The sequence below is a fragment of the Bidens hawaiensis genome, unplaced genomic scaffold (genome assembly GCF_021521415.1).
Source record: "Bidens hawaiensis isolate Kalapana, Puna unplaced genomic scaffold, B.hawaiensis_p1.1 tig00008515_1, whole genome shotgun sequence".
Taxonomy (NCBI): domain Eukaryota; kingdom Viridiplantae; phylum Streptophyta; class Magnoliopsida; order Asterales; family Asteraceae; genus Bidens; species Bidens hawaiensis.
Window position 1 is genome coordinate 116070 of NW_027491608.1, and position 72089 is coordinate 188158.

The window sequence follows — 72089 nt, forward strand, 5'->3', positions numbered from 1 at the left end:
GACTCGCCGCCTCAACGTTGGGAGTGACAAAAATCGGGTTTTACGAATGTCCGAGTTTTACCGACTTATGCCAAATCACCTGTTCATTTCGATTTTTTATATATTTTTTGTCTCGGTATCGTAACGAACGTAACCGAAATCGATCGAATTCGCTTCGACTCACTTCCTCAAAGCAAGGACCGACAACGCTTGGGTTTTATTAATTATATATAATAAATAAAAAGTTTGATGTCGTTGGACCGCGAATGGTCCACTTGGCGTGATATGATTAGGCTACATAATTTTGTTTTTAAGAAGTTTGACGCCACAGAACCCTTATTGGACCGTTTGTTTAGCCAATCATCATTGTCCATCTATGGCTTCATATTCACATCCACGTTCCATCTCATCGATGTTATACAATCCGCAAGCATTGTCGGTCCCTGCGTTGAGGAAGTGAGTCGAAGCGAATTGGATCGATTTCGGTTACGTTTGTTACGATACTGAGACTAAAAAACTAAAAAAAAAAATCGAAGTGAAAAAGTGAGTTGGCATCGGTCACTGAAACCCGGACATTGGTAAAACCCGAGTTTTGTCACTCCCAATAATTTTGTTTTTTATATTAATAATTAAATGGTTATTCGCGTTGTCTCACCACCATCTGAGACAGACAACAACCGACATACAACCACAACATCCAGAATGACAAAGACCCAGTTTTGCTAACAACCGTGTTTTACAGACATTTTTGTTTTAATTTTGGTACCGTAATAAACGTAACTAAAACCGACCAAATTCTCGTCGACTCTTCATCATAACTCCCACGACCGACATCACTAGGGTTTTCCCACTGCCCCAACGCCCAACACCGACAATGGTCGGGTTTAACTAACGTCCGGGTTTTACCGACCGATTAAACATGGTTTTAAATATTTTATTTGTTTATTAATTTCCAAGAATTTATTTTTACGTTTTAACGCTTGGGTTTTACAAACGTTGATTATACCGTAACAAATATAATTGATATTGGCCGAATTCGCGTCGGCTCACTTTCCTTATGCAACTGGTTCATAAATAGATCCGACCTGACCGGCGCAACGCGCCGGGTACAAAAGCTAGTTTATCTTTAAGTTTCATATTTAACTAATGCGTACTGACTAGAAAGTACGTATTTTGAGATAATATTTTCCTTTATAAAGTAAAATACATTATTGTTTGACCTTTTTAGGCGCAGTAAAATACGAAACCTGAAACAAATATTAAATGATTAAATTGTTTTGCTAACTAAGTATTTCACTTGATGATATCAGTTAGTGTTTATATTTTATAATACTTTAATATATTAAGACAATAGTGAACTTATCTTGGGTTAACTTTGTAGCTAACCCAAAGGACTACCTAATTGATTTATTTTTTTAGAGCTCCAATTGCATTATATACATTAAAAAAGTTTTTTTTAATTTATTTTTTGTTGTTGTATTTTTATAGTTATTATCTTTATTTTATAGTTTCAACTATTACATGGATTATACCTATTTATACAAATACCCCAATGATTTATATTCTTTAAGACATAGAGTCTACCAAGCATGTCTTGAATTGGTGCACCCAACTTCCTCACACTTTTATAACATGAGAATATATAACTATATATAAATTGTAGTGTTACAAAAACGACACATTTTATTGTTTATCGAGTCGTTTTAACTTTTAATCAACCTAATTTTTGCCCCACTGCTGAAAATCCTTGTTCCACCACTGATTCCTAACAAAGAAGTCGTAACTAGAAAATCATAAATGTAACCATGTATACCCAACTACCCGTGAACCCCAATGAATAACAGGTATCCGAAGATTATGATTGCCAACATTCTTATAACTCGTGGCCATTATATTTCAAATCTTATTTTTTTAGTTATTGTGATAAAAGATTGAAATATGCAACTGTACATCACACGTGCACAGCGGATTGTGAGAGATATGTCAATGGCTCGTGGAGAAGGAGTAGAAGAATCTAAACTGCACCCTAATTAATTTGACAACTAATCCATTTGTTACTCCCCGTAACCTATGTTTACTTTCATTTGGGACCACAATTCATTGTTATTATTATCAAAAAAAAAGCTAATGCATACTTTTGATATAAGAAGTTAATATAACATATGTTTTGGGACCACAATTGACAATTGTTATTGCTATAAAAATACTGAATGTATTCTTTTGTTATAACTTATAAGAAGTTAATGATGATTTTATTCACAATTACACACTTATGATCAAGGTCGCAAAAGTCGTTAGGCAAACCCTAAGCGGTTGACTAGAGAGTTGGGTGTACTCGGAGAGTACTCGAACATGGTAAATATAAAGGAAATTAATTTTTGGATGTTGCATATAGGTCAAATATCATGATTTTAATAATATTTATAACAAAATAGGCGAATATCAACATAAATAAGAGTACATTCTTAAATACTAAATAATCCTAAAATTCGCAAATCAATAATTAAAAAAAGTGATATTCGTTCTTTAATATTATAGAAAATAAGAATTATTTTTGTTTTTTTAAGTTAAAATTAACCAAAGTTGACCGACCAGATGTGGTTTTGGTTGATGTTGACTGCCGTTGATCAATTTTTAGTAACCAGGCGGTTAAAGAAACTCGTCTTAGCGTCATACCTTGTAGCGAGTACTCGAAAAGTACTTGGCCTTGTATATCTACTTTTACAGCATTGCTTATGATTTCCTTAAAAGTTAAATGATGACTACTAGCTTGGTTTATTGGCAAATGTGTATCATCTTTAACCAAATAGTTGTGGGTTGTTTCACTTGAGACATGGGTGTAAAAAGTGGAAAAAACTAGTTATTTAAATAAAAAGAAGTTTAATGTTGGGGTTGACATATCGAAACTGATTTTATATTTGCATGGGGTGACGGTTATGGCTCGGGAACTTATGGTATTCATTTCGAAACTTGACTTAAAGATATTTTCCCACGGTGGTGGGTTTATGGATTAATCAGGCATGAAATGTCAAAATCAATATAGACGGTTGACATCACGTCTCAGAAAGACTCTGATCATATATATAATGTGATGAGGCTACAAAACCATTACACCCTTAAAACACTAATTATCCATTTACTAACGTGGCGCCACGTGTCAAAAATCACCCACAATTTGTCGCCGACCACTACTATACATAGCCTAATTTCGTCATGATTGTTTTAATACTTAAATATAACAATTACTTTGATAAATTTCAATTCCTTCAAATTACTAACCATGACTAACCTCGACTTATAATCTTATTCTAACACCAAAATTCAAAATTTTAAACGACATATCTATATAATTATTATATTCCAGATAAAGTTCTTTATTGGAAAAAAAATTAAAGTATTAACTATCAAGTTGTATTTATAGTATGTTACTATGTTAGCATGAGGCACCTCATCCTATAAGTGCCACCTCAATATGGAGTTGAATGGGTCATAGTGATCTCCACGTGATAATTTTTTTTTAAATTAAAAGAGTACAAATCATATAATAATTTTATGATAAAATGATTTGTATATCATTAGTCATGTTACGTAGTAATTGTATTGTGCATAATTAGTGTTGTGTACAGATCATGACAATTGTACAAGGAAATACTGATCTTCTATTAATCTTCACATTCCCTTTTGTGCAAAATTGGCATTACTATAAATAATTGTTTCTATATCTAGCTAATTTATAAAACAATTTACTTACCCTTAACATTTTTGCTATGCAAGGATGTCTCGTGTCACCTATGCATGCTTAACATGGTACCGAAGCAACGTTACCTACCATGTCAAACCCGGGGAGGGACAATGTCTCCTTAAGTTTTAGTTACACAACCGCTTACACATCTATTTACAAATAGTCCATAACTTTTATCGACCCCATAACTTTTTAATTCGGTAAACGTCAACTTCCATAAATTAAATAGTTAGCCCTACAATTTTTTAATATGGTAACCTTCATGTTCCATTACCTTACAAAAACAAATTTTTTATATGGTAATAACCAATACCGTAATGAGCTTAACTGATATTGACCGAGTTCTCGTCGCGCCCAAACACAAGCGTAAATTTAAAGTAACTAGTTAAATATTAAAATGAGAAATAGAAAGCAATTTTTTCTTGTAAATATGCTAAATATATATACATAATTACATATATTTTTTTTGTGTTATGAAAAAGTAACTATAAAACATATAAATACATATTTCTAATTAATAAAAAGGGAAAATGTAACCTTAAGTTATTAATAAAAAGTGATTAGCTGTAGTTTACTCCCTCACCACATGGCAATCGGGTTTTACGGCGGAATATATTCTGGATCCTCCTATCCTATCCTTTTCACTCTACTTATCCACTTTTTGCCTTAGTTTAACTTTACCATAAAATAACATCAAATATTTATTACGACACAAGCTACCTTGTGTTAGGTTCGACTCCTTTGTAACTCTATTCTTAACTAGTTAAAAGGAAAAATAAAAAATTAGCTCGAGTTTGACTCGTTTAAATATTCATGTTACGTCATTTGAAATAAAATTAATATTTAACGTGTAAACTAAAACAAATTTCACATTTAAGATTATGTTGAAATAAAGCAGCCCTATAAACTTTTAAAAGAACCTAACGTAAAGTTTTGAACGTAAAGCATTGAGTTACAACTTTTAAACAATACCGTTTAAAAAAAAACTTTCAAACTCTAAAGTTTTGATGTAACTTATATGAACATAACATTAAGGTTATCTTAGCTCAAACTTGGCTCGTTTACAAACCGAGCTAGTTCAACTTGGTTCTGCTTGATAATAAATTACGAGCCGATTAAAAGCAAGCTTCTTTCGATCTTTGTCTAACTAACTTCGATATACAAACTCAATGAAAATTCCCGCCTTTACGACATTTTTGTAACTTTAAAAAAGTCTGAACCAGATAAACAGAATACCTCAAAGCTCGCACCAATAACACTTTTTAAAATTTTTTAGAATAACGACTTTCTTTGTTTGTTAAGGCCACCACACTCTTCAAATTTGTGAGCTTCGTTACCCCTCTTTGGCTAGAGTACGTTGTCTTAATCAGGCTCACGCTGACTTCAGAGTTTGATTTAGACGTTCACCCGGGAAACCATACAGCCAGCTGTCACCAAGGAGCAAAACTATCTGACGTAATACACGGTTGAACGAAAGCCTGAATAAACTCGAAATCCGAACTGACAATCTCCGTAAAACCTATCTCAAACCCTTGATTTTCCAACATCCACCCAATAAATTATTAAATTTTCCTAAGTTGATATTATTTAAAACACATATATAAAAAAAACACATCTCAACTTATTAATTTCAGAACCATTTGTATTTTACTTCAAACAATCCTCTGTCACCTTCTTCTTCACCTCCAATCCAAAATTACAAAACTACCCTCACCATGTCCTCACCGGCAAATGACGTCACCGTCACCACCGCCGAACAAATCATCCTCCGGTGGGACTCCACCGCCTCCGAAGACACCAAAACCCAAATGATATTCGAAACCAATCGCCAAGAGATCAACACTTACTTAACAGCCGTTGATCATATACAATCTTTAATAAACTCATCAGATGACAAGTCAACGAAAGTCAACACCGTTATCCAGATCGCCATGGCCCGGTTAGAAGACGAGTTTCGTAATATTCTTATTACAAACTCGAGTCCGATTGAGACTGAACCGGGTTTTGAACCGGTTTTGACTCCGAGAACCACTCCGAGATCAAGCAGTTTTAATAATAATAATAACAATAATAATAATAATAATAATAATAATAATAATAATAATAAAAGTGGTGAGTCACCGGAGAATAATGAGAGCTGTGGGAATAATGGGAATGAGTCGATTTCGAGGATTAGTTCGACTTCGTTTACGGATCGGAATGAGCGGAGTGTGACGTTTGCGAGCTGTAGATCTATGAATAGTATTTGGGAACAGGATCTGTTACCGCCCGAAAGGATATTGGATCTAAGGTCGATCGCGCAACGTATGATTGCCGCGGGGTATTTCCGCGAGTGCGTTCAGGTAGGGGTGGTATTCGGGTTTCAAAGTTTTAAATCTTGACCCGAAAGTTAAAAATCGAAACCAAACCCAAATCTATCTTAATTTTTTTTGGGTTCGGGTTTCGAGTATACTAGGTAACAAAACGTTAAAAAAAGCCTATGATGCTACAATTAAAATGGAATATGTTTTTTTCACTTGTAACGTAAATAATAAACTAAAATAACCTGATAAAATAATATACTAAAAGTAAAATTTAACAAATTAAACCAGAAGCATTAAAACATGTCGTGCCTTTGGGCGGGGTGAGCTAACTAGGTTTTACCGGGAACCGGGAACGCCAAGCGAAACTCGGATACCAGCGTGGATCCCGATCATGTCAACATAGTTGGCCTGAGTGGGGGTGGCGGGGGGCGACGTGTTCGCGCAGTGAGATAACTTAACTGTGAAAGTCACCGTTTGAAAAAAAAAACAAAAACTATAATAATAATAATAAAGAAAAAAACCAACAAAATTGTTTTCAATATGTAGTGATTAGGGTTGTTTTTAATCACAAATCGAAAATATTAGTAAACAATAAAAAGTTGATCTATAATAGTTGGAATGGGAACTTGCGATCTGGGTCAAATTCTGATAACCTTAGCGGTTAAGGCTTAGCCTGTTATACTTAAAAAATATATTTGGTTTTATTACTAAAAGTTTATTCGGGTTTTTGGGGTTGACCCGAAACCGATAATTCAAAGTTCAAACCCAAGAATTACTTGGTTCGAGTTAGTGTTTTCTCGGGTTTGGGTGTTTCATTTCGGGGTTCGAGTAAAAGTGACAGCCTATGTTCTTTCAGGTGTACGGGAGCGTACGGAAGTCTGTCGTGGACGGAAGCTTCAAAAAGCTCGGCGTGGAGAAACTAAGCATCGGAGATATCCAGAGACTCGAATGGGAGGCGATGAACGCGAAAATAGGCAGGTGGACACGAGCTGCAAAAGTGTGTATCAGAGTATTGTTCGCTAGTGAGAAGAAGCTATGCAAGCAGATCTTTGAGGATCTCGGAACATCAGCAGCTGACGACGCGTGTTTCATCGAAACAGTTAAATCTCCCGCGAATCAGCTCTTCAATTTCGTCGAAGCGATTAGCATTAGCCGAAGATCGCCCGAGAAACTGTTTAAAATATTAGATCTACACGATTCGTTACTCGAGTTGTTACCCGACATTGATGATGTGTTTGATTCAAAACCTGCGGAGTCTATCCGAATTCAAGCGCCCGAGATACTTTCTCGACTAGCCGAGGCTGCTAGAGGAATGTTGTCGGAGTTTGAAAACGCAGTCCTTCGTGAACCGTCTAAGGTTCCTGTTGCTGGAGGTACTATTCATCCGTTAACTAGATACGTTATGAATTATATAAGCTTGATTTCGGATTATAAGCAGACGCTAGGCGAGATAATAATATCGAAACCGACAACCGGGTCTCGACACTGTGATATAACCGCTCCGGAAATGGACTTCACGGAGCACGAAGAGCAGTCGCCGTTAGCTCTCCATCTGATCTGGATCATAACAATACTACAATTCAATTTAGAAAACAAGTCAAAACACTACAAAGACAATTCGCTCGCGCAGTTGTTTATTATGAACAATGTGCATTACATTGTCCAGAAAATCAAAGGATCGTTAGAGTTACGAGAAATGATCGGTGATCAGTTTTTAAGAACTCTCACGAGAATATTCCGGCAAGCTGCCACGAATCACCAACGCGCGACGTGGATTGGCGTGTTGCATTGTCTGAGAGACCAAGGGTTGCACTCGACTGGGAGCTTCTCGTCTGGTGTTTCGAAGAGTGCGTTAAGAGAAAGGTTTAAATCGTTTAATGCTATATTCGATGAAGTGCATCGGACACAAGCGTTATGGTTAGTACCTGACGAACAGCTTCGCGAGGAGTTAAGGATTTCGATACTGGAGAAACTAATACCGGCTTACCGATCGTTTCTTGGGAGATTCAGGAATCATATATCGGAGAATTATATAAAATACTCTGTCGAAGATCTTGAGAATGGTGTGTTGGATTTGTTTGAAGGTTATGCGGTTTCTCAGCACTCGAGAAGAAGATCACAGTGAGAGGTTCATCAGGTTTTACTGTAGGATACAATTCTTTGATTATTTTTCCTGTTGTTTGTTCATCTATTTATTAAGATTATCTTGTCAATCGATATGCATACTCGTTATAACTTCATTTACACGTAACATTAACCGGTTTTCCTCAACTTTGTAATGTTAATTGCTTCTTGCATAATTGTTATACATAACATATATGATCATTTATGACAATACAATAGGTATGATTTTTATTTTTTAACATATAGTTTCTACTAAATTGATGCACGAATCACACAAGTCGCAACAACAATCTATAAACTCTAGACAAGCGAGTGCAGTGCAAAGTTTCGTGACAGCAAGGGAACATTGGTCATTTTTTACTCGAGACCAAGTCTGCATCAAGCACCTCCAACAGACCCAACTTTCCATGAACCCGTAGCATGATGATGCAGCCTTAATCACCATTTTTACAGCTTCGTTTAACTCTACGTCTTCATTTCCTGGAGGTAGGTTTTCGGCTGTGGCCTTTTTAGTTTCCAAATCCAATACATATATTCCTTAAGCATATCTTCTGGTTTGTCGGTTTTGAATGTTTCTGCGTAAGTGTTTACAGTTATAGAAGTTTTAAACATCATATCTTTGACTTATGATTTGATAATGTGTCGTTAAATGAATATATACCTCGTTTAGTAGAAGTGAACTCAAGGTCGGATTTACTTTGTTGTTCTGAACTAGAATCATACGCGTGTGCTCAGAAGGTATTCCTCTTTGTAAGCTCATTTTGGCAACCTAACATTGATGTATAATGTGGAAAAACATGCGGGTTGCGCGAGTCGGGTAACATATCAAAACATATAACCTATTTATAGGTCAAATGGGCCAGGTCATAATGTCATATTGAGCCAATCTGTCATCACTTTTTTCTCCTTCAGTTTTCATATTTTATAAATATTAGTGTATTTAGTATAATTATAAAAACTATATTTTCGTTTTAAGCGACTTTGAACAAATTTAACCCGTTTGACTCATTTGACAAACTCATTTGACCCGTTATCAATTGAAACGGGTCGAAACGGTCAAATCTCGGTCTAGTGTGAATAGAGATCAAGAAAGAATAATGAAACCTTGTCTTCCATATGTGTGTTTTGTTCCAACCATGCATGTGCAGTGAGTATATCCACCTCCATCCTAGCACATACCTGCATATGGAAACAAAATATGACATAAAAAATAATTAAACACATTATTGAACTTTATGTCAATTAGGATTAAAATAAAAAATATTTTAAAAATTGGAGATTAGAATAGAATACTGTTAAAACTTTTTACCTTTTCCAAGTGTATGTCTGTTATGTTTCTCACTTTAACATCAATCACATAAGTACTTAGATCGGCCCGTAAACCTCTAGCTTTCACAGATTCAGGGAAGTTTCCTTGGTATCGACCCGTTACAATTAACGGGCTTTCAGATAACAAATCTGGAATACGAGACGTGTACAACTGCAAGAAATAAACAAAAATAACTTACAGAAAGAAGCTAAATTTTAAGACGACGTAAAAAGCCCGAATTTAGGTAAATAAGTAGAAATGCACCTCATGTGACTCAAGATTTTGCAATGCATCAAGGGTTACATTTGCAAGCATAGGAGACATTGCATTATCTAGCAGTCGTTCCATACGATCACCAACTGAATCTGAAACGAACAATATTTGTTAAAGGCAGATCAAGATTGATGCGATTAACATACTACTGAAACTTCGGTTACTTGTTAAAAACGGACCTACATCATGTGCAGCATCATAGTATCCCCTTCCAAGACGCGAAAGCGTTTGTAGGAAATAATGATTACAGTATGAACCTGCAAATGAAAAACTCGCTTTCAAAACAAAGTGAATATATGCAAATATTTGCAAAGAATATTAACTAAAAAGATTTAAAAAACCCGACCTATGCCAAATGTGTAAATTCGGGGAGAATTCATGCCTTCGTCCACGAGGCTACGTTTGATCATATTAGAAATATCTCTTTCGTCTTCAACCGAGCCATCAGTAACGAGAAAGATAAGAGGAATTGACTCCTCGGTCTTACCAACCATGTCAAGTGCCTGAATATTAATCAAGATCATCATAACATTAATCTTGCAATATTATAATTTATACCAATAAAAAAAATAAAATAAAAAATGTGTAAGTTTGATTTGTAACCTTGGTAATTAGTACCTGTTTTAATGGGCACATAAGGTTTGTACCTCCCTCTGCAACCAAGTTTTCCCACATCCATTCGGTTGCATTTGTGATTGTTTCTTCTGTTACCAGCTCTAACGAAGATGAAAACGATTGAATATCTTCATTAAACGCTATAATATTAAACGAATCTCCATGGTTAAGCTTTGAGAGGGAGGCTGTTATCGCGTATTTTGATTGCTCGAGAGGGGTATCGCGCATGCTCCCACTTATGTCTAGTAAAAATATCATTTCTTTTCTGTAAACCTATTAGAGTTGATCAAAAACAATAATATCGATCACAAATATTGGTTACGAGAATCATCATGAGTTAACGATGTTCTAAAGGTTATCACTGACCTTGTGATCTTTGTTAGTCCCGGGAAAAAGATAAAAGCAAAACATGTCTCTCTGATCAAAATCATATAGAGGTGGACTCTGCAGGAGCAGACCACCTATGATCTCATTCGAGCATACCTCCAAAGACGTGATCAAACTCGTTAGATTTATTACATGTAGCAATTTTGACTCGTTTACTTATTTATAGGTCGATTTTGGTTGTGTTTTTAATCTTGAATGCTTTAAACGTCGGGACAAATAATAATTTAGCTAAAAATGAATAGATGGGTCGATTTTGGTTGTGTTTTTTAAAAAAATGTTGGCGGGCTCGTACAAGAAAAAGACATAAGTTATCCAAGGTCTTACCGAATAAGCAAAATAGAAGTCATGAGTGGACCATTTCATAACTTCAGCCTCATATAAGAAGCTTGCTTCTCCAGCTTGTTGTTGCACCTCCTTTCAAATGATAAAGAAAGATGTTAAATATTATGAGAAGAAATATATATATATATATATATATATATATATATATATATTAAATGATTTAAACTTAAATAAGGAGATACCTTAAATGGGTGACTTGCAAATCTACATGTAATCATAGTCTCAGTACCAGAGTTTACATTAAGTGACACTTTTTCTATTTTAGGAGTTGTTTTATCCAAAGGTAAAACATATGAAGGGAAAGTGAATGGCACATTGAGGCAGAATTCATCATCTTGATACAACAGTTTTTGTGACCATCTAGCTTTAACATGGATAATGGATCCACCATCAACCTGAAGAAGCAAGTAATAAAAGAGTTATTACTTATAAATATTGTCACGCTTATTTGAAAAATGCTCCCAGTTATAAACGTGTAAAACATTTTTCACACGTTTATCATAAACATGGGGAATTTTTAGGGTGTATGTGTTGTGTTTCATCATGAACCCGTCTTTTGCCTTGGCTACTCGGTCTGAATCTTTTTCATCGTTAGGCGCCATAACTAATTTGGTAATATATGATCTCTTGGCCGTCTCAACATCAACGTCTAGTAGTAGACCCTGTTAGCCAAACCATAAGTCCATAATTAATATTTTGATCAGCTATTAATTAGCAAACTTTTATACTTTAGGACTCAAGAAATAGCTTCAAATAGTATACATGCTTATTCAATATATAACCGGTTGTAAACACATAATCCATAGATATTTAATACATAACCTTTTGTAAAAATTGGATATGCACCTATGTATGCTATTTTAAAATGTGACATATAAAATAGTTTTTTCAGTCTTTCTTTCTCTTCATAGTTACATATAATTATCTTTTATGCACTACGTAACTGCATATGCAACTCGCATAGCTATATACTTAATTGATTATACATTGATCTAACATGTTTCACATGGTTTTCGTACTTGTGGTTTGTCTATATTTGCATCTTTAGTCTAATAGTTTTAAATATGCGTTTTTCATCCCTGTGGTTTCCATTTACTTGCAATTAACCTGAATTCACTAACTCTGTTAAGTTTGGTTGTTAAACTCATCAGTGTGCCCCTCACGTGATGGACAGTTTTGTCCTTTTCTCCCAAAATAAACCCCAGTCCTAATTCCAAGCCCCCTCACGTGAGATGCTGGGTTGTATTTGAGGAGAAAAAGGACAATATTGCCGCTCACATGAGGGGCACGCTGATGGGTCTAACGACAAGACTTAATAAGGTTAGTGAATTGGGTTTTAATTGCAAGTAAAATGAAACCACATAGATGAAAATCGTAAATTTAAAACTTTTGAACTAAAATCGAAAATTTAGACAAACAACAGGACGAAAACCACAGTTTACATTTTTACTTATATCTAAAAATCACATGATAAATTTTTTTTAATAAAATTGAACTTTAGAAAAATTATTTATGTTAATAAAAATTAAATTAATGAAAACGAAGAAAAATAGTGGCACGCCTTAACCCGGGGTTGTTGGTCCAGTGATAGATGCAACGCTTCTTATAACACGTAAATGTCCAGGTTCAAGTCTTAGGAAAAAAAACTACCTGCTCGCCCATGGGAATCGTGACACGACAATCACAACACTTACTCGCAGTCACGCAATGCACACGCCACACACCCGTAACCATAACAAAGGCAGTATCCAAACAACAGTCCACATTCATGGAAACCTCATGCATATGAAGAGGAATCAACGCGGGCGGATTACAACGCCCGTACACGTGTGGCTGGTAACTCCTTATATCCGGATTATCGACAATATCGGGTTCACTTATCATTGCATATACCATAGGTGCCGTTGGATGGTGCTTATCTGGCATTATTCGGAACGATGAGGTGGATGATAGTTGTGATTGTAACGTTGGACATTTGGACATTGATGGTGGCTTTGGTGGTTGTGTTGGAGGACCGTGTTTGCCGTAGTATATACGTTGGGTTAGTTTAAGTCCTATGTTAACTGACTTTGAGAACTCGTTGGTGGTCATTTGTGTTGTTATTAGTGTGAGTGTGTGACTTGTGTTTACCTATTTGCTTGTTGCATATATAGGACAGCCAATTGAATTTATATACTTTTGGAAGTTGGGTTGGTATAATATCGGGTGTGCAATAATTAAACCGTTAATTGAAAACGAACTGAAAACAAACGAATTAGCCAAAAATCGGTTACGGTTTTTGGTGTACACTCAGTTTACCAAAGAAAGCAAACTGAATTAACCGAACATATATAGGTTACGTTATTATTATTTTTATTTTTATTTTTTGGGTACCCTCGGTGGCTCGGTTAACCGAATCAACCAAAAGCGAAAATAAATTAACCAAAAGTTGATTACCGTTTTTTTGTGTACCCTAATTAGTTAACCGAAACCTGAATCAAACTATTCATATTTTCATATATTTCTATCTTGTATGTCTCTATTTTATTTTATATGTATTTATATCTCCATTTTATGTATTGCTAAGAAAACAATTTAGCCCAAGTTTGGTTTTGGTTATAACTGAACCGAACAGATTACAACCGACTGACCAAAATAGCTAGCCAAACCGATTTCGGTTAACAATTTTCCAAAACGAACCTATCAAATAATTTAATTATCACTCCCCCTCAACCCACCCCACCCCACCCACCCCTATCGCCCGCCCAATTTATCGTCTGGAGCGATGTTCACTCACAAAATCGCCCCAATTTATATGCATTTGTCGCCTCACTACGGCTGCTCTTAGAGATCTCATATGTGTACATTGTATCATGATTATGTACCCGAATATTTATTGTAGTTCTCGTACCGACTAACTATTTAATTACATGACAAGCTATTTATTTTAGTCTATAAATGAAAATATATATCTATTTTAAAACTTCACATAAAACAATTAATACTTATAATATGCAATATTTAATTGTTGAAAAATTAATGACATGTGGTTACTTACTAAGCTTTCCATAAGTAAGAAATAAAAGACATGAGATTCGGTAACATGAATGAAGTCATATGATGTTTAAATCCGACCGTTAATTGGAAGGACAAGTTTGCCGGTCAATTGAAATATCCTAATATCTAGCACCTTTTTAGTCGTGCTTATTGTATAAATGGTTTAAGATTCATTTACATATGCTAGCAAGCTAGACAAAAGTTAATAATTATCATCGAAATGTGGTTTACGGGTATACTATAGGAGAAGATGACATTTATTTCGAACTGATTTTGGTATGGTATTGAGCTCGAAAGTCGAATTAATTGAATATGAATCGTTTGGTGGCATGATCGTGTAGAAAGAGAAGGAACTATTGAATTTAATGTTATTGATTCCATAGAATAATTAGGCCGTGTTTGGTTTGTTAAAGAAAATGACTTTTAATCTAGAGATGGTTCGGTTATGATGTTTGTGGCAACGGTCTTCAATTATTACAGCATTCTTCGTTCGGGAATCATTCGAGCTCTAGCCTAGAGAGAGGCATGTGGTGCATTAGTTTCGGTTTTACATGTTTACTTCAAATAAATAGTTTTTATTTATTTATTTATTTGTTGTTGCTAAAATAATGATATTGAAGTTAACAGTTAATATAAACTATCAGGTGTTTACTTTCTGTAGGATTTGTGGAGTGTTTTGGTTATAATGAACAAGGATTTATGCAGCTTTTCGCTCTTGCATATCTTGCACCGAGGATTAAAACGGGTTGGTTCGTGCTAACTGCCAAGTCCTAACAGTTTTAACTAGTCTTTACACTGTTTGTTCATGCCCAAAACCGGTTGGTTTGATAGATTTTTTGTTTGTGATGAATGGCAACATAGAACATAGGGTTCATAGTTATGGAATGGTGTTGGTAACTCCAATGACGGATCCAGAAAATTTTCTCACACGGGCAGAAATTTTTTAGGTCAATAATTAGTTGACTATCGGTATTTAATTTTTTCTTCCAATCTGGTTCGGTCATTCGGGTCGGGTTAAATCAGTATATGAATTTTTTTCTCAGTCCGGTTCGGTATTTCCAATCTCGTCAAATCAGGTAGGGTCACATTCAAGAAAATTATAATCAAACAAAATATCTTATAAACAAAAAAAAAAAAAAAAACTGTGAAAAGTCACTAAAAATGCATAAATAAAATATAATATATGAAATGTTGTTTATTATGTATTTTTACTTTTTAAAATCTACCATAACATCATCTGGTGTCATCATCATCATCATCATCGTAATCAGTATATCCCACCAATAGCAATGCTATGGTAGGGTCTGAGGAGGGTAAGATGTAGACAGCCTTACCTCTATCCCATAGGGATAGAGAGGCTGCTTCCGGTGAGACCCCCGGCTCGATAGTAGTTTTGAATCAAGCCTTGGACATAAGACACATAATACTCAATCATCGGGACACCGGCTGATTGGTGCATGTGCCCTTGTCTTTCGGCTATCAACGCCACCACATGATGCCTGATTAACCATCCGCCACTTTTAACATTATTTTCACGTGATTAGTAAAATAACGTCAAAATTAGTGCAATTTTACTTTTGCCCACCCAAGGGTTCACACATATATACATTATATGTGCGCACCGCAAGCAGAGCGTAATAACATCATCTGGTGTGACATTCCTAAACAAATTTTTTCTCAATGAAACAAATACAACAATATTTAAATTCTGATAACCCATTTGATTATAAATCGGATTTCACGTACATCATCGCCGGAATATTTTTAGGGTTAGATGTCTATAGCTACATAATAAACAAATACAAATATCGTTTCTCCTTCATTTTCTTAAATTTCATTGTCACAATCCTTTTTCATTAAAGTAAGAAATTTACGGTTATATTGATGTCTAATAAAATTTTCAGTTCAAGTAACTATTCTTCTAGCCTTTTGTTCTAGGAAAACAATATATTATTATATATAATAATTAACAAGTTCGACGACACAATCATAAATCATATGATTACGTCGCCAAACTTCTTAATTATTGCATCATGGCACTGAAAATGAGTAGCTGGAGACGGCTGCTTTATGAAAATGAAGATATCATATTCTTTTAACCTATGTAAAGTTTTGATCCAATTTGTATTTTATGGGCTTTTTGAAAGGCTCATCTGATGGACTAAAGAAAAACTCTGTAATAGGCCAATTTGAGAATTAGGCTTAAGAGGGGTGGTTGTTCACTGGTTTGTCTAATTCGTTCATCCCCTAAATCTAATATTCTAAGTTAATTTTTTCCTATCTAGCATTATAACTTATTCTGTTATTAGTTTTCTGACCAGTGAATCATTAAGACGGTCGGTTCCCTATCCCGTTTTGTTATGTAAGCATTAAACATCGACGAGAAGTGATGATATGTATAAAGCTCTAGTTACGAGTTTTTCCATGGCTACGAATAACATTAGTCGAGTAAATGCGGTTGGACCCTTTAGTTTGTGTCTAAAAACAGGATCAGGGTTTCATAATGTTCCAAAGATTGATCTTGAAACATTAGGTGGGCAAAAGTGGACACTTTCTAGATACAAATTTGATGAAGCGGATTGGAATGGTGTCGAGTGTCCTCCTCGAATGTCGAAGATGATATTATGATTGAGACTTTATCAGATGGAGAACAATTTCTTGTTCTTTGATCTAGTGAATCAAAAGTTGGGATTCAGCTTGTCGTTGTTGGATCGAGGCATGTCTTGCAGCAGCTTCAACTTGACGGAAATTTCAAATTGAAATAAATGATCCTTATTCATAATCAATTACACTATATGTTATGGCTTCAACATTTAATCGTAATATTTGTTGGTTTGAATATCTAGCATATATTCACTTTTGGATTTCAATAGTATGTCTATACACTGAAAAACATGAACTACATAAAACCTAATTTTGGAGGCAAGATATAATACTAATAATTAAGACACATTTGGTTAGAGCATAATGTTTTGTTTGGTTAAACAATGTTGACCAATTCATGTTATCACCTACACGGATCACAATATTAACTTACACATACAAAATAGGTCATGTTAGCAAGTACACAAATCACAATATTAACCTATACTTGCGAACATTCTCGATCAATGTAGGATAAACATTCAAAGACACATCCGTAAACCACATGCATACACTGACAAAATGAATTTTTAATAAAGAACCATTTTATACAAACATGTTTGCTTATACACACATACAAAATGTAGGAAAAACACTGAAGACACATCCATAAACAATATTAATGATCTTAGGTGATTTTAGGATAGTAAAATGAGAAAATTTATTATATGAAAAATGTTCCCAAATTACTACTTTGTTATTATAAACCATGGAAACAGAACAACAAGTTCATACATCAACACAAAACTATATAACCCTGAGAATTTGGTACAATAACAAATCAAAGAAATGTACCCTTTTAGTGATCGATCATTATTCGTTAAGATGAAATAATGGTTGTCATCATTGATCTGGGTTGCAATCAAAGAACTTTTGGATGGCAGACTCAATCCCCTCGGCAGAGTACTTCACATATGACTCCAAACGAGGTGTTTTCTTAACTCGAACAAGAAAGGAAGTATAAGCAGTCACCACCATTTCAACGATCAATTTACGAAGCTCCAACACGAGTCCAAAATCCGGGACAACTACTTTCCCAAGATCCTTTTCAAGTCTCTCAAACTCACTGTTGAACCTCTTCACCTTATAGGCCAATTTTAAAACCTTAAAGGATGAAATCTTAATCTTGTTCAATCCCTCATCTCTCAAATATCTCAAAGCCACATCAAAAGTTAACTTCAGGTAATCGGATCTCGCGTGCTCAAATTTGTCAACCAACTCGTTAAAACCATCGTCTACTACGATTTCCAGCAATTCCGGGCGCGCTTGGATCTTCTGAATAATGTAATGGAAGTTGTTCATAGCAAAAAACCGACTAGCAGCTTCATCGTCACATAGCCTTGATTTAACCTCTAAATTCGACACCAAGCTCGTTATTATCAAAACCACATGAAGTGAAAAACTTCCAGCAGCATCCACGGATGGAACATCAGGTAAAGACAGTCTCATCAAAGTCTGCTTGTGATCAAATATCTTATAAACATAACGCATCACATACGTTGACAACTTGTGGATCGGTTGAGAACAAACCACTGGAGACGTCTCGTTAACCAAAGAATTCTCAAACAATAGAAGAATTTTGATTGCTTTATTAGCTAGTTTCGGTATAATCTGATTCACAACTTTCGTCCTTACAAAATCCGACGATTGCGAATGGAATATGTTATCAATTGCTGGTAAAAGATCAGATAATGTATCATGAAGGTCTAGTATCCTGAACAGCCTTTCGGGTTCAGGACGGATACAACTTAAGGCTTCCACAGTGTCCAACAATCGAATCGTGTGATCTTTGATCGTTTCCATTAAACAATAATCAGGAGACGAATTAGCTTCTTCGTCCCCGAGATCATGGAAGATTTGCTCACACAATCGCTTCTCGTTTTCAAAGTAATAATCAAAACAAATCTTTGCCGCTTTTATCCAGATTTTGATCTTTGATTCTAGCACTCCCCACTCGAGTCTCAGACAGCTAATTACGCTCAATTTCTCCATGGTTACGAAGGATTTTCGTTCGCTAGCATACACTTTGATACATTCGTGTAGGAATCCAGACGAATTCAACGTCACTGCAATGATTCGGAGATCATTAATCTCGTCCATGCTCAATCTATTACGGTTTACGTAATCATCTTCGTCTATTATATAGTTATTGTCTGTCGTTGTTGTCGAATAAGATATTGGGTATAGAGATGAATTCAGCTTGACGCGGAGTTTCAAAATGTAGCGAAACTCATCAGCAAGCCGAAAGACTGCGATCCGTATCACGGATTCCGTGTCTTTTCGTTCATTTTCCGAGTTGGCAGAGGTTATTGTCTGGTGAACTTCGTTAACCGAGTGTAAATACGAGGGAATTTTCTCGCGGCAGTCTTGAAATATGAAGAGTTCGCGGTCGACGGTAGATCCCCACCAGTGGATGATCTCGGTTGCGGAATCAGTAGACATTGTTAGGATTTAACTGGATCTAGCAACACGAACAATACCGATGATTTTGTGAAAATAAGGTGTGTGAACCAAAGGTTTAATTGTGTTATATATATATCCTGAGTTTGCTCATATAAAGAAAATTAATACTCGATGAGAACAAGATCCACTAGGAAATTTAATTCTTTCTGGCGTTTTTTTAAACGGCAAAAAATAATTTTATTAAAAACGGTCACTTAAATATAATTAAACTATGATATGTTAGGTCGGGTTTCGACTTGATCAAGAATATTTGGAAGGGAGATGCGGGCTGTTATATTGTGACGTGGAGTTAAATGTGTAAGACTCAAGGAGCGTTTGGTTGGTTTATAAACCCTACATCAGTTGAAACAAGTCTCATATCTTGCAATAGTTTCGGTCCGTAATAATTTCAATATAATTTTATGGAACTCATGCATCACTGTTATGATATTTGCTTTGATAATGAAATTCATGGTACGTTCGTTCTTTTGTTTTATACAATTTCTGAAACACATTAATCAATACTTTTTATGTTTGCTTTTTTATTTTAATTCATATTTTTAAATAAATAAGGTGTATTTGTTTTTATTAGTCTTAACTATCTTCTATTGGTCGATGTCAGTCCCAACTAATGAGTTGACTGTTGACGGTCTCAACTTAGCGGATTTGTTCCTAACGGTCCGCGACTAAAGGAATCCTAACAACGTTAGTTGCAGGTCGCTGGAAAAACGTTTTTTGTCGGAAAAGTCACTTTTTTTCTAAAAAAACACCACCCGAATACTGCCACCACCACCAATTGACTCACCACCAACAACCACTACCACTTGAGCACCACCAACCGTTTCTGATGATGGTTCTAAGGTTCCGACGACCTTAATAATTGGGTCTTTTACTAGAAAAGGTTCCTAAATGTATGATATAAAGTTACATAGATGTTTGAGACAAAAAATGTTAAGTTTTTTGGAGAAATGTGAGTGTTCCGGTCAAAAACGTTTTTTGGCGACATGCAACTAATGACGTTAGGATTCTATTAGTCGCAGATCGTTGGGAACAAATACTTAAGAAGTTGGGACCGTAAGCAGCCAATTCGTTAATTAAGAATAACAACAACAAAAAAGTGATAGTTGTGATTAATAAAAACCAATATACCAATAAATAATAGTACTACATGTAATTTAATTAATATTATATCTTAATCTTAAATATATATAAACGAAAGCTCCCTCAATTCCTCTCAAGCCACCAGATTGCTTTATTATTAAATGAATGCTTCTCATGCATTTGACCTGAATTAATGGATATGAGTCTCATCAAACTCAAATAGCTCTTAAACGGGTTATATCATCTCATTATTAAAAATTAAACTGATCAGATATTTGATAAAAAAATCCTATAAAATAGGGATATATTAAAAATTAATATCCATTTAAAAAAATATTATTTATAATTAAGAAACAATTTTATAGTAAAATAAATAAATAAGCGGGTCATGGGTCTCACTAAACCCAGATAGCTTTTAAACCGGTATAACATCTCATTTATTTATGAAACTCTTTTATCATCAAATCCTAAGTATATTAATATTATTAATTTCCTTACAATAAATAAAACTAAAACTTAAAAAATATATATAAATACTATAAACGAATAATGTAAAACAACATATGAGGATGTAAATAAACTACAATACATACAAAAATAAAAAAGGAAAATGAAAGGAAAATATGAAAAGAAAAGAAAAACTATAGAAGTAGCGTTTGGTATGCAAGAATAATAGGCGGAATGGAATGATTCATTACGTGGGAATGAAATAAAGGGTGTTTGGTTATTCAGTGGAATGAAATCACCCATTACACATGGAATCCCATTCCATCAAAACCATTCCTTCCCACCCCCCTTCTTTTTTTTTCATTCCATTCCTTCTCCAACCTACTTTCTCAACAACACCATCACCTCACCACCACCACCACCACTACCATAGCCACCACCATCATCTGACCACCACCACCACCACTGTCGCCGCCACCACCACCTGACCGCCATCGTCGCCGTCGCCATCACCACCTCCACCGCCACCACCGTCATCGCCGCCCTACCATCGCCATCACTACTAATGCTACCATCGCTTGACCACCACCACCACAGCCACCGCCCCTGCCGCCTGACCGCCACCAACACCACCGTCGCCATTGTAGTTTTTTTCTTTGATAAAAAAAATTATTTTGAGATATAAGTGTTTTTATTATTTCTATTTCATTCCTATAATTTTTTCAGATACCAAACAACATAAAGTAACAATTCATTTCATTTTTATAGGTTAACCAAACAAGACAAAGGAATGGTAATGATTCATTCCAATCCTTTGTCCATTTCATTCCTTCTCTCATTACATTCCTCCTTCATTTCATTCTTTTCAACCAAACATATAAGAATCTTAATCTTAAATAATAAAAAAAACATTTAAAAGCTCTCTGGTTGCTTCTTACATTCTCTCAAGTCACCAGATTGTTTTATTTGTAAATAAATACTTCACGCATTTGACTAAAATTCACAGGTATGAGAGTCACCAAACCCAAATAACCTTAAAAAACGGGTTATACATCTCATTATATTAAAAATTAATCTTACCAAATATTTAATATGAAAATTCTATATAAACTAGAGATATACTAAAATTAATATCCAACTTTTAAGAAAAATATATTATTTATATTAGGAAACAATTTTGTAGTAAAAAAAATAAGCGAATCATAAGTCTCACCAAACGCATATATTTAAAGTGAGTTATAACATCTAATTTATATATAAAATCTTTTCATAAATAAAATTAACATCCAAAAAATATAAATATTAAACATGAAAAAAAAAAACAAATCCCCGTCAAAAGTGGGTGTCCCCATCGGTGTCAAAAGGAAAGCGTGATTAAGTTTCATTTCACAAACGCGGGCGGCGTTTGTAGAACAGGTCAATTTTCCTTTCTTAATCTTAACGTCTCCTCATCTTTAATTTCCCATCAAATATATATATATATATATATATATATATATATATATATATATATAACCAAACTCAATATATATGTTCGTATAAATCCATTATCAATGTTAATTAATAAATAACCATCACGCACACACACCCTCACTCCTCACTTCCATATTTCATACCTCATAATTTAACACTCATCGCATTAATTTGTCGCATCACAAAACAAAAATTAGCCTGCAATGACGACAGATTCATCATCCACCGGTGGAACTCCACTCTCCACCAGAACCTCTTCATATTCGCCGATCACCGCGAAGAAATCGACTCGTATTTACACGCCGTAGACGAAATCCAACGATCAGTAACCTCTGCAGACTCCGAAGATAAACGAAACGAGTCCGAAACTACTATGCGGATCGCCGTGTCAAGGCTAACTGATGAGTTTCTTAATATTTTAAAAGTCAACGGCAAGTCAACTCCAAACCCTAATAACACTTACACGGATACAACAACAATGACGGACAGTGGTTCTGCTAATAATAATAATAATAATTACTTAATATACGAAGATGATTACGTAAACCGTAACAAACTAAGTGCGGACTCGGTTAACGATCTCCAAACCATTGTAGTTAGGATGAACTCAGCTGGATATATTCACGAGTGTGTGAAAGTGTATGTTAGTAAACGTAAATCTGTTATTCGTGCCGCTTTGTGTAGTTTGAATGTGGAGAGGTTAAGCAAAACTAGCTGCAGTAGACTCGGGTGGGGAGTATTGGATCCGAAAATAAAAATGTGGATTAAAGCGGTTAAGATTTGTTACAAATATTATTTTGTGACCGAGAAGCGGTTGTGTGAGGAGATATTTCACGGTTTTGGAGACGAAATGGTTGGTTCGTGTTTAATGGATGTGATAACGGATTGTAATGTTGAACTTTTGGACGTTGCGGAAGCGTTTGCTTGCATTCGTCCTGCGTCTGAAAGGTTGTTTGGGATATTAGACCTGCACGATACGTTATCTGATATTATACCGGTAGTTGGTAATTTTTTTGATTCAGAGTCGTCGGATTTTGTGAAAACGGAAGTTGTAGATCAGATTTTACCGAAACTTGCTGATAAGGCGAATGAAATTTTGCTAATGTTTGGGAACTCTTTGGTTAATGAGCAATCTCCGGTGGTTTGTGGTGAACCGGTTCATCAGCTGTCGAAGTATGTGATGCTTTATGTTTATGAGTTATGCGATCACAAGCAGACGTTGATGAGATTGTGTTTACCTGATGTTCCGTCTGGGAATGCTGGTGGAAGTTTATTACTTCATGTGGTTTGGATTATAACGAGTTTGGTGTCGAATTTAGAGGTTAAATCAAGGCTATGTGACGATGAAGCTGCTAGTCGGTTCTTTGTTATGAACAACTTCCATTACGTTATTCAGAAGATCCAAGCGCGCCCAGAGTTGATGGAAGTTGTAGCGGACGACAGATTTAACAGGTTGATTGACAAATTTGAACACGCGAGATCTGAATACCTGAAGTTAACTTTTGATGTGGCTTTGAAGAGTTTGAGTGATAATGGACTGAACAAGATTAAGATAATATCTTTTCGGGTTGTAAAACTGGCAGATAGATTGAAGAGGTTCAACAGTGAGTTTGAGAGACTTGAAAAGGATCTTGGAAAAGTAGTTGTCGCGGATTTTGGACTCGTGTTGGAGCTTCGTAAGTTGATTGTCGAAATGGTGGTCACTGCTTATAGTTCTTTTCTTGTTCATGTGAAGAAGATGCCTCGGTTGGAGGCGTATGTAAAGTACTCTGTTGAGGGGATTGAGTCTACCATTCAAGGGTTCTATGATTGAAAATGACCATCATTTTTAATCACTAATGAGGTACATTTCTTTACAGAATTATATAGTTTTGTGCCCTTGTATATGTCATAGCAATTTTATAAATAAAGGCCAGGACCTTGACATTGTTGAGGAAAACCCATAAAATTATGTTCAAAATACATAAAACAAGAAGTAAAGAAGCCATCATCAATCATTACAACCAACCAGACATTCATATTTCCAACTTCAGCCATCCCAACTTTAACAAGCAATTTACACGATTACAAAAACCCAGACTTTATATCATTTACATGCCTACGACCGCTATGTCCATCATATTTCACTGCTTTTAAAACCAGGCTCACCTGGGATTGCATCTCCGCAAGCTCTCTCACTCTTAACAGGATTGGTGCAGTTATCGGGATTGACGAGTGCTTCTTGGAATTTTGAACCTGCTTCAAGAATATAATTATACGACAAACCAACATTGGGCAGCCAAGTTGATTATTAAGCAAAACATAAAGGCTCATCATATGGCACCACTCAATTTGAGACTAATCAGTTACGGGTTGTGCATATATGTGAACATGTAGCCATCAAGCTAGCATACTTTGTAGGCCTGGCTTAAGTTCAATTTAGTCAAAAGATCAAATTTGAAAAAGGGTCTCAGTTCATTCCTTTTGTGCATTTTGGACTCGAAACACAACCATGTAATTTATATAAAATAAAATCTATATGAATGTTATTTTTGGTATTACACGTCTGCAAAGCATATTAATACAGCACCGAATACCGACGGTAAAAGGAAATGCAATGTATTACCGTATGGTTTTAGTACGTATGAATGAAACAAAAACAAAAGCAGGCCAATTAAACCCCAACTAAAGGCAGTAAGATGTAGGTCATATAGGTTTGCTAATGGGTTTGAAATGGTTTATTTTAAGTGCGGGTAGAACGGGTGGCATGGGGTACATTGATCTTTTAAGAACTTTTTCTGCCACATTTTAATTTTTACAAATGATTAACATTATTATCATGACTACAAAAACAATATGATTACAATAATTTAAACCTTTGAATAATTTTATCCAAGACTTGAGAGTTGTATGCAGTAAAAATGACTTTGTGCGAGTGCGACTTTCAACCCATTTGACATGTTCGACCAATTCCTTAATTAATTCTTTTGGCAAAGACCACACACCCTAAATCGACCCGCTCATAAGTAAATGGGTCAAAATACCCAAGACTTGAAAGTTGAAAGCATATGAAAGACAGTTACTTACCCCTTTTTCAGCCGGTAACTGCGCAAAACTAGCTCTCAGAAGATTCCTCCACTTGTCCTGCAAAAATTAATAGTCGGCCAGTGCAAAGTACATGGTCATCTTGTTCATCTCAAAGAATATGTATAAATATATAATACAGCATTAGAAGTGGCAAAATGCGCTGAGACAATGAGAATGGGTAATGAGCCAAAATTCCCTTAGATACAACTTGCCTAAAAATTTAAATTTTTTATTAACGTTGTGTTGGTTAACTTATTTTTAAAAATATGGATACTTTGATTAAAATTAGACTTTATGCATTAAAGGATACACATCAGACAGCTTTCGAATTATTTTCTTTTGTGCTAATATTTTTATTTCCCACCTCTAAACAAACATAAACGATGAGAGTATAACATACCATGAGATCAACAGATGTCCGATGTGAACAATTTGCAAAAGCAATCCGCTTTATCTCAGACCACCTGCCAGCACCATGCCTAGAAACACCTTCAACTAACTTGACAACTTCACTAAGAGTCCACGGTCTATGATGTTTCCTCCTCATCCCACCTTTTGCAGTTGGCACGGTCAATATATTTTCATCCGAATCAATGTCTGCATACGAATCTTCATGTCCTTCATCTGAATTATTGTTCGCGTCTGCTGATTGCTCCGAGTACTCTTCATTTTCTTCATGTTCCTTAATAAGCCACATAGATTGGAGATACTAGTCACAACATGATAAGGGTACTAAACATCATAGATAACAATGGATGGAGATTCCATATATCTTATTACATATACAATTGCAGTATTAGATAAAAGCAATAATAAATAATAAACAATAAATGAATACAAATGCTTACAGGCTTCTGAGGCCATCCAGTAATCGGTGCAGCTTTGAGTTCTTGGTTCTCAATGTCATTATCTGACTGAGGATCACGAGCCTTCTTTACCAGTCTGGCTGCCCTTCCCATTCCATAGGGTTGAAATTTCTACATTTAAATGGACAAATTAAGCAAGCAAAAAAAAAAAAAACAAGTCAAATCTAAGTTTGACCACAAACAAGATTTAAAATTTTAAATCATAATGCACAATTATTTACTAATTCAGCATTACCATAAGAGCCATGAAGTTTTCTCTTGGGCGACCTCTTCGGATCCTAGAAACATATGGGATTTCAACCCCAGAACCTCCAAGAGAATCCTGACGAGTAACAAGTGGTCTCCTAACGGGCTGAATATTATGAATGGACCTGACCCGAGTTCTTGGCCCATTTCCAGAACTTCTAACAGAAGAAACCGGTCTTCCACTATACTCCCGGGAATCGGATTCCGAAACTTCTTCAATATACCGCCTTGTGGGCTTCCTAACTCTTTTATTTCCCTGATTATCAACTTCAAAAGCAATATGACGCTTGCGTGCATCACTTTTCACACTCCTTCTGCTGCCACTGAAATGATACTCTATAGTTTGACTTTGAACAACCGGAGTTTTATTATCACAACCAGTATTTCGTCTTTCAAGTCCAGTGAAAGAACCATTGTGACAATTCTCATCTTTATTATTACCATCTTCTAAATTTTCTTTCTTTTTCACTTTGTGATTTTTAATATCGAAAGTGGTAACAGAAACGTCACAAGAACTAGACAAACCCATCGATATCCTTCTTTTGAGCCACTGTTTGTCCTTAACAGAAGTTTCCCTACCAAAAGTAGACTTAAAAGTTGTCTGAAGTTCTTTAACCGAAAGATTGTCTAAACTTATCTCTTCTTTCAGCTTAGAGAAATCAGGTTTCCAACTGTCAGACACGGTTGAAGATGACGGTTCACTCTCAGCTGATCCTGGCACATTGTCTGCTTGCTTTCCTTCTCCCGATTGGTCAACGGGGGTTGACTCTGATTGAGTAACCTCCTGCAGTTCAATATATATGCAGACTTATAGGTTTTTAGCAAAGTTTTTTTTAGCTTTTTTTACAAAATAAGCTTAATTTGGTGTTTGGTTTAGCTTTTTTAGCTTATGCTTATAAGCTAATTTGAAGAAGCTTATTTGAAGATGGTTTTTTAGCTTATTTGAAGAAGGGGGGTAAGTTACTCATTTGCCCTTAAATGATGGTGGATTAATAATATTGAAGCAACTTATTACGGTAACAAATCAAAAAAAGGTGGATTTAACAACTTATTAAGACGTATAATCAACTTGTAGAATATAAGCTAATCCAAACACTTAAAAAGAGCTTATCAAATAATAGAAAATAAGCTATAAGCTACTTTAAAATATAAGCTTAAGCTAGAAAAAATATGCAGAATAAGTACCTCAACTATTGGTAAATAAGTGAAAAACTGAAAACAAGCTTGCGTAATGTTAAAACAACACGGTACCTCAAATTGGGGATTCAGTTTCCCTAGGTCAAATGTTGTGTCAACTACTACTGCATCGGATTTTTCTCCTTGACTTGAAGGGTCCTCGAATTTCAAGATGTCTGTGATGTTTTTTTTTTTTTCATACAGAAGAAGTATAAGCATGAAGGTAGAACCAAATATAAACAACATATGAAAACACATTAGATAAAGATACTGCTAGATTGACCTTCAAGAAAATCCTGATCAAAAGCGTCATCATTTGAAGTGCAGACTGCAGTATCACTGTTGTCCAGAACATACTGAAGTGAATTCTTATGATCAATCAAGTCTTCAGCTTTCATCACTTCATCATCGGTCGCAGGTATGTATATCCCATCACCTACAACCTGTTGAGTAAACAACATATCAAATCAACCACCACTGACATCAACTGTGAGAAGAAGATATACAAATATACAATTGGCAAGATCTTGGTGAAGAAGTCAGCATGGACATGAGGATGATTGGTATTTGATAATAATGAATTAATGATGGTTGGTGATTATGTTAATATTATACTATCATGCAACATTATAAGGGGCGGCAATGGCAAATAACGTATCCTAAAGTTAACAAATCCAATGGGTAAAAACAAAATGATTGCCCATCTATATAAATTTTACAGCCTTTTTCCGTTTAATTCTTACTCTATAAACTTTAACACATGTCATTTAGAACTCCAAATAATGCTTAAAAGAGTTTGTGGAGATCTATGATAACCTTTTGTGTGAGATGAAGCTTGAAAGTAAAGTGAAATATGAAATGGAAGTTAAACGTTCCGTGAGAAATGCATAACTTATATAGAGATACATGTGCCCAAAAATATCTAACTATCTTGCCTTCTGGTGATTTTATCTGACCTTCTCTTAGTATCATGACCACATGCAGAAGCTCTTTGTATGTTTAAAGGCCCCAATTCTTCATTAAAACTTTAAGAGATACAGTTAAAGATTATAACACTCATCATACATAATACCCCACTTATTAGACAGATAAGTAGAACCCTACAACAAAGATCCAGTGCATTATTATTTACTTAATCTTCTTATGCCTAAAATAAAACCATATTCATTTCAGCTCAAACTGTAAAATGATTAAATTTTCCACTACTCTAAACCTCAGTCTCACTGGCTCGTAACAGTACACGACTAACAAAACTAGCACTCTAGCAGCGCGCATAGTAAGACCCGCAAGACCCAAACCGACCAGACCCATTATTATATTACAATAGATTCGGTTCCCGGGTCCCGAAAATACCACTAACCGGGTCGGGTCAGGTTCGGTTCGGGTATGGCCAGTAAGACCCGTTTGCTCCTATAGGGATGAGCATAAACCGGGTAAGACCCACAACACCTGAACCGATCAGACCCGCTTAACTACCATTACCCAGGTCAGGTTCGGGTACTCGGGTAAGACCCGTATGTTCACCCCTAAACAAAACCTTATTCTTTTCAGCTCAATATTAACTACCTTCAATTTTTCACATACTATATATCAATTAAATAGTAAATTCACACTGTAATTAATTAACAAATTAAAACAGAAATTACCCGAGCAAGCTTATACACAACTGGATCAGCAATCCGATTTCGTTCACCTGCTACCACTGTTTCCATGTAATAACATTCCACCTCAAATTCAAACCTAAAAACAATCAAAACCCATCAAATTACGCTTCACATTGCATCAATTCAACCCAATTTCACTACCCAAAACCCAATCAATTCAATTACCTGTTCCAATTGGTACCAATTTTGATAGATTCAAGCACAATTGAGATTTGGGATTGAAGGGTATTTGTGGAATTTGATTATTAGACGCGGGTTTTGCATATCAAGAAAATTGATTGATGATTTGATATTGATTTCAGTTTCGGACGTGAGAGTGGTTTATTAATTGGGCAGTGATATAATGTGGGGTGGCATCCGTATGTATGTATAGCTAGTATATTATTACTGTGTGTACTTGTATAATACTGAATTGGGTGTGAATTGACGTAATTGTCCTCTTGTTGTCTCACCTATTTATGGATGTTTTAAGTACTTGCTAAATTTTAGAGAGCATGATGGATGGATGTGATATGGAGAACATGATTGAGAATTTTAATTTTTGTGTGTCGAGGATGGTTGTAGATGGGCGGGTTTTGGTCAGATTTTTGTAAAATGCTGATGTGTGTATAATTGAACGTAAGTTTTATATTAACTGGAACTTAGTTTTACTGTTTTAGTCATTATCTTGCGTAAAATTAGTAGATAAGTCATTCATTTGCTTATGGTTTTAAGGCACAATCGGTCAGCAAAATGACAAAACAAATGTTTCCGTGCTAAAAACCAAGCTTTTGCAAGACAGCCGGTTCATGACATATTGACACGCCTCTATGTTTCCTCATTTCTAGAAAAGATGGGGTCATGTCTGATCGGACACGCCCCGTATCTCAAGCTCCCACGTGAAGACAAAGTTCAGTCGACCCCACACTTAGTTGACTTGGACAGTGTCACCTTGGACGCGCCCCATGTCACTTATACGATTTCAACTCTACAAAAGTGAGTATAAGACAAATGCAAAAAAGTCAACGGCGCGAGGTCAGTGCCTCATCTCCGGATCAACCTATAATTTGAGCTTTAAGGCTCCATTTTAGTCCATCCTTAACATCCAACTATTCACGAGCATCTACCATACCATTTTATATCCTTACATTGTATTTTGGTTTGTCTTAGGATCCAAGGTTGTAAGAAATTCTATTTATAACAATTCATTCTTTGGTTGTATTAATTAATAGATGATAATTATCTTGTTATTCATAATTCAAATATACGTATATATATCCCTAAAATAGGAGATTCTGTGTATATATATTGACATTGGTTAATGAGAAGAAGCAAGGGATTTAGTCCATCTTTTATGGTATCATAAGCCAGTTTATCTCCTTCCTTTTCTCTCCCTCCCACCATACGCTACAAACCCTAACAGCCGACCCTACCATTGCCGGCAACCCCTCTTCTCATCCTTCAGTTCAAAACAGCGGCTCTCATTGTAACACCCCGACCAAAGGCGGATTATACATCGGGGCGCCACATATTGTTTCATTACTCGTGACACTATTGGGTGTCAATATTTAATAAATACATTCATTCGCGCACGCGCAAAGTAAACAAGATAACATAAATCATCATAAATCATTATATTATAAATCATAATATTCGAACAGCAAAAACTTGTCTTGATACATTTTAATCTAGGCCCAAAATAAAGAAAACTTCCTACGTGTCCACAAGCTCCAAAACAGCTACTGCAAACCTGAACATGTGTTAAAATAAACGTCAAACACTTGCGTGTTGGTGAGAAATAAAGTTTAATAGATAATAATAGATAACAATAAATCTGCGCGCAACACGTGTATGTCTGGTGTTTAACAAGGGTGCAATCAGATTGTGATCAAGCCTAAATAGATCATAGCTCATAGTTCATAGTTCAATCCGTGCTCCCAATTGAGCACAAAAACGAGAAAACATCTGTGCAAGTGTAAACAAAGAAAACCGTAAACGATAGGTCTCCCGTGTTCATCTAATGGATCCATGAAAACTGCGGAATAGGCCGAACAAAGCGGTTAATGATACACACATACAAATAACAGCCAAGTAAACGTCCTCAACACATGGGATACTGCGCGACTAAAGTTCATAAACAAGTTTAAGACTCTAAGTTTGTACGAACACATGAACATCCCAAACATTAAAAATAAAAAGGGATTAGGTACGAGATCACTCACATGATAAACGATGCGGTGTAAGATAAAGCAAGAACCGACTTTAAACAAGCACAAGTTAACCTATAAATAAGATTATTGTTTTAATGATTTGTTTTAAGTCTTGATATAAGTTAGCATAATTAATAAGTAAGTTATTATATATATTATATATTACCGGAAAAGCAGGGCAGAACAGGGAGGAAAACGGAGGCAGAGAGGAGGCGGCAGAGAGAGCAAGGAGGAGGACAGGAGAGATTAAGTGTTTTGTGTGTGTAGTGTTAGGAAAAATAATACTATTATTTATAGAGAAACCCTAGGGAACACAATCCCTAGAAAAGGGGAAAAGATCTCAAAAAGCAAAAGATTCCAAAAGCAAAAGATATCAAAAGATATGGTAGCAGGGAAAAAGAGAAAAAGCTGACAGGTTAACAGTAAAAAGCATGGGCGGATCAGATAAAGGTACTGGTCAAAGCATGGAAAAAGCAGATCTCCAAAGATAATGTCAGTCACTTTTTCTGCCAACCAATGGGTTGGTGCGCATGCTGCGCCAAAAGTGGCTTTTTAGACATAAAGCAGATTAGGTCAACAGCACAACAGATAAGACAACACAAAAGCAAACGGCTAGATTAAACAGAAGAAAACTCAAAGGGTTTAGCGCGAGAAGGCTCGAGCGCGAAGGCAGACACAGAAGGTCAAGAGAGCGCGAGCGCGAAGGCAGACAGAACCAACCCTAACGCGTCGCGGAAAGAACTACATTTCTAAGCGCGCCGCGGGAAGAATCACATTTCTTAGCGCGCCGCGGGAGGAACTAAAATTCCTAGCGCGCCGCGGGAAGAACTATAATTCTTCGCGCGTCGAGGGATGAACTACGATTCTTAGCGCGCTGCGAGAAGAACTACAAATCCTTAGCGCGTCGCGGGAAGAACTACCGTTCTTAGCGCGCTGCGAGAAGAATTACAATTCTTAGCGCGCTGCGAGAAGAGTTCGTCTCGCGTATCGCTGTAACAGGTGGTCTTCACGCAGGATTCCTTGTAAGGGGTCTGGCGCGTGGAGCTGCGCAGACAACCTTAGGCGGGAAGGAACAAAGGACAAGCAAAGAGTTAGAAGAAAAAGAGGGAAACAAGGCGTAAGGGCGGGACGGCGACAAGAGGGAAAAGAAGGCGGAAAGAGAGAAGGAGAGGGACGGGACGGCGGAAAGAAAGAGAGAGAAAGAGGCGGGAAGGAAAATATATTATTATTATTAAAAATAAAGTATAAGTATAAATAAATATTAAATCATAAAAGAAAGAGATCGGGTCAGAGAAACGGGTACCTGGGTCGGGTCGGATCGGGGCAGATGTCACAGTCTCCCCTACTTTAAGAAATTTCGTCCCGAAATTTATCTCGAAGTAGGTTGCGCAGAGAACAGGTGCGGGTACTTGATCTTCATTTGATCTTCCCTTTCCCATGTAAACTCGGCTCCGCGCTTGGACTCCCAGCGAATTTTCACGATAGGGATACGACTGCGCTTGGTTTGCTTTACCTCGCGATCCATGATCTCAACAGGCTTCTCAACGAAATGCATAGTTTCATCAACTTGAACTTCATCAAGTGGAATGTGAAGGTTCTCGTCAGCTAAACACTTCTTGAGATTGGATACATGGAACGTTGGATGCACATTACTGAGCGCGGGCGGCAGGTCTAGTCTGTAGGCAACTTTTCCTACACGCGCGAGAATCTTGAATGGACCAACATAACGAGGAGCAAGCTTACCTTTCTTCCCAAAGCGGACAACACCCTTCCAGGGCGACACTTTGAGGAGAACAAGATCACCAACTTGAAATTCAAGAGGCTTCCGCCTACGATCTACGTAACTCTTCTGTCGGCTTCTGGCAGTCAGCAGATGATCACGGATCTTGGCGATTTTATCGGTTGTCTCTTGAACAAGTTCGGGTCCTGTGATTTGAGTTTCACCCACTTCGCTCCAACAGATCGGGGAGCGGCACTTACGACCGTAAAGTGCTTCAAATGGAGCCATACCAATACTGGAATGATAGCTGTTATTATAAGAGAACTCAATCAAAGGCAGGTGTGAATCCCAATTACCTCCAAAATCAAGAACACAAGATCGGAGCATATCCTCAAGAGTTTGAATAGTTCGCTCAGACTGACCGTCAGTCTGAGGATGATATGCAGTACTCATGTCCAAGCGAGTTCCTAGCGCAGATTGGAGAGATTTCCAAAAGCGAGATATAAAACGGCCATCGCGATCGGATATGATGCTCAAAGGAGTACCATGGCGGCAGACAATTTCCTTGACATAAAGCTGCGCGAGTTGCTCAACACGGTAGTTTTCACGAATGGGCAGAAAGTGAGCAGACTTAGTCAAACGATCCACTATTACCCAAATGCTATCATGTTTGCTTGCTGTCAAAGGTAACTTGGTAATAAAGTCCATCGCTATACTTTCCCATTTTCACGTAGGAATTTCTGGTTGTTCGAGCAAACCAGATGGGCGTTGATGTTCAGCTTTTACTTTAGAACAAGTCAGGCATTTAGCTACGAACACAGCAATATCCTTCTTCATACCGGGCCACCAATAAGTAATGCGCAAATCCTTGTACATCTTATCAGCGCCGGGATGAACGAAATACCGAGATTTATGCGCTTCACTCAGGATATCAGCGCGAAGATTCTCATCAAAGGGAATCCAGATGCGATTGAGATAGCAGAGAATTCCACTCAGATTAGGGACAAAGTGCGCTTCCGCGCCACACGCTAACTCGGCGCGAAGGTTACCATTACTGATGGATGCGCGCTGCGCGTCACGAATGCGCGATTCAAGGTTGCTTTGAATCGGCGCGAAGTGAAGCTGGGTGCGCGGCAAGATACAGTTAAGTTGGCAGGATTTTCGGCTGAGCGCATCGGCTACCACATTAGCCTTACCAGGATGATACCGGATCTCACAATCGTAATCGCTGATGAGTTCGTTCCATCGGCGTTGCCTCATGTTAAGTTCCTTCTGATCAAAGATATGCTGAAGGCTTTTATGGTCAGTGTAGAGGATACACTTAGTACCATAAAGGTAGTGTCTCCAGATCTTCAAGGCAAAAACAACTGCACCAAGTTCGAGGTCGTGAGTTGTATAATTCTTTTCGTGAACCTTAAGTTGCCTTGATGCGTAAGCGATAACCTTGCCTCGTTGCATAAGAACACAACCGAGACCTTGGTTGGAGGCATCGCAGTACACGACAAAATCATCATTACCCTCAGGTAGCGCAAGAACAGGAGCTTCACACAACAAACGCTTGAGCGTTAGAAAGGCTTCTTCTTGCTTCGAGCCCCAAATATATGGTTTACCTTTGTGCGTTAGGGCTGTTAAAGGCAAAGCGATCTTCGAGAAGTTCGAAATGAAGCGCCGGTAATAACCAGCTAAGCCCAGAAAGGAACGGATCTCAGAAGGAGAGGATGGCGTCAACCAGTTCTTGATTGCTTCAATCTTGGATGGGTCGACATGAATACCCATCTTTTTTACAACATGACCAAGAAACTGTACTTCATCAGACCAGAATTCACACTTGGAGAGCTTGGCAAAGAGCTGCTCGGTTCGAAGCTTTTGCAACACCAACCGAAGATGTTGCTCATGCTCGGCCTTGGTTTTGGAATAAATCAGAACGTCATCGATAAACACAATCACGAATTTATCCAAGAAAGGCCTACACACCCGATTCATTAGATCCATGAAAACGGCTGGTGCGTTGGTTAAACCGAAGGACATGACCAAGAATTCAAAATGGCCATAACGAGTTCGAAAAACAGTCTTCGGAACATCTTCATCGCGAATGCGCAACTGGTGATAGCCAGAGCGGAGATCAATCTTCGAGAAACAAGAGGCACCTTGGAGTTGATCAAAGAGGTCGTCAATACGCGGTAAGGGATACCGGTTTTTAATGGTGAGTTTGTTCAACTCGCGGTAATCAATACACATGCGAAACGATCCATCTTTCTTTTTAACGAACAACACCGGAGCACCCCAGGGCGAAGAGCTAGGGCGAATAAATCCTTTAGCTGTCAACTCTTGAAGTTGGCTTGCCAATTCTTGCATCTCAGCGGGCGCAAGACGGTAAGGAGATTTAGCTACGGGGAAAGCACCAGGGACAAGATCAATACGGAACTCGACTTCACGAGCGGGAGGGATACCAGGAAGATCATCAGGAAAAACTTCAGGGAAATCACGCACAACAGGGATATCGCGAAGCTTATTCTTTCCTTCATCGGGTTTAACCACATGTGCTAAGAAGGCAATACACCTTTTCCGCATGAGCCTTCGGGCTTCGGCGCAAGACATAAGTTTAAGACCGCGGGAGGGTTTTTCGCCGTAGATGTGAAGATCACCATTTTCTCGAGGAATGCGAATCATCTTCTTGGCGCAAATAACTTCGGCGCGATTATGCGTAAGCCAGTCCATACCAATAATAACATCAAAGCTTCCAAGGGGCATGGGGATGAGGTCGATCAGAAAATCGTTTTCGTTAAGGTTAAGCGTGCAATCTTTAATCACAGAGTTAATTAAAACAGTTTCGCCATTAGCCAATTCAACTGAAAAATTTTCTTTTAAATCGTTGCGCGGTCGCGCAAGCTTCTGCTCAAACGCGCGAGAAATAAAACTTCGATCGGCGCCAGTATCAAAAAGTACAGAAGCATAAAATCCGTTAAGCAAAAATGTACCATTAACTACGTCATTATTCGCTTGCGCTTGGTGCGCGGTTATGTTAAAAGCTCGTCCGCGTGTCACTTGGTTCGAAATCTGGTTCACCGGATTCGCTTGTGTGATTTGCACTTGTAGTCTCGGGCACGCGTTCCGGAAATGACTGGGATCACCGCAGTTATAGCACGACCTGGGTCGTGGGTTTTGGTAGGTTGGTTGTGGGTTCTGCGGGTAGACTGGTGGTGTTGGCGCAATTGGGTTGGCGAGAGGGACTCTACAGTATTCGGCAGAGTGACCAACGCGGCCACATCGGTTGCATTGTCGACACGGGGTTTGGGTTGGGTGGTGAAGTCTACAGGTTGGGCAAAAGGGTTGATTTCCTGTGTAAGGTTTCTTAGGTGGCGGGGCAGGGAGTGCGGGATTGGTTAAGGCATAGTTATGGACTACAGGAGGTGTTGGGTAGGCTGACAGAGGGTTAGGCGCGTAAACTGGAGGTTGGTAGATGGGTTGCTGGACAGTGGGCGGGTTGGTAAGCGCATAGGCCTTGCGCCTGCGCCTGAGGTTGTTACGGTTTGAGGGTTCTGGTTTGGTTTCTGTTGGTTCAGGAACAGTCTTGGTGAGTTTGGTCTTTTCTGTTCCCCGCAGGAACAGGGTTCCTGCTCTGACATGGTTGTCGCTGAGCACAGCGGCCAACTCGATGGCGTCAGAGAGGGTTACTGGGTTTCTGGCCCATACAGAATCTTGAATTTCCATGGGGAAACCCCCAAGGAATTTCTCTATGGCTCGGCGGGAAGGGGTAACAAGGTGAGGGACAAGCAAACTTAGTTCATGGAAACGCGTCGCGTACTCGCGCGCTTCGCCACTGTATTGCTTAAGATTCCAAAATTCTTCCTCCAAGCGCTTAACTTCGTTGGGAGGGCAGAATTCTCGCGTCAGAATTTCCTTAAATTCCTCCCAGAGCATGTTGGAAGCAGTTTCTGCGTCACGCGCATGAGCTACTCCATTCCACCATGTAAGCGCTCTAGATTCCAGGACACTGGAAGCATATAGGGTTCGTCTGTCTGAGGGGCATTGGGTGTGGAGGAAGGTGTTTTCTATTTTCTCAAGCCACTGGAGCATCACGGTGGCTCCTTCAAGACCTGTGAACTTTGGAGGGTTACCCGCGTTAAAGGACTTAATGTTGTAACCAGAGGTGTTAGCATTGTTTTGGTTTAAGGCTTGGGCTATTGCGGCGGCCATTTCCTGGGAACGTTGCAGCGAACGTCTGCGCGTGGCTTCTTTCTTCTTGAGATGGCGAGCTGATAGTGGAGGCATTCTATAAAAGTTTTAATTTTAGTTAATATCTTGGTTTTATCGCAAAGTATAACCTCGAAAAGCTTGGTTTCACGGAGTCAGTTACTGTCCAAAGTTAAAGTAAAATAAATGACCCTAAATGCAGACTTAATAAAGGTAACAAATTCGAATCAAGAATCGACAATTCATGTATCACCATGACTTTCCGAATTCCCAATTTAAAATATACGGGCAAACGAGTATTGGAGATTGACGATTCATGTATCACCATGACTTTTCAATCTTCAATATAAAATATACAAGAAAATGAGTATTGGAGGTTGACAATTCATGTATCACCATGACTTTTCAAGTCTCCAACCTCAGAACATAATCGTAAATGGAAATTGAAAATCAACTATTCATGTATCACCATGACTTTTCGGATTTTCAAACCCAACAAACGAATATGTAAGAAAAATCAATAAAAATCGAAATTCAACAAAAATCGAAATATCGCGAAATAAAACATAAAATCATATACTGCGCAAGCGCGAGCATATTCATAAATAACGAGTAATTTAACAATAAGCGTGCAAACATGAGATTTCTCTCATGCGCGAGAAGGGACTCTTAGGTATTCTAGGCCGTTACGTCAAACCACCTATCCTAAAGTCAACGAGCTCTGATACCAATCTGTAACACCCCGACCAAAGGCGGATTATACATCGGGGCGCCACATATTGTTTCATTACTCGTGACACTATTGGGTGTCAATATTTAATAAATACATTCATTCGCGCACGCGCAAAGTAAACAAGATAACATAAATCATCATAAATCATTATATTATAAATCATAATATTCGAACAGCAAAAACTTGTCTTGATACATTTTAATCTAGGCCCAAAATAAAGAAAACTTCCTACGTGTCCACAAGCTCCAAAACAGCTACTGCAAACCTGAACATGTGTTAAAATAAACGTCAAACACTTGCGTGTTGGTGAGAAATAAAGTTTAATAGATAATAATAGATAACAATAAATCTGCGCGCAACACGTGTATGTCTGGTGTTTAACAAGGGTGCAATCAGATTGTGATCAAGCCTAAATAGATCATAGCTCATAGTTCATAGTTCAATCCGTGCTCCCAATTGAGCACAAAAACGAGAAAACATCTGTGCAAGTGTAAACAAAGAAAACCGTAAACGATAGGTCTCCCGTGTTCATCTAATGGATCCATGAAAACTGCGGAATAGGCCGAACAAAGCGGTTAATGATACACACATACAAATAACAGCCAAGTAAACGTCCTCAACACATGGGATACTGCGCGACTAAAGTTCATAAACAAGTTTAAGACTCTAAGTTTGTACGAACACATGAACATCCCAAACATTAAAAATAAAAAGGGATTAGGTACGAGATCACTCACATGATAAACGATGCGGTGTAAGATAAAGCAAGAACCGACTTTAAACAAGCACAAGTTAACCTATAAATAAGATTATTGTTTTAATGATTTGTTTTAAGTCTTGATATAAGTTAGCATAATTAATAAGTAAGTTATTATATATATTATATATTACCGGAAAAGCAGGGCAGAACAGGGAGGAAAACGGAGGCAGAGAGGAGGCGGCAGAGAGAGCAAGGAGGAGGACAGGAGAGATTAAGTGTTTTGTGTGTGTAGTGTTAGGAAAAATAATACTATTATTTATAGAGAAACCCTAGGGAACACAATCCCTAGAAAAGGGGAAAAGATCTCAAAAAGCAAAAGATTCCAAAAGCAAAAGATATCAAAAGATATGGTAGCAGGGAAAAAGAGAAAAAGCTGACAGGTTAACAGTAAAAAGCATGGGCGGATCAGATAAAGGTACTGGTCAAAGCATGGAAAAAGCAGATCTCCAAAGATAATGTCAGTCACTTTTTCTGCCAACCAATGGGTTGGTGCGCATGCTGCGCCAAAAGTGGCTTTTTAGACATAAAGCAGATTAGGTCAACAGCACAACAGATAAGACAACACAAAAGCAAACGGCTAGATTAAACAGAAGAAAACTCAAAGGGTTTAGCGCGAGAAGGCTCGAGCGCGAAGGCAGACACAGAAGGTCAAGAGAGCGCGAGCGCGAAGGCAGACAGAACCAACCCTAACGCGTCGCGGAAAGAACTACATTTCTAAGCGCGCCGCGGGAAGAATCACATTTCTTAGCGCGCCGCGGGAGGAACTAAAATTCCTAGCGCGCCGCGGGAAGAACTATAATTCTTCGCGCGTCGAGGGATGAACTACGATTCTTAGCGCGCTGCGAGAAGAACTACAAATCCTTAGCGCGTCGCGGGAAGAACTACCGTTCTTAGCGCGCTGCGAGAAGAATTACAATTCTTAGCGCGCTGCGAGAAGAGTTCGTCTCGCGTATCGCTGTAACAGGTGGTCTTCACGCAGGATTCCTTGTAAGGGGTCTGGCGCGTGGAGCTGCGCAGACAACCTTAGGCGGGAAGGAACAAAGGACAAGCAAAGAGTTAGAAGAAAAAGAGGGAAACAAGGCGTAAGGGCGGGACGGCGACAAGAGGGAAAAGAAGGCGGAAAGAGAGAAGGAGAGGGACGGGACGGCGGAAAGAAAGAGAGAAAGAGGCGGGAAGGAAAATATATTATTATTATTAAAAATAAAGTATAAGTATAAATAAATATTAAATCATAAAAGAAAGAGATCGGGTCAGAGAAACGGGTACCTGGGTCGGGTCGGATCGGGGCAGATGTCACACTCATGGCATCCCTTATTCACCCAGCCATCATAGTCACCAACATTAAGCACTTCATTACGATCACTCTCGATAATGAGAGTGCTCAATACGTAACTTGGTCGGAATTATTCAAAATCCACTGCACAGCGTTTCTTGTCGCTGACCATCTCGAGCCGAGACAACAGTCATCATCTTCCACCTCCGCGGATGCTAACAAAGACAAAGAAAAAGAACCAGCCTCAACACAAGACTCTTGGAAAAGATTGGATGCTATCGTCCTACAGTGGATATACGGGATGATTTCCCCCGACCTCCTTCAAACCATCTATTATTAATGTTTATTCATTCAAGTATGATGATGATCATCTTTATTGATATTATTGGCTAAAGTTCTTGCATCACTTGGGGAAAAATTGACCCTTAATGACTTTTTAATTTCTTAATTCTGGACTTCTCATTTGATGTGTCTTGACGACTTTAAGTGAACTATTTTTATGTTGAAAGTGAATTTTAAATCAACCACTACTCTATGATTGCTGAGTCAAGCATTCGTGCCTTTACGTCTTTATAAATTCACGCTAACTACGTGGAAGGAGGTTAGAAGTATGGTTTGGGTTGAGTTCTTACCTGACTCAGAGAGGTGGTATACTTGATGCGCGAGGGCTTTGTTTAACGCATTATGTTTGGATCAAATGGGTTTAGATTAAAGTGAGTTATTTTCACATGGAGGCAGCTGCGAAATAGGATCTATTTAACATCAAATCTTTATGTATGAAGATATTTGAATTCAATCAATATATTGTAAGTTATGTTCCTTGAGACAAATATTTAAGTGGTTATTTCACACTCTCTGAAACTATTTTATTACATTTGAGACCAACCAACATGACATTTAAGTCATTAAGTGGTTAAGTATCTTCAAAATAACCCTTTTTTACTTTTGATTGAAAATAACTGCACAAATAAACATGTGAATTAATAATATAAAGGTTCGCATGTTCTTAAAACGAAACAAAATAAAATTGCTAAACTTGAAGAAAAACCGTCAATGCCAAAATCGACGCTCCATACGATGGAATTTGGCTCCGAAGGTTAGGACTAACTGCCTATGGCCGTTTGTGACTGCATCCGGATCATTAAGACCTTTCCTGGTACTGGTCCCATAGCTCAAAACATATAAAAAGTTATGCCCATTTTAAGTTGGGTCATTTTCTAGCTCGCTGCTTTAAATTCAAATTCGCCTACTATTGAATTAACTCCATGTTATTTACTTTGATTTAATACCTCAGCTAATATATGACTCTGGTTATATTGAAGCCAATGACCCAAGATTCAATTGATTCTTTATAATCATTAAGTTCCAGAATCCAACTTAAACTTTGGTCTATTACTCATGTAATGTTTGCTGGAAACTAGTTTAATATTTTTAATAACATGACATGCATACAATTATGTAACTTTATTACACCATAAATTCTAGAAATATACAAAGTAAAAAAGTAAAAGTTTCCTAAAGGAACACACAACTAGTATCTTCAATGTACCTGTTAACCCAATCCAAAGTTAAAAGGATCTTCATTTGAGAAGTCAAAAAACTCATCAACATTGAAATTGACCTTTGAACATTCAACTCCACGTTCATTTATAGCGGTAACAACCTCTTTTTTCATCTCCGCGCCACCTATCTCTACGACGCTCCTTCCACCTGATTTGGCGCAATCTCTTGTTGAATAGCTACTAGTTTGTTTATCCATCATTTCCTTCTTTTTGCTTAGATGAGAATTCCAATAGTTCTTGATCTCATTATCCGTTCGACCTGGTAGTCTTCCAGCAATTAGTGACCACCTAATCATCATTTTTAGTAGTCAAGAACAATTAGCCACATATAACAAACATACATACCTAGTACAATCTCACTCATAGCAAAGCTATCGAGGGTCTGGGAGGATGCGATGGGGACAAACCTTACATCTATCCCATAAGATAGAGAGGCTGCTCCCGCTAAGGGCCTCAACTCCAAAAAAATAATCTATAGTTTAATAATCGATAAGATAAAATGAACTTAAGAGAATCAGAGCAAATAATCATACAAAAGTACTAATAATGATAGTTGTGAACTATCATTAACATATAGTGATGAGTAGACAATATCTAATCAAGTATAAGATTCATAAGTTGTCAAAAACTTTAATAATGATCGGATTTGTTATTCAAAAGGGGGTTATGACGCATCTTGTTGTCCGCTTACTTGCCACTTTATTGTAATTTTTTTGAGTTTAGCAATGAAAATTTAAGTATTTAAAAAAAATGATCAAACCTGTTTCCTAAAAGTTTATGAAGCCTAATAATCAAGTCCTCTTCTTGATCAGATATATTGCCTCTCTTGATATTGGGTCTCAAATAGTTTAGCCATCTTAACCTACAACTCTTGCCACACCTCTGCAAACCTGCAAACCATAAGCGGTTCACCAATGTTTAACTTGTTAATCACACACGTTTATGTGCTTAAGTGTCATATTTGCACCTGCTTTAGCTGCAACGACGGTCCACTTTTTAGGACCGTGTATCTCGATAGCTTCCGCTAGCTTTTCATCTTCTTCTGCTGTCCATGCTCCCCTGTTGTTTTCTTTACTTTTGGGTTGGTTTGTCTTTGGATCCATTGATTGTATGTGTTTCTTGGTGAGCAAGTGACACAAATAACATTTATATGTGATACATGAATGATTGCATATGTTTTGTCTGCTTGTGTATTGTTTATAGGTAATCTAAAGTATAGATTTTAGAAAGATGGTCTACAAGAAAGCAGTCTAAGACAAGTGAGATGTGTCTATCATAAAAGTAATGGCCAATCAGCCAGATATACCTATACAGTATACACACACGTATGGGCAAGTTATATATTGAACCAGTTTTAAGTAGAGAACTATGGAACCACATAAACACTTGTACGTACTGCTAATGAATATAATGGGAGAGAGAAAACAAGGTTGTTTTGCAAGCAAATAATCGTCTTATGTATGACTATTATACCCAAAAAAGATGTACGGACTAATGATACTAGCAATAGATAGATGTGTTTATTCGGTTCTCATATATAGTTCTCAACTTAAAACGGATACATAAGCATTATAATATGAAAAGGGAAATAACAAATAATCATTTTTATATGAAATCCCCAGTCACCCTTTTATTGCAGTTGCTGTCACCTCTTGTTTAAGGTCAGTTTGGAACAATGCTCATCTTTATTGTTATTACCACTAGCAACCATTTGGTGATAAGACATTTGGTTTTCTCATAAAAGTGCAAACAAGAGTATGACACCAAATGATTAGGTTGGAATTATGTTTTATTTATAAATTAGGTGAAATGATGATGATAAGATTAATCACAAGTTTTATAGTACCCGAGCGCATATATATGCTCACTTTTCGCTCTTAAATAGTATTACATACGTCAATAATTAACGTTTAAAACTAATTTATAAGTATGCTTGACCGAGTTCACTCATAATTTATCTTGTTAAATTCCTCCTCTATTTATAAGAATAATAATCATGAGTTCATGACTCATTCCTCTCTTTTTAAATTCCTCTCTATTTGCATGTGGGTAGACAAATTAAAATAGATCACTCTTATAAGTTATAATACTCGCTAAATTAAAATAGGTCAAAATGGGCGAGAAACAACAACCATAGGTTTTCATCACCATCTACCTCTTGAGTAAGTCAGCATGAGGATGACACCCGTTGCAATACATGTCATAACAACAAATATAGTGGGTGAACCCATTTTGATCATTTCAACCCAAACTCATTTAGCCTAAATCCAATTTGACCCGAACTAAATTCATATATTTTAAACAGTCCAGTCATGTCCTGTTTTCAGGTGCCACCTTTTCAAGTGATATGATTCAACAGCAGGGCCGGCTCAACAAACGTGGGGGCCTAAATCAAAACAAAATTTTGGGGCATTTTCATAATAATTGTTAAGAAAAAATATCGATTATTACAAGTTTTAAACTCATAACCTATACTTTAGTAACAACCAAGCCTACCACCACACCAATACATTAATTTGAGTTTACTATACTAATTATAATATATCTATATATAATGTTTTTTTTTAAATTTATTTGGAGGCCTTAACTGAGTGTGGGCCTAAAACCCTAACTTGTTTTCGCTGTCCTACGAGCCACCCCTGTTCAACAGAATTGATATCCTTGGTTCTAGCTAGGCACTTTTATGCACTACTTGTTAGATTTTAACAACCAACAACATTAATATTGTTATACATGCAATTAACATGTAGGGATGTGAACTTCGCAATCCCATCTGTCGTTTGTGCCGTTTGCATGGCTTTTGTTTGGGCGTGAGCTTGTTTTAGTGGCCCACGGCCTGGTTAACATGTTTGTTCGCATGGGTCTGGCCCAAGCCTTGATGGTAAGGAACTTATGATTGTTAGGTTAGTTTGCATTGATGTTTGAATTTTGCTTGTAATATATGAAGGTTTTTGGTATTTCTCTGATTTCCTAATCTTTTATTGTATATAAAATGTTTCTTGTTAAACCTTTGTGATACTTGAAATTCAAGTATAAAGTATTAACCAAGTTAAAAATCGACACATATATGGAACATGGTTATAACTTTTCACTATTAAGGAAGTGACAAGTGACCACCTCTTTTTTCATCCAATAAGTTGGTAGTGATTGGTGGTTACTATATATTTCAACAATATTTCAACATCTCATAAGTTGGTAGGGATCACCATTTTAACATCTCAATAAGTTAGTAGTGATCATCATTACGCGCTCTTCCTTATCTTGATAGCGGTTGTATCTCTTAAAGCTAAATAGCCGTTGAGTAAGGATCTTATATAGAAAAACACTTCCCTAAATAAACATGCGTGTTTAATAAGAATATTACAGAAAAATCTCTCATGTCTTGCTCTTTTACTCCGTCTCTTGATATAAAGTGCAAGTATTGAGCTTAAAGTCACTTAGGTTAAATATTTGCAACATGAACTTTTTACTACACAAGAGACTAGTGAAAAAGCGTGAGAATAACTTGTTTAAATGTCCAAAAACTAATGTCTTCTAATCATGTTTTGGCATATGATATGTCGATGTAGTTGATTTGTCATTGAATATTTTGTCATTTTCAAAAATTTATTCTTTGATATGGCCGATCCACGATCGGACCGTGAGACTGATCGTGAATGGTATTGATGATTTATTAACGATTCTTGATCTTTAAACATCTTTACACACTCGACGCATGAAAAGATTGTGACTTCGACCCCTTTATTTCCTATATTTTGATTTTAATTATGATGGTCCATCCACAATCCACCATGACATCCTTCACAAGTGTGTAGTACTTAGTTTTCAAATTAAAACATACTTTGATTTCACAAAATATTAGAATGATCTAATACATAGCTCATGTACAAAAAAAGACTCGAATTTGGAAAGAAATTATGTCTTTTAGGCTTTTTCATTGCACGTTTTCACAATTATATATATATATAAATAGTTAATTACACAAGACACTACCAATCTAATTCAAATTATTAACTTTTTTTGCTTATCTCAACTGATCTTTGGTTTTTTTAATGCTTTTGTGCATCAACTATTTCTAGAAGTTGATACATCAGCAGTATGTCAAATTATTGTCATCTATCCTGCACACTAATACTTATGATACATGCATTCATTTGTTAAAAGTACCCCGACACAAAAATAAACCACCCTCTTTATTTGGATTCCTAACAAAACTCAAATAATTGTAATGTGCTTATGTTTTTCTCTTCTTTTCTTTTTTATATATACTAGATATCAAAAATATTTTTATTTGTAGGGTCTTTTTTCCAAAGAAGTGATCACTTGGGGTCCTTGGGGAGTTTGCTTTTAGTTTTTAATATTGTTTTACCCGGCGCGTTGCGCCAGGGAAGAACGGTAAAACTTGGACGGTGGTAAAACCCAAGCGTTGTCGAACCCGGACGTTGAAGCGGTATTCGTTATGATACCGACTAAAACTAAAAAAAAAAAATTTCTGCATCCGGTCGGTTTCTTACTTTCATTATGATACCGACTAAAACAAAAAAAAATGCAAAAGTTTTGTTTTGCATTCTTACTCATAGTCGCAATTGTTGGTAAGTTACAAATTACTTATTGGTTCATGTTTTTTTCACTTTTAACATTCTTATGTATGAGTAACACTTACTTGTATTGCATCGTATATGTCTAACTAAATTAGGAAGCACACGGGTGAAGCGTGTATTGAAAGATGGAGGCTTAGTCCTTGTGATGGTGCAGTTTGTCTCAATCAATGCCGTCAAAGAAGACATGTGGGCACGGGAAAGTGTGTGATTGATGATATGTGTTTATGTTTTTGGAGTTGTTAAGAATGATTGATTTTAATAAATAAAACGAGTATTTGTCATCTTTCATATTTTTCATTCCTATTTAGTAATTTTTTTTATAGTTTAGTAATCAATAAGATAAAATGAAGCTAAGAGAGTCGGAGCAAATAATCTATAAAAGTACTAATAATGATAGTTGTGAACTACCTCTTAACATATAGTGATGAGTAGACAATAGCTAACCAAGTATAAGATTCATAAATTGTCAAAAATTTTAATATGATCAAACCTGTTTCCTAAATGTTTGTGAAGCCTAACAATCAAATCATCTTCTTGATCAGATAAATTGCCTCTCTTGATCAAATAGTTTAGCCATCTTAGCTTACAACTCTTGCCACACCTCCGCAAACCTGTAAACCATGTGTGGTTTACTTGCTAATCACACACGTTTATGTGCTTAAGTTTCATATTTGTACTTGCTTTAGTTGCAACGATGGTCCACTTTTTAGGACCATGTATATATGGCCGGCTCAATGAATGTGGAGGCCTAAATCGAAACAATATTTTGTGGTCTTTTCATAACAATTGTTAAGAAAAAAATTGCTTATTACATGTTTTGAACTTATAACTTATATTTTAGTAACAACCAAACCTACTACCATATCAATACATTACTTTGAGTTTACTTTACCCATTCTAATATATATTTATATATAATGTTTTTTTTTGGAATTGGAGGTCTTGATAAAGAATAAAAATTATAAATCTAGTCAAACCGTTGATCCAGTTTATTGTTCAACCAATCAGCACCTTTACTGGCCGGTCTAGTTCGGTTATGAGAACACTACGTACCTCTACGTGAAGTGGCATTGTTTCTCAACCGGCCTGTTACATATAATAACTTTACATGATATATTAACGCATACATACTTAATCCATTACCTACCCACAACTTCTCCGTGCGTCATAGCTAGTTTAGACACCAAGTCTTTAACTCGAGCAATCAAATCATTTACTTAAAATCAAAATGAATTTTGCTTCGCACACAAAGTTTATAACTTTTTAGAGCGGTAAATTCGCACAGTCGCTAAATTTATTATAAAATTCACACATATATTAACATTAAAACTTGAACTTCCAACCACTAAAAGAGTAGAAATGAAATGCCTTATTACTTTGATACCCGTAGACTCGAAGCTATTTGGTATATACAATTTCTATATAAACTTATAAAGAAATATATATTTATTAAACACAAGGACATTTCAGATTACTTTCATAATAAAACGACATATTGAATGTCCTATTCAACTACCAAACCAACCACTTGTTGCCGGTGTCCAATCAGAAAGGAGCTTCAGACACATTGTATATTTGTTTTGAGATCTATATAATATATCCCTATTTATCTTTCTCCAAATCTCTTCTCTCTACTAAATCAAAGACATAATATAGTTTGAGACTTTCCTAACACTTCGCTACACAATTCTTATAGTTTAATTAACCAAAATATTATTAGCATGTCTTCCATAAAGTGTTGGTTTGCAGTTTTACTCGTAGTCGCAGTTGTTGGTAAGCTACAAATTACTTTTTAATTCAATGTTTTTTTTTTACTTCTAACATTCTTATTATGTCTGAGTAACACGCTTGTGATGACATATTTCTTATTATTTATATGTCTAACTAAATTAGGAAGCACACTGATGATGGGTGAAGCGTGTACCGAAAGATGGAAGCTTGATCCTTGTGATGGTGAAACTTGTCGTAATCAATGTCGTGAAAGAAGACAGGTGATTACGGGAAAGTGTGTGGGTGATGGTATTTGTTATGTATTTGGGGTTGTTAAGAGTGATTAATTTTAATAAGTAAAACGAGTATTTATTATCTTTTATATTTTTCATTCCTATTTATATAGTTGGTTGATATATTGCCTCTCTTGATATCGGGTCTCAAATAGTTTGGCCATCTTAGCCTACAACTCTTGTCGCACCTCCTGCAAACCATACGTGGTTTACTTGTTAATCACACGCGTTTATGTGCTTAAGTTTCATATTTGCACATGCATTAGCTGCAACGACGGTCCACTTTTAGGGATGACAATGAGTCGGGTTTTGGTATTCCCAAACCCATACCCGGTTATGAAAGTTTGTCCCAAACCCGTCGGGTTTTAATCGGGTAATTACCCGTCGGGTTTCGGGTTTTCCCATCGGGTTTCTTATCGGGTTTTGATAAAATACCCGTCGGGTATACCCTGCTCAAAACACGCTAGGTTTCTACTGGGCTTTGACAAAATATAAGTAATCGATTACATAGATAGTTACCGTAAAGATAAAATGTCTCAAATAATTGACATAAACAAGTTTCGACAAACAATATATTTGGAATATAGTATGTATATAATAAAATAAGTTATATCGGGTACATCGGGTATATAATCGGGTAAATGGTTTTATGTTATCGGGTAATCGGGTATATTAGAAATCCCAAACTTGTCCCAAACCCGCGAAAAATTTCAAACTAATCCCAAACCCTAATGGGTCGGGTATTACCCGTCTCATTTATGTCGGGTTTCGGGTTTTACCATCGGGTTCGGGTTTCATTGCCATCCCTATCCACTTTTTAGGACCGTGTATCTCGATAGCTTCGGCTAGCTTTTCATCGTCTTCTGTTGTCCATGCTCCCTGTTATTTTCTTTACTTTCGGATTTGTCTTTGAATCCATTGATTGTATGTGTTTCTTGGTGGGCAAGTGATACAAATATCATTTATATGCAATACATGAATGATTGCGTATGTTTTGTCTGCTTGCTGATTGTTTAGAGGTAATCTAAAGTATAGCTTTCAGAAAGATGGTCTACAAGAAAGCACTTTAAGACAAGTGAGATGTGTCTATTATTAAAGTAATGGCCAAATATACCTACCTATACAGTACACACACATATGTGCAAGTTAAATATAGAACCAGTTTGAAGTAGAGAACTATGGAACCACATCAACACTTGTACGTAGCGCTAACGAATATAATGGGAAAGGAAAATCGAGGTTTTATGCAAGCAAATAACCGTCTTATGTATGACTATTAGTCAATTATATTAAAAGAAATGTACGGACTAATGAGACTAGCAATAGATACATGTGTTTATCTAGTTCTCATTTATATGTTTCTCAACTTAAAAGTTAAAATTGATACCTATGTATCAAAACGTGTAAAACGAAAACAGCAAATAATCATTTTTGTAAGAAATCCCTACAACATGAAAAGGTAAGATGTAAGATGGTAATCATTTTTAATAAACAACCCCAGTCACCCTATTTTTGTTTTATATTTGGTTTTAATTCCGCTACAATAACGTACGTCATCAGAACCGACCGAATTCACGTTTACTGGATTAACGCTTGGGTTTTACCATCGTCTGAGTGTAACCAACCTGCCCGGCACAACGCACTAAGTAAAAAAGCTAGTTTTATATAAACGTAAAATGATCCAATTACACAGATATAGACATTGTTGTAAAAATCTCTATACGCTAGTCGGGTGGTGGAGTAGAGACTAGCGATTAATCGGGATTAATAGAGATGGAAAATTATAAATATTCCAAATTTTATATATAATATTGTTAATATTGACTGATTTGGACAAACAGGGATTAATCGGTTACAAGTCGATGGGGTTAGCAACTAGCAATTAATCAGCGTCTAGTCGAGATTAATAACGACGACACGCAACTAATGGCTTTAGCGTTCAGTTAGTCGATAGTTGTTGGAAGCAAATATGATAAACGACGAGATCATTATCAGTCAATTTGTTAATTGAGACCGACAACGACCAAAAATAATAGTTGAGATTAATAAAAACCAAAACACACTATTATTGATGATACAACTCGAGCCTTATATTTTACTCTAGTTTAGAGAGACATCAAACAAAATTAATGCAATCATTTTACTAATGATCAAACATATAGTACATACATTATTATTGATGATACAACTCGACATATAGTACATATATTATTATTGATGATATAACTCTAGCCTTAGTAGTTAGTAGTGAAGGAAAGAATCCAGAGGATTGAGAATATACATACAAACTATATAACTTTAATATGAATGTTTTATTTATTTATTTTGATCTTAAATCGAAAATATAGAAATTATTGTGAATAAATAATTGTATGAATTAATGCTTAGAGCACCTCCGATAAATAATCGTTCGAGTTTCTGTATTTTTCGGTACATTACAAATTTCAACTCTAATTTTTCTAGCAATCACAACAGTCCAATTCAACTAGTCCGACTCCAACGCTCTGCTCCAGCAGTGCTATTAGTTTTTATTGTTGTATCATGAGAGACAAATGTGTTATTAGTGTAAACATGAAATCAATTTTAAAGAAACCGTGTTAAACAATGAGCCCGACTTTCTGCTTCAACCCCTATCTAGCATTTCGTTTATTAATTGTAATTCTTAGTTTATTTCATGTCAGCTTTATCAATAATTATGTGAATGGTTTCTCAACAAATGGATGATAAATCATCACACTTGTTTTAGAGTTTTAATAATATATACGAAGTTATTGGATTTATGGAATAAATCAAATATGTTATTTAATTTATTCATTTTAAAATTTTAGATGATAAAATAAAAACTTAATAGGTTAGAGATAAGATCAGTGCCTCACTGAGTCCCCGACTCAATAACCCTCTTCCTACTTTAGTGTAATAATGTAAATGACAAGATTGTTGTGCAAGAAAACGTGCATGTCCTCCAAGCATTTTACTTACCCTCACTAAGTTATTACGGGAAACCTCTAAACGGTTAAGAATCATGTTTTTGACGACAAATTTTGTCGCTCTTAACTATTAGGCCATGGGGTATACTCTAACCTGTACATAGGTTAAAGTGAGACACTTTAAAGATAGATTAAACCACTCTAACCTGTACATAGGTTAAAGTGAGACACTTCAAAAATAGATTAAACCACTCCCCACTTGTGTTAAAGTGCAATGTTTTTAAACTCAGACCGGACCGGACAGCCGGTCCGACCGGTTCAACTGGAAATCGGTCTTGACAGCGGTCCGGTTATACCCTTATGATTCGTTTCCAGATAAACCGGCCGGTTAGATGCGGTCCGCGGTTGAACCGGTGAACCGGTTCGGCGGTCAACCGGTTTTCAGATTTAATTATGATTTTTAATTAATATTTGACTTGGAGGATAACATTTCATGACCCTTAAACATTTATAAGATTGAAATGATATTCCAAACTTTACTTGGGGCGATGTGGAATGGGTTTCAACACTTTATAAGGTGGGAGTAAGGATAGAATTTTATTGTGGGGCGATGTGGGATGAAAGACCTTTTAACAAATTGAAAAACTTTAAAAGGGTGCTTGCAAGGATAGAACTTGAGACGTTGGCTGGAATATTACAAGCATCTACCAACTAATACAACAAATGTTTGTGACAAATTTTAGATACTTAATATAATTATGTTAACTTGCACTAGGTTGTTATCTTTTAAACAATTGATGATATATATATATATATATATATATTCACATATCATAGAATAATGTATAATCTATATAGCATATATTATAATAACAGTTTGAAAAATTAAGAAGTTATATTATACTTAAATACTTTTCAACATAATGCATATTAAATAATATATATATATATAATCCGGTTATTAAATCCGGTTCGACCGGTCTAACCGGTCCGACCAGTGAACCAGTAATGTCACCGGTTCATTATTCGATCTGGTTATGAAAACATTGATTAAGTGTGTTAAAATGACCCATGGGTTATGCTTTTAACGGGCTAAAAGGAACAATATGCATTAATTATGTATTAATTACTAATTGATTTGTTATATCAATTATGGGTTAAATGAGGGTTAAACCATTTCCTTTGGATGGCATGAAGTGAAAGAGAAAAATACAAGTGATGTGGAGCTTATGTGGAATTAAAATGGGTTAGAGTATACCCCATGACCTTAGTCAGCATTCGCTAAAGGAAGATAGTTACATATTGATCCTATGATCATGTATTCAACTATTCATGTTAGTTGTTAAAATTTGTTCCCACTAATTCACTAAATTGCCAACCTGGCTTGGCCGAAGCTATATCCAATCATTTTACCCTTTCAATCCATTTTCAAAAAAAAAAAAAATGGCCACAGACAACCCTAATAAGTAAAGTGGTAACATTTTTTCGATTATGAAACCGACTCCACAAGATGTACCAGAATACCGTCCATTTGTCAAGCCGGACAACATATTAGTTGGCAAAATGGACAACGATCCAGTTGTCGAACTACACAACCCTCTAATTTGGTTCTTGAAGACGGTCAAGTGGATTACGAGTCGAATTACAAAACACGTATTAATCCATATGTTACACAATGAAGATTCAGATTGGTCAAATAACGATTATCATTGGAAGAAATCAACCATTTAGTTTACGTATTTTTTTATATTTATTTAATATTTTTATTTTATTTATGTACCGTTTTAGTTATCCACACATCAAGTTGGTTGACGTTGAATGATGAAAGCTGACCGTTAATCGGCCCATGACTAATCGGACTCACTTTGAAGTAAATGTTGGGCCTTGTGGACTTTGGTAACGTGGCCATAAATGTCCATTTAAATCCAAAAAATATTTCTAATGGCCCATTCAAAATCCAATTAATCGTAAGTACAGGTGGACAAACCGGGTGTTTTGTAGGAACCGGAACCGAGTAGAAACTGGTTTTAGGTATGGTCAACGAAAGTCAAAATCAAGTCGGGTAAGAACCGGTTCCGGGTATAGTCGGATATTTTACAGGGTTTTCCGGGTTTTTTTCGGGTTTCGGATAGTATTGCTGGCAATTGAGTACCTATTTAAGACAATAAGACCTGTTAATGAAAAAAGTACGGTATGTGATTTTTTTAGTTTATAAAATAATTGAAATTAGTATGTTAGACTCCATCATTTTCTCTTATTGGTACACAAAACTTAAAACTGTCTTAAAGCCATGACATATAAAGTAGTTAAACGAGTTGTATTCATATTTGATGTTTGTATTACGTGTGTCTCTTCTTACCTGTTAAATCTGTTAATACATGAATTGCCAGCCCTATCGGGTAGGGTAGGGTCAGGTTTTGTCGAGATAAAGGTGGAACCGGGTCCAGGTCGGGTCCGGTTCTAGGTACAGGTACGGGGAGAAACCCAATACCATGTCAAGCCCGCGGGTCATGTACGGGTAAGAACTGGTTCCGGGTCAAGTCAAGAACCTAGTATTTTGGGCACCAATAATCGAAAGTTGTTTTGTCAAAAGTTGTTTTCTTGAAAAGAATATAAAAACGCATATTGAATTTTTATTAAACTTAAACTTGTTTTTAAAAACACATAAAAACACCTTAACGCCAAATACCTCAAATACTAGAAAAAAATAAGTAGTAGTACTAAAATGAGTAAGTAATAAGTCACAAACGATTTGAATTTTTATTAAACTTAAAACTTGTTTTAGTACGAGAGTGATGTTGAGTGGGAGTATACCAAATGCTTTCGAAATGTGACGAACTTAACCAGAACCTATAAGAGCACAAAATATAAGCTCCCACTTTTAGGTTTTGATAATACAATTTATGCAAGTAATTCTTAGAGTTTTTTTCTGTCTCACCATAATTCGCATTTGCTTCCAATACACACTATCACCATTCACCACAACCATGTTTCTCTTTTTCTCAAATAGATGCTCCTATGATAACTAAATTTGCATTTTTTTATTAGTTATTATACTATGAAAACATATATGTAAACTGCACCAATTATTTAAAAACACCAAACACACACTATATGTGTGTGTAAAATTGCACCTATCTTACCATAATGAACAAGAGAGGGAAAGTAACCGGATAAGCGTTACATAACCATCTCATACTATTATGCATTATAGGTAAAAGAAAATGGCAATGATTACTTATCTGATTTTCATATTTTTTTATAGCATTTAAAATGGATTTAAATTTAACGTGACGTCTTTTTGTATATAAATGTGAAAGAAACGAGACACTAAAACTATTAGACCATTAAAATGAAAGAAGAGAGAACGTGAGAGAAAGAAAAAATGTTAAATAAGATAATTTACAGGAATTTATAGATTTTTTCTAATAAATGTAATGCTTTCGGATTTAGGGTATAACACCCTAATACTCGAACTATATATGATTTTAAAGTAGAATAAAACATATAAAATGATTTGTAGAATCATTCATAATAGGGACATGTATATAGAAAGTAGGCACATAATTAATTAGCGGAATCAAATGATTTGCAGTCTAGCGGTATAAAATTATGCAATTAAGGTATTCTCCTTAAATAGTTGTGAGTTTTAGTCCTATGATAAACGTTAGTGTAGTTTAAAAGAGGATGTCAATTAGCCGTTATAAACACAAGTATGAAAACATAGAAGAATCATTATTTTTTAAACCTTTGTTAAACCTATTATTTTTATTATTATATGTACAAAACCCATGCCATGCGGATGCCTACAGATTCCTTAAAAATGATTATGATTATATTAAGTTGATTTACACGTAATGGATTTGTCCCACCCATCATTTAGATCAAACTAAGACAAACTATTATCACTTTAATATGTTTATAATTTATTAATCAGTTTTGTCACAATTATCCTATCGTTTTCGTGTACCAAGAGTAACTCCAATCGAATCATAACACAAAGCATATTTGTATTAGTTTGTGTTTCCGAATTTTATTGTAATCCACTAATCCGATAAGCTCAATTATTCTCGTTTATGAGCTTATCAACCTAAGTCTAAGTTAATATTCTTCAGAAGAAGATGAACACGTTGACTCAGCAGGGTTTAGAGTGTCCGTCAACACTCCAACCGCCCGCAATTAGGACTGGCAATTGGATACCTGTTAAAGACACGATAAGACCTGTTAATCAAAAAAGTGCGGTATGTGATTTTTTTATTTTCTTAAATAATTGAAATTAGTAGGCTAGACTCCCTTACTATCCCTTATTGGCATATAAAACTTTAAACTGTCTTATAGTCATGTCATATAAAGTAGTTAAACGAGTCGTATTTAAGTTTTATATTTGTGTCACGCGCGTCGCCTCTTACCTGTTAAACCTGTTAAGACACGAATTGCCAGCCCTACCCACAATTTATATTAGTAAAGTACTTAAACTTGTTAAACCTTTTAAATTGTCTTCGGTTGAGCGGTTAAAAACGACTTAAAAAAATAGAGTAAACTACGGTTTTCGTCCATGTGTTTTGTCCATATATGCAGTTTTAGTCCAGTATCTTCAAATTTGCGATTTTCGTCCATGTGGTTTCATTTCACTTGCAGTTAAACCCGACTACACTAACTCCGTTAAGTTTTCTCGTTAAACCCATCCGCGTGCCCCTCACGTGAGTGGCACGCTTGTCCTTATTCTCCCCTAATTTACAAGGCCCCCCACGTGAGGGGTTGTGGTTTTTTTTTTTTTGTGGGGGGGGGGGGGGGCAAAACTGCCTTTCACGTGAGCGATGCGCTAATGGATTAACGACCAGACTTAACGGTGTTAATGAGATTGTTGCAAGTGAAATGAAACCACATAGAGAAAAATCAAAATTTTAAAACTATTAGACTAAGCTGCATGTCTTGACAAACCACATGAGACAAACCCCATGAATGAAAACCACAGTCTATCTTAACAAACGAAACAAAATTATATGGAAGATTTCTAATTTGATGTATAAAAAAAAACACCAATTTGGAAAAAGGTAAAGTGGGCCCCTTTTGGCTTTGCTCAGCCAATCAGAAAGCACCTTACCCAGAAGGAAACTAGGTATGGCCATACATAAATGAAAGAACTATTTTTTTGCTATTAAAATTGTGCTACAAAACAACACTAGAATAAAGTCTCTCACCAGTTATTAGCTGTCTCACTATGTCTTCTTATCATCTTATGGACTTTCTTAACTCCATTGCCATGTGCACTCAAGGACCACAGTATGCACAAGCCCTATTGAAGAAACACTAAGTGACCCGGGGCAGATTATAGATAATCTGGGGGTTAAGTAATGTTTCCCACGAGGATGAGGTTCAGCAGGGAAGGTTGCTCTTCAGATGACCTGCAAAACAGACACCGTAAGCTCGTCACTGAGAAGGGGGGGGTTCCTCCTTGTGACCACCCTCCGGCGTGAGAATCAGACTAGATTGCTCTGAATATAAGTGTATATTAAGAGATTGCTAGATAAGATGAGATATCAGATGATGTCCTTACCATTCCAAGGTGTTGGAGTATTTATAGCCGAAGGTAGGTTTCCTAGAAGGTACAGCCGGCTGAATAGTATTCCTGTTCTACCAACAGTGGACTACGCACAGGCCATGCTGGTTGGTGGATAGGCTACGGCTGACAGTAACGAGGTCGGCTGTACACTGTTCCTTTACTGCCGGCTATGCACTGTTCCACCAACTGTAGGCTGCGCACGTCCTATAGTAAGGGTTGGTGAGTAGGCAGCGGCTAATAGTGACAAACAGTACTAGAGGGTGCTCCTCCTCGTACTGTTGTCGGTGAGCTGTCACCCTGTGATTGGTTCATGGGCTGTTCTGGTCAAATCGTCTGTTCTGCCCATACCTTAGTAGGTATAGTACAAAAAATCTTCCAGAAGCATACAGACTGGCTCATTTAGGCGGGAGTATTCCCGCCTTGCTCATTCCTTCATGTGACTACTGAAGTAGCTAGTGCCTTGTGCGTGTAGCCTTGCTGTTAGTGCGGGTAGCCTTCCCTGATGGCTTGTATCCGCAACTGCGGGAACAGGCGGGGTACTTCACCATTGGGAGGCTTTCCCTGCGGGTACAGCTGGCGTACTGCGCGTAAGGTTTTCTCTGAGCATGGTGGGTCCTGCGGGAGCAGTTGGTCGTTGCGCAGACGTCCCTGTTCAAGGTGAGTCTTGCGGGTCCAACTGGGCTCTGCTGGGACCTACCTCTTCACCTATCAATTGTCTGGATCCAGCTACATATGCTCCGTCCATCGGGTTCAGTTGAACCCGTAGACCGAATAAACGTTTTATCTACGCGTTTAATGATAAATCAACTAGTTAATTTGTAAACAAACATTACCAAGTTTTATTATGAAAATGCTTAGGAAACTTTGAGGCTCTACCCCTATTAGCAATTTAATTTTATGTTCCCAATTTAACCAATGTTTATGATTTAACCCATGTGCGAGCACTCAAGGACCACAGTATGCGCCATCCCTATGAATTGTCATAAGCGATGCAATGAATGAGCGGGTCGAGCTACATATGCTCTAGACCAAAAAGAGTTTTTTATATGCACGTTTACTTTTAAATCAACTAATTTTGTAAACAAACGAACTTTAGTTATAACTTATGAAAACGCTTATGAAAATTTTCGGATCCACCTAAATAGAATTAGTATTTGATTTTCTTAAGTTGATCAACATTTATGATTTAAGTTAATACAAAAGAAAATATATAATGCTTAAAAAAGTACTATCATGCATATTGGCTATAAGAGAGTTATGACCATAGATATTTTGTAGATATTTAAGTACATAGATATTTTGTAGATATTTAAGTAGATGAGGAAAGCTGTATCCATCCATTCATTATCTTCTCAAAACTATTCAGTATTCACTCATGCATCCTGTTATATCACAACTTGATAAACAAATTATCAAAATTACAAAATTCCTCATTGAGATATTAATCTTTTTATACTCCGTACTTCACACAACTAATCAGCCATTTCATATTTAATTGTATGCACAAAATGATTAAGGATGGTTTGATAAGCCTAGGGGGAAATGTTTTTAGGTTTGAGGTTTAAGCCTAGCTAGTAGCTACATTTTGTAAAAAAATGCATGGCAATCAGTGACAAACCATAAATTTTGATCATGTATTCGCATGCGGTTTTTTTGGGTTCAGCCGGTCCGGGTCACTAAAATTAAGGTAGTATATAATCAAAATATAATGTTATTAGATATGAAGAACATTACATTATAAAAATTTTGAAGGTGAACATTTTAGTGTTAAAAGTATCTTTTAAAACTCCTTCCATATTCCCTAACAATAATTTAAAAAAAGATATAGTTAATAGCATCTAACATATGACAATCTAATGTTTTTGCCTAAACAAAAATATATTGTAAAATATAATAAACATTACTGCAAAAAAATAACAAAACTATCACAGGAAGAATGGTTACACCAAATCACTAATCTTGCAGGAAAAAAAATCAGTAATAACATCAAACAAAAGAGTGAAAATAATAAAAGTATAAAAACTAACAACGTAAATAAATAAACTCTTGTGTGCTCATAGAAGGGCTTGGTCTGTTAGTCTGGCAGTCTGCTTGGAGACCACCAGACCAGCAATGGGCAATATTGCACTACGGTAACTCGACAGCGGCTTTGTGGCTGGTGCAGATCGGATTCCAGAAGTGAGATGTTTGCATGGAGACTAGTTTCTTAGAAAAATACAATTCATGGTAAAAAAAAATAATGAGTTACCAATCATTGAAAAAATCTGAGGCAATTACTATAAAAATTTGCTTTATAAAAGGTATGATTTGTTCTATTGTCTTTATTGGAACATGGATGTCACTACCAAACCAGCTTGCCTTTTGGCTTTTAGACAATCTAATCCAACGGTTGTAGTTAAATTTGCATGGATCACCTTTTCAAGCTCCCACCTTACATAAACCAACCTTAACCATAACTCAAACTCACCATAACAACTCCCAACATCATGAAAATGTTTCACATTCTCTTGATTGTTAGCTCTCTCTTCACCTTCTCGGCCTACGCCTCGGTCCAGGACTTCTGTGTCGCGGACCTCAAAGGTCCAGACACCCCATCAGGTTCACCTGCAAGCCTGTTGTCACTGTCACTGTAGATGACTTTGTGTCAACAAGCTTGAGGGGTGCTGGAAACACTTCCAACGTCATCAAAGCAGCCGTCACTCCAGCATTCTCTACTGTACTTCCCGGTCTCAATGGACTCGGGATCTCCATGGCCCGATTGGACCTAGCCACCGGTGGTGTGGTCCCATTCCACACACACCCCGGTGGTTCAGAGCTTTTGTTGGTGACACAAGGGTTTATAACCGCGGGATTTGTCTCCTCGGCTAATACCGTCTATGTGAAGACCTTAAAGAAGGGTGATATCATGGTGTTCCCACAAGGGTTGTTGCATTTTCAGATAAATGCTGGTGGAATTACCGCGGTTGCATTTGCGAGCTTCAGTAGCCCGACGCCTGGCCTACAAATTCTTGATTTCGCATTGTTTGCTAACGATCTACCGTCGAAATTGGTGGAGGCGACCACTTTCCTTGATGATGCTACTGTGAAGAAGCTCAAGGTTGTTCTTGGTGGAACTGGCTAAGTTTGTTGATTTCATTTTATTTGCACATCATTCTTTGTGTTGATTATCAGTTTTTAATTTTTTGTTTATGTCGTCATTAAATTTTTAATGATTAACGACATTCTGTATTTGTTTTGAACTTGAGGACTTTAACATGTTCACAAGTTTGTTGTACTGTTATTGTTTTGATTATAGTTTATTTTTTTTGCCAGTTTTCTATTGTGGATTAACATAAGCAGGGTTTGAATTCAAAATCACATATTGAATGAAAAGTTTGGAATATAAAGAGTATCAATTAATATATAAGTTGTACCTTTATTGTTGACTAAATAAATAAGTGGTTGGACTTGAGATTTTATAGTTGACTAAAGTTAAGAGGCTAAAATTGATTTAAAGAGAAAGAAAAAGTTCACATTATATGTTTCTCTCTCTCAACATTTTGTTATGTATTTGGAGCATCAAGGTGTCAATTTCTGATACGACCTGAAATCTGATATGAAAAAGTATATGTGTTGGGTCGACTGGCACGACCCATTTTCTTAAACAGGTCAACTTGAACCCGACACGTTAAAAAAACAAGTCAACCCGACCTGTTAAAAAGTGGGTATACCTTTTAACCCGGTTAACAAGTTTAGAGAAGTTAATATTTTGGTTTTAAGATAAAAAATTTAAATTTTAAAGTTAACTACATAGATTTTTAATTTTCATGTATCAATTAACTTTTAAAAATAAAAATACTTTCTTTTTACACTACTTTTATCTACTTTTTACTGACAACATTTCATTTTATTATTTCTAGTTGTCTATTCTCTGGTTGTTTCATTCGTTTATTCTTATCTTGAGTTAAATATGTGAACCTAAGTTTGTTAATTGGGAATGAGAGATAAATACAAAAACAATTAGATTTATCACAAATTATTAACGAGTTTTATATGAATAAGAGTAATTAATTGTTTAACTTATTACTAAGTTAACATATATTACTCATATTCGTATATGAACGTAAAATGGGTTGACGCGAAACACAAGCCAAACACGACACGAATTTAAATGGGTCGACACGACACGAATAAAAATATGGGTTGGGTTAGGGTTGAAGAATCTCGAAACGCTAACCCACCAACCCGAAACCCATCAACTTGACATGATTGACCTAGTCTAGCATATTGAGATGTTGGGATGTATTCATTGTTATTCCTATGATTTTTTTGGAATTTGATTTCTTTTTAGCCGTTGCTGATATAAGTACATGAGTTCTTGAAGTTGTATGATAAATCCAGGATTGACTCATGGTTGTTTGTAAATCAAAATCGAATTGTTTATTAATGAAACCTTTACGTTTAGTATTTGGTTTTTCTAAGGATTTTGACAAAACATCTATAAAAGTAGGTAACATTCTTTTTGACCGAAAAGTTTTACAAGATAGTTAAGACCTTTCCCCTTTAAAAAATAATTATATACAAAAATAACGAATCACATCTTGATACATCAGCTCATCAAACAAGGCTCCTTTTGAGCTGGCACATAACAACATGCAAAAACCGATGCGGCGTCTATAGAAATATAGAACTCTACACGTGAGATCATCCAATTTCAAAAAAGTCAGAGAAGACAAGTCCCGATTACAGAAGAGTCAGAACATACATGTCTTGGGCGAATGGCTATAGTAGAGCCCTAGGTAAGAAGATCAAGAAGATATATATCCCGGCTTTATAAAAGTTGGAAATTTTATGTTACGGCTGCAAAATGGTCATAAAACATGTCCCAACTACAAAAGAGCCAATGCATACATGTCATAGGCCCCATGATATAAAAGAGCCCCGAGTACAGAAGAGTCAGAGGTAGATGTCACACCTATAAAAGAGTCTTGAGTCTTGACTCATCTATAGTCAGGATAGGTAAGTTTCTTACGATTTTTCTAGGCCACTTTGAGAAAAAGTGTAACAAGATAAAGAAGCCTAATAAACGTCTTTACTCCTTACCAATAAAGATTTTTAAGGTTACGTCTATTTAAAATGACTTCCCACCTAATTTCGTATACTAGTTTCATTTCAAACACATCACTTTGACCAAGAATATTAAACTCACCTTAACTCTATTTTGAACATTTCTTAGTCCGTTATAAACCTCTATTAACAAAACACAGCCACATATTATTAATTATATATATATATATCAAAATCGACGAAAATCACCCTTTCACAAGAATTAAAATATATATCATGGACGGTTTCTCCATCGAAACATAAATAAATTAAAAAAGAGTTGTGTAATTAAATAGTAACTAGGTTTAGAACCACCACGTTGTGGCGGCTTGACTCAAATTCGGTCGGTATCGATTTAGTTTGTTACGACACCTACACTAAATCAAAAATATATATGTGAACACCCAAAATAGTGTCAGTCCACGTAAAACTTATGATCAAAGCGGCATACGGTCGGTATCGGTTAGGTTTGTACCGGTACCAACGGTCCAATGCTATGTTAGAAAAACAATATAGTAAAGGTATAGCTTATGATACAAAACATAATATATATATATATATAAAACAATATACCGGTACCATGTTTATTTGGTTGGAAAGACACGGACGTTGTGGCAGGAATTCGATCGGTATGGATAGGTTTGCCACGGAACTGGACTAACACCAAAAAATAATTTTGAAAAATTAATATATTTTAAAAAAACAAACAAAACACGGTTGTTGTAGAGGCCAATAGACACGCATTCGGTCGGTATCTTTCAGGTTCGTTATCGTACCAAAAGTAAGCATAAAAGATAATTTTGTTATTGGCTAGTTTGTTACGGTACATAACTAAAGAAACAAAAGCTCGGCCGTTGTGGCGATGAGTCAATGTGTATTTAGTTGGTATCACTTAGGTTCGTTACAATACCAAAACTAAATTTAAAATTTTATTTCGTAAAATTATTATACTTAAAAAACTATAAAAGAAACACCCCTTCAAAAGAAGAACCTAAATTCATTATCTTTAAAAAAACATGAGAGCCCACAAAAAGCAAAACAATAAATAGATTAAAAAACTAACCTCATATTAATAGTCAAGAGCAAAAGATTCGAACCAGGGGAGCATAATAGGGGTGTTCTTTGGGTTATTTATTCAGGTTTCGGTTTGTTCGGGTCGGGTTGTTCGGGTTTGAGCTCAAAACAAATTGACCCAAGAACCGACCCAAATAAGTTCGGTTTGTTCGGGTTTCGGGTTAAACGGGTTGGGTTAATTCGGGTCGGGTTTCGGGTTTAACAAATTAAAAAAATTTATCCACCTTTAATAATATAAAAAAAAACATATTCTAAGCCATTATAAAACCGTAATATACAACCATATTCAATAATGAATTATCATATCATGCATTAGAAGGGATAGAGTGTTGTAGCATATAGATCAATACTTGTGTAGATTGAAGAAACATGCACAATACATATTGGTTTAAATACTATACTATTTAAGTTTTTGAATTAAAGATAAATTCTCAACATGCTTTATGGTAACTAATACATTGGGATCCGATGTGATAGATCCAAATATTAACTGGAGTATAGAGAACAACCGAACAAGAATACATATGGTCACTATTTTACTTCACCGCTAAACTACTCTATAAAAATTAGGATATATACATCGATGTTTCATACTTCGGGTTATTCGGGTATTCGGGTAAACCCGAATAAGGGTATTTCAACCCAAATACCGACCCGAATATTTTATCTCGGGTTCGGGTTAGGAGTTTAATCGGTTCGGGTGAATTCGGATCGGGTTATTTGGGTCTCGGGCCGCTTCGATTCGGGTTCCTTATTCGGGTACAGATAAAAAACACACCCCTAGAGCATAAGACCAAAGTGAATTAGCTAAACCAACTTTTGCCAACTTACCATGGTTAACATAATTGTTACAATAATGAAACTTATATCTTAAAAACTAAAATAGCTAGTTTTTTGTGACACCAAAATTTGATTTTTATCTATATATATAATATATAATTTAAGGAAACATTATGTGCCGCTCATTACATGAAAAAAATTGAAACCTTTCTATAGTTAGATTTTAAATAATAATCAGTGCTATAGTAACTTAGTAATGCTTAATTATAAATAAAATATTTTTATGCATTTACAATAGGGAAGAGTTCGGGACCGTACTCGTATCTGTACCCGAAAGTCATACCTAAAATCAGTAACTCTTGGTACCCGTACCCAAATTATATGGTACGGTTACGGGTACGGTTACAGGTACTTTGGGTACGGTACTCGCTTTGGTACACAATTTTTATTTTTTTTAAACTCCACTAAACTAGATATCGGTAATGGTACGGTGCCAACAATCAATTATCTATAATACCACAACCAGAACCGTAATATCACAACCAAAACATAATAGCAAAACTAAAAAAGGACAAATCAACCATAATACAAAATACATTCCATTTTCCTTTTCTTTGTTTATTTTTCCTCAATTTCTATAGAAAAACAATATCGAAAGTAAATACATATTATTTAATGATATACACAATTACACATACATGAAATACAAATATATGAATACTCACATATAGACTGAAAATGAACTTATTCAACTAATATATATTATGTTCTGAAAATCTTACTTAAAAGTTAAGTCATGAGTGTTGGAAACATAGTAAAACCCCCTACATATTCAAAACACTAATCGGTATCTGTAATACCCGTACATGTACCCGTACCTATAATCATTAAATTTGGGTACCCATACTCGTTCCTAATACACACATACGGGTACTGAACAAGTACGGGTGCGGACATTCAGGAAAAAAAATCTCATCCCTAATTTGTAATGTTTCTACTTAGTCCGTTCATTTCTAAGGGTGTTGAGGGTGTTAACCAAGAACCCGAAGAAAAACATGTTTCGCCCTTTACTTTCAAAACTACCTGATGTATTAGAACACAATCATCCATCATCCTCCATTTCTATTTGGTTTCCCATACCCGATGAGGGATCAGTGCCGATACCGATCTCCTTAAACAAGAACGCCCCGATCATCCTTTAAAGATGGGAACTACCAAAACCGTGCTAATCATTTACTATCATTATTAAACTAACTAGAGTACATTGGATGCCAATAATTTTCATTACAATGTCACTTATTTGTCCGTTGACTAGACAAATTAAAGTTGAACAAAGAAAATGTTAAGATCATCTATTAAATATGTAACATGAAGTATATGAAATGGAATATTCTAGATTAAATTAGAAATTTTTTGAATGGCATCTTTCGTCTTATAATTATAAGTTTTTGTTTCCGGTAATGACCTCCATATAGCTGGGACTGGGTTATTTAAAACAACAAAAAGTCAACTATATATGATGTTAAACTATATATTTAAAATATAATTTAATTTAAAAATTAAAATCCACCAAGCAGAAACATGATGACGCCATCTCATCCAGTCATTTGTTTTAAGTGCCTCCAGTTGTGATTATTTATAGTACAAGAACTAGTAAAGAAACAAAACTGCCGTCCTGGTTACAAATTTATATAAATTAACTACTACCACTTTGTCTGTTTAGATTATTAATTAAACATTAATTAATTACTAATTAAGAAGCCAGATTAAAAGTACCTAAAGAAGACATCATATGTACCAAAAGACAGCACGCCCGGTACACATGTTGTATTATACCCCCTCAACCACTCTTTCTATATATTCTAAACCAACAACTAATCACACTCACACACAAAAATACACTTTTAGTTTAAACTAGTACCATGATTAAGCAAGGCTCTTTGTTCTTACCTTCTTGTCCTCTAAACACAACCCCGGTGTCCGAAACGATGATGTTTAGGGAACCCGAACCAGATATCAACTCGGGTCAAATCTTGGATTGGTTAGAAGATTCAATGCCGCACTTGCCATTGATCCTAGATGACCTATATTGTCCCACGGATATCATGGATGATCCGTGGTGGGGTCTGGACCTGGACCCCATTGATGATTATATCATTTCAAATTCTAACTCTGTAGAGAGCAGTACTGTTGACAGTACAACTAATAGTACAACTAATGTTCCAGTTGTTATGACTGATCAGCCAGGACAGCTGACTAGTCTGTCAAAGAAACGGAAAGCACCAGAGGATCAGATGGTGAGAAAACCAAGTGCAAACAAGAAGGGGACCGGAAAATCGTCTAAGGATAATAGTAATGTCGGTTACAACAAAGACGGACGGTGGGCCGAGCAGTTGTTGAACCCGTGTGTTGCGGCCATTGCTGCAGGAAACGAGACGCGTGTCCAACACCTTCTTTTAGTTCTCCAGGAATTGGCGTCCCCAACTGGGGACGCCAACTACCGTCTGGCAGCTCATGGGATGGAAGCCCTCCTCCGTCATATCTCTACCACCACCAACCGTCCCGCAAAGGCGGTGGGCCCCACCACCACTTTTGCCACGTCATCACCTACTTTCTTCAAACGATCTTTAATCAACTTTAACGACATCAACCCATGGTTCACCGTCCCGAACAATATAGCCAACAACGCTATACTCCAAGTGTTGTCAGAGCACGACTACACTTCGTGCAAGACTCTTCACATTCTAGATATTGGAGTCTCACACGGGTTCCAGTGGCCCACGCTTCTGGAATCACTGGGCCGTCGACCAGGGGGCCCACCACCATTGGTGCGACTCACTGTAGTCCCACCAACACACGAAAACCATCACATCCCCTTTGCAAACTGTCCACCCGATTACGACTTCACCTCAAACATCCTTCGATTCGCTAAAGACGTCAATGTCAACTTACAAATCAACCGACTAGACAACTACCCGTTACAAAATCTAAACTCACATGTCATCAATTCATCCCCAGATGAAACATTAATCATTTGTGGTCAGTTTAGACTTCACAGCCTCAATCACACAACACCCGACAACAGAACCGAGTTCTTGAAACTCATGAGAACCATGAATCCAAAAGGCGTGATCATAACCGATAATAATATAGACTACAGCTGGAACAGTTGCAACAGCTTTGATTCAAGTTTTTCTCAAAGCCTAGATTACTTATGGAGTTTCTTGGACTCGGCAAGCGTGGCGTTTAAAGGGAAAGAAACGGACGAAAGAACATTAATAGAATGTGAAGCTGCAAAGGCGTTGATCAACCCGTGTGAAATGAATGAGAAGAAGGATAAATGGGGGGAGAGAATGACGAGTATCGGGTTTGTGGAACACGCGTTTAAGGAGGATGTTGTGGATCAAGCGCGCGCGTTGTTGAAGAAGTATGATAGTCACTGGGAAATGAAGGTTGATGATTATGGGTCTGTAGGGTTATGGTGGAAAGGGCAGCCTGTTTCATTTTGTTCTTTATGGAAATTAGATTAAAAGGAATTGGTAAATTGTAATATAGTTAGTAGAATTAAGTTCATTAGTAGAATAAGTTCAAATTGTTGTGTTTTGATGTATTAAGATCTTTATCTCTTCTTGCAGTAGTTAATTTGTCATCATCATTAGGTAGTTTGTTATTAATTACTTTCAGTTTGTATCTGTTACCTAAAAGTTAATCAACTACTAGGGGTGAGTATGAAACCGAAAAAAAAAAAAAAAAACCGATCTGATATTGAAAAAATCAGAATAAAAAAGCTGAACTGTAGCAAAAACCAACGGTTTGGTTGTATATATTTTGTAAGAGTCGAATTTATGGTTGATTTTGGTTTTGCATGTAATAAAACTGAACCGAAAAAATTAAACAAAAAAAAACAAAGCAAAAGAAATACCGACGGTTTGTTCTATATTTTTGTTTCGTTTTGCATGTAATAAAGATTGAAATAACCGAACCGAACTGAATTTATAGATTTTTAATTTTTTAATTTTAAGTAATTCATAAAAATTGTATAAATATATAACCAAAATATTAAGCCCCAAATATATAATAATCAGTTAGATACTAATTAGCAAAATAATTTAGACCTAAATTTGTTATTTTGAGCCTTTTTTCCGACCCAAGTATTTCAAGCTCAAATGACAAAACCGAAACCGAACAATTTTCAAAAATTCGAAAATCAAAGTTTCGGTTTTAACTCAAAACCGAACTGTGCACAACGCTTATAACTACTGAATTGTTGGTTAAATATATTTGAACATTAAAGGTAAATATATAATGGGCTTACAAATCATACTATCGGATGATCTGAGCTTACTATGTTGATAAAAGATAAACTCAGTCAGGCATTTCTTCCAATTATTTAACTAACGTGTAGATGACGTGGCGCTAAGTTGGAAGAGAAGGGTCACGAACCTTATAATTTGTTTTTTTAAGAGGGAGGGAAGAGAGAGGAGACTAGGACTATGGAAGAATTTTGTGGTTCGCTAACGAGGGGTGAACGGTCCATGAGCATAACATGCTCGACTTAACAACTTGTCATTTTTTTAGCGTTATGATGAATAAAATAAAAATAAAGTTCATCATACACGCATTTTATACATATTTATGCACTAACAAGCTAAGAGGGGAGTATGGTTATGTCATTCACTCATTAGATATGCATTTAGGGCCTTTATAATTTTTTAAATTATTCTATGATAAAAGACTAAAAGTTAAATAAAAGTTTAGTACGTATTATAGTTTGTTCGTGTAGTTATATTTAAACCAAACTAGGATTTAGGACCCACGCTTCGCGACGGGACCGTTAAGTCGAACAAAAAACATAAGTAAAATTATAAACACGTAGCAAGTCGACGCGAAGCTAGTTTATATCAAGTTACAACGTCGAAACTAAACAAAAGAAATAAACATGTCAATACCAAAATACAAAAAATTATATCATATGTAGAACCAAAAAAACCCGCACATTACAGTTGTGAACTAATGCAAACTCGGTTAGTATGAGCAATACCAACACAAATTCATAAACACAAATTAGTAAGCCAAAAAATAATAATATTTTAAGCCAATGTATCAAACGTTGAACGCATATATAAAACCATGCGACGATTGGATATTTTGTAATTATGAAAAAAGTTCCGATCATTGTAAAGACGAACTATAAAAAATAAGAAAACAAAATTTTAAAAATCATTTAACCAACCGATATATAAAACATGTAAAACCGACATTTGTTCAAATTTAGTGTTTAAATATATAGTTTGTTAAATATTTTAATTAGTAAAAACAAAAAGTAAATAAGAAAATAAATTAAAACTATCAATGAATTTATGGCTAATAATTCAGTGGTTATAATTAATAAAGTATTAAAATATTGAATAGTAAATTGAATAGTAATTTTGTGAGTATGGTTGTATCTTCTTTTTAATATATATATTAATAAGTGATTAGCATGTCTTGCCAAAACCTAATTACCTAAAAACCAATCTCATAAGGAAACTGAGAATAATTATAAAAGTAAAGTCATATATGAAAGAAAGTACTAGTTTTTATCCCCCGTACAACGGGGGTTGTTTTATATTGTTTGTTTTAATATTTATTTATTTTTTGAATTTATATTTTTTTTATTGTATGAAAATTAATAATATACTTATGGTTTAAAATTGTTTCACAAGTAAATGAGATGTTATAATCCGGTTTAAAAGCTATATGTTTTTTATGAGACCCAAGACCCGTTTATTTTTTTTACTATAAAATTGTTTTTTTAATTATAAATAATATTTATGAAAGTTAATATAATACTTATGGTTTGATGAGACCCAAGACCCGTTTATTTTTTTTACTATAAAATTGATTTTTTAATTTAAATAATATATATATATATATATATATATACTAGTTTTAGAACCCGTGTATTACACGGGATGAAAAATGAGATAAAAATAAATACATTACATACAAATTATATGTAAAAAATGTATTATGTAGATGATAATAAACGAAATTTTAACTTTACAATTAGAGTAAATGTACACAATTCTTCATAATGCACAACTCAAACGAACCAAACTAAACACAATATATCCCTAAATTGTCTTTTGAGGAAAAATGATGATATTTTGACGTATGATCAAAATCTTAACTCCAAAGCAACTCTTTGACCCGTTTACCGCTACAAATTTTCAAATATTCTATTACAAAAAAACACCAAAGGAAGCTGTCGAATTACTCTTTAGATCCAAATTTGATTTGCAATTTGTTGCTAGTACTTTGTGACTACCACTTGTGGTTTTAAAAATATCCAGACCATCTCTAAATCTTGATCATGAGCTTGAATTTATTTCTTTGACTTCCAAGTCACAAAAGTCATGCTTTAACGGCTTCAAACACCATACATCCACCAAATAATAATAATAATCCAATTCATTTAAAAAAATTCTAATTTCTTTATTTCCTAATTCATAAAAGTCATCTTTGACCCTCTTCAACCATCACAAGTTAAATAACAATTAGAATCTAGTAAAACAAAAAAACAAAAGGGAAAAAAATAAAGAAAAACAAAAATGAATAGATGAATGTTAGAAAAGATGTAACTGATATAATTATAAAATCTTTGAATATTTTTTATAACAGAAGAAGCCATAATATCTACTAATATGTTCAAAGACAGTTAAGTAAACCAAATTATACTTGAAATACTTGGCATTGATGAAAGTGCTAAGAAATTTGTTTTTCAAGTCAGAGAATACTATAACTTATAACCTTTTTTTGACCAGAAATCAATCTCTTTATAACCCTTTCGACCAGCCCGTTTTGACCTGAACCAATGCGAGACTTTTAAAAAACAACTCGCTTCGCCCCGTACTCATGACCCAAAACCAACCCGCCTATTTAAATAAACATAAAAACCAAGAATACATGAATAATGAATTTGTCTCTTATAATTTAGAACATATTATAACATAAAACAACCCGTTTCAACCCAAAGTCAGTATGTCCGTAATCCTTGTTGACCGGAACCAGTTTGATACTTTGTTTTTAAACATTGAATACCATTGAAGGCTAATAACTTTAGCTTTAAAAAAGAACACGCCTGGAGAAATAGATAAGACTAATAAACACCAGCCAACACAAATTTTGTTGCAACATCTATTAAGTGTAAAGAACCATACCAGTTTAGCCTTGAACATCTTAAACCCATTCTAATATATTGCAGTAATAATCTGCTATTAGGCTTGAATAATCAGTTCTGTTGTAGGTTGTATAAACCAACTTATTAGACATTCAGACAGACTCCTTAATATATCTGAATCTCATAGTTGAAAGCATGATTTAAACCATATAAAAAATGAACATAAAAGGTATATTTCACTTTTTATTACCTTTAACAAACACAGCAAAAGAAATTAAGCCCAATTGGGTAGTTATAACCCTACCAATTAAGTTCAACACATAACATTATGATATGCAATACAATAATGATGAATCGATATCAAAAATTATGACAGAATGCAATATCAGTAATTAGCAAAGGAAACAGGGTTTGTTTAATCGCAAATCAAATATATAAAATCGAAACCAAAAACCTATAATACCAGTGAACGATGGATGATTCCAAGCAGTTAATGATGTCGTAATTAAATGATGCAGATTACACGGTAAGGGTTTGTTTGAATAGCTAATCAGATAGCCAAGATCGGTAAATAGATCCGGCATTCATAGTGGCCAGAGATACAAAAGGGATTAGGGTTTAGATGAGACTTGAGTGGGTCAAAAATCGGATCTTGAGGATCCACATACCAAGAAGAGGCTTGAGCGGGGAAATAACCACAGGAATGCATATTATAGTGACACCTGTCCTGTTTATTTTCTTTTATTAGAAGAGTCGGATAGGATATATATCTTATTTAAAATAAATAAGATATTAATTTTTGGTATATCCTATTTTATAGGATTTTTACATCAATAATTTGGTGAAAATATTTTTTTATTTAATGAGATGTTATAACCCGTTTAAAGAATATCTGGGTTTGGTAGGACCCATACCCATGAATTCGGGTTAAATGCATGAGAAGTCTTCATTTAAAAATCAAGCAAATCTGGTGACTACAAAAAAAAGGAGAACGACCACATCGCGACACGTAGGATTTTTTTGTTTTCGTTTATATATTATAAATATAGATTATTAACTTATTAAGTAAGGATTCAAATGTTATTAAGATTAAATCCTTTCAGGTTAATAAATTATAAGTTTCTTCTTAAAGATAATTTAACACATTTCAGATCTGATTTTAATCTAGAAATTTTCTGACACATTACTTTATTCGTCTAATCAACCTATCTTGGCACATTACTAAAAAT

General features: G+C 35.9%; 7 protein-coding genes and 1 pseudogene across 8 annotated transcripts; 4 read left to right on the top strand and 4 right to left on the bottom strand.

Annotated features, from left to right (window-relative positions):
• The first annotated feature begins 5257 nt into the window (after nucleotides 1-5257).
• On the top strand, nucleotides 5258-8327 carry LOC143529255 (exocyst complex component EXO70A1-like). Its single transcript, XM_077025079.1, has 2 exons — nucleotides 5258-6063; nucleotides 6881-8327. Exons 1-2 carry the CDS (start codon nucleotides 5437-5439, stop codon nucleotides 8147-8149), a joined length of 1896 nt encoding a protein of 631 aa, XP_076881194.1. The 5' UTR covers nucleotides 5258-5436; the 3' UTR covers nucleotides 8150-8327.
• Nucleotides 8328-10353: 2026 nt separating this feature from the next.
• On the bottom strand, nucleotides 10354-13165 carry LOC143529225 (uncharacterized). Its single transcript, XM_077025054.1, has 6 exons — nucleotides 12725-13165; nucleotides 11557-11736; nucleotides 11257-11469; nucleotides 11057-11146; nucleotides 10442-10618; nucleotides 10354-10383 (listed from the first exon to the last, which is right to left on the bottom strand). The coding sequence occupies exons 1-6, from the start codon at nucleotides 13163-13165 to the stop codon at nucleotides 10354-10356; spliced, it is 1131 nt and encodes a 376-aa protein (XP_076881169.1).
• Nucleotides 13166-17492: 4327 nt separating this feature from the next.
• On the bottom strand, nucleotides 17493-19195 carry LOC143529192 (exocyst complex component EXO70B1-like). The gene has a single exon (XM_077025031.1). It carries the CDS (start codon nucleotides 19193-19195, stop codon nucleotides 17597-17599), a length of 1599 nt encoding a protein of 532 aa, XP_076881146.1. The 3' UTR covers nucleotides 17493-17596.
• A 422-nt stretch (nucleotides 19196-19617) lies between these two features.
• LOC143529226 (exocyst complex component EXO70B1-like) lies at nucleotides 19618-24032 on the top strand. The gene is made up of 2 exons (XM_077025055.1): nucleotides 19618-19669; nucleotides 22414-24032. The coding sequence occupies exons 1-2, from the start codon at nucleotides 19618-19620 to the stop codon at nucleotides 24027-24029; spliced, it is 1668 nt and encodes a 555-aa protein (XP_076881170.1). The 3' UTR covers nucleotides 24030-24032.
• A 121-nt stretch (nucleotides 24033-24153) lies between these two features.
• On the bottom strand, nucleotides 24154-29818 carry LOC143529256 (uncharacterized). Of its 2 annotated transcripts, none has more exons than XM_077025080.1 (9): nucleotides 29400-29818; nucleotides 29217-29310; nucleotides 27854-28013; nucleotides 27646-27746; nucleotides 26384-27178; nucleotides 26131-26259; nucleotides 25683-25991; nucleotides 25283-25339; nucleotides 24154-24451 (listed from the first exon to the last, which is right to left on the bottom strand). In XM_077025080.1, the coding sequence occupies exons 2-9, from the start codon at nucleotides 29280-29282 to the stop codon at nucleotides 24281-24283; spliced, it is 1788 nt and encodes a 595-aa protein (XP_076881195.1). In that variant the 5' UTR covers nucleotides 29283-29310; nucleotides 29400-29818; the 3' UTR covers nucleotides 24154-24280. The 2 variants fall into 2 exon arrangements, with proteins under 2 accessions (XP_076881195.1, XP_076881196.1); XM_077025081.1 differs by having other exon boundaries at nucleotides 25683-25964; nucleotides 29400-29817.
• An 11686-nt stretch (nucleotides 29819-41504) lies between these two features.
• Nucleotides 41505-42869, bottom strand: LOC143529193 (transcription factor MYB114-like). Its single transcript, XM_077025032.1, has 3 exons — nucleotides 42633-42869; nucleotides 42426-42555; nucleotides 41505-41953 (listed from the first exon to the last, which is right to left on the bottom strand). The coding sequence occupies exons 1-3, from the start codon at nucleotides 42766-42768 to the stop codon at nucleotides 41656-41658; spliced, it is 564 nt and encodes a 187-aa protein (XP_076881147.1). The 5' UTR covers nucleotides 42769-42869; the 3' UTR covers nucleotides 41505-41655.
• Nucleotides 42870-59233: 16364 nt separating this feature from the next.
• On the top strand, nucleotides 59234-60070 carry LOC143529194 (auxin-binding protein ABP19a-like; annotated as a pseudogene).
• Nucleotides 60071-65438: 5368 nt separating this feature from the next.
• Nucleotides 65439-67411, top strand: LOC143529195 (protein NODULATION SIGNALING PATHWAY 1-like). Its single transcript, XM_077025033.1, has one exon. It carries the CDS (start codon nucleotides 65621-65623, stop codon nucleotides 67226-67228), a length of 1608 nt encoding a protein of 535 aa, XP_076881148.1. The 5' UTR covers nucleotides 65439-65620; the 3' UTR covers nucleotides 67229-67411.
• Nucleotides 67412-72089: the final 4678 nt, after the last annotated feature.

Coding starts and splice junctions, on each gene's coding strand:
- LOC143529255 (XM_077025079.1), top strand. CDS start 5,437: ATGTCCTCACCGGCAAATGACGTCACCGTCACCACCGCCGAACAAATC. Junction 6,064..6,880: donor ATTTCCGCGAGTGCGTTCAG/GTAGGGGTGGTA, acceptor ATGTTCTTTCAG/GTGTACGGGAGCGTACGGAA.
- LOC143529225 (XM_077025054.1), bottom strand. CDS start 13,165: ATGACCACCAACGAGTTCTCAAAGTCAGTTAACATAGGACTTAAACTA. Junction 11,737..12,724: donor CGATTCCCATGGGCGAGCAG/GTAGTTTTTTTT, acceptor TTTGGCTAACAG/GGTCTACTACTAGACGTTGA. Junction 10,384..10,441: donor TTTCATCTTCGTTAGAGCTG/GTAACAGAAGAA, acceptor ACTTGGTTGCAG/AGGGAGGTACAAACCTTATG.
- LOC143529192 (XM_077025031.1), bottom strand. CDS start 19,195: ATGTCTACTGATTCCGCAACCGAGATCATCCACTGGTGGGGATCTACC.
- LOC143529226 (XM_077025055.1), top strand. CDS start 19,618: ATGGAACTCATGCATCACTGTTATGATATTTGCTTTGATAATGAAATT. Junction 19,670..22,413: donor CTTTGATAATGAAATTCATG/GTACGTTCGTTC, acceptor AACAAAAATTAG/CCTGCAATGACGACAGATTC.
- LOC143529256 (XM_077025080.1), bottom strand. CDS start 29,282: ATGGAAACAGTGGTAGCAGGTGAACGAAATCGGATTGCTGATCCAGTT. Junction 28,014..29,216: donor TTGTGTATAAGCTTGCTCGG/GTAATTTCTGTT, acceptor TTTACTCAACAG/GTTGTAGGTGATGGGATATA. Junction 27,747..27,853: donor TGATCAGGATTTTCTTGAAG/GTCAATCTAGCA, acceptor AAAACATCACAG/ACATCTTGAAATTCGAGGAC.
- LOC143529193 (XM_077025032.1), bottom strand. CDS start 42,768: ATGGATCCAAAGACAAACCAACCCAAAAGTAAAGAAAACAACAGGGGA. Junction 42,556..42,632: donor CGTCGTTGCAGCTAAAGCAG/GTGCAAATATGA, acceptor TATGGTTTGCAG/GTTTGCAGAGGTGTGGCAAG. Junction 41,954..42,425: donor CATAAACTTTTAGGAAACAG/GTTTGATCATTT, acceptor AATGATGATTAG/GTGGTCACTAATTGCTGGAA.
- LOC143529195 (XM_077025033.1), top strand. CDS start 65,621: ATGATTAAGCAAGGCTCTTTGTTCTTACCTTCTTGTCCTCTAAACACA.